The sequence below is a fragment of the Myzus persicae genome, unplaced genomic scaffold (assembly GCF_001856785.1).
Source record: "Myzus persicae strain clone G006 unplaced genomic scaffold, MPER_G0061.0, whole genome shotgun sequence".
Lineage (NCBI taxonomy): Eukaryota > Metazoa > Arthropoda > Insecta > Hemiptera > Aphididae > Myzus > Myzus persicae.
The window spans coordinates 256,259-328,347 of record NW_019102814.1 but is presented as its reverse complement, the minus strand read 5'-3'; the positions used below and the strand labels follow the sequence as shown (position 1 = coordinate 328,347).

The 72,089-nt window shown below is 27.0% G+C and overlaps 7 protein-coding genes across 7 annotated transcripts; 5 read left to right on the top strand and 2 right to left on the bottom strand.

The window, feature by feature from the left end:
* Window positions 1-2,596: 2,596 nt before the first annotated feature.
* LOC111033151 (protein Mo25) lies at window positions 2,597-9,568 on the top strand. The gene is made up of 8 exons (XM_022313755.1): window positions 2,597-3,202; window positions 4,882-4,987; window positions 5,464-5,631; window positions 5,704-5,822; window positions 7,883-8,051; window positions 8,140-8,304; window positions 8,842-8,946; window positions 9,018-9,568. The coding sequence occupies exons 1-8, from the start codon at window positions 3,192-3,194 to the stop codon at window positions 9,201-9,203; spliced, it is 1,029 nt and encodes a 342-aa protein (XP_022169447.1). The 5' UTR covers window positions 2,597-3,191; the 3' UTR covers window positions 9,204-9,568.
* Window positions 9,569-13,377: 3,809 nt separating this feature from the next.
* Window positions 13,378-20,646, top strand: LOC111033147 (protein catecholamines up-like). Its single transcript, XM_022313751.1, has 5 exons — window positions 13,378-13,519; window positions 15,624-16,343; window positions 17,663-17,871; window positions 18,932-19,007; window positions 19,588-20,646. The coding sequence occupies exons 2-5, from the start codon at window positions 15,698-15,700 to the stop codon at window positions 19,761-19,763; spliced, it is 1,107 nt and encodes a 368-aa protein (XP_022169443.1). The 5' UTR covers window positions 13,378-13,519; window positions 15,624-15,697; the 3' UTR covers window positions 19,764-20,646.
* Window positions 20,647-22,962: 2,316 nt separating this feature from the next.
* Window positions 22,963-35,400, top strand: LOC111033141 (suppressor of tumorigenicity 7 protein homolog). Its single transcript, XM_022313740.1, has 12 exons — window positions 22,963-23,100; window positions 23,252-23,486; window positions 24,918-25,000; window positions 27,092-27,206; window positions 27,841-28,011; window positions 28,100-28,333; window positions 29,650-29,747; window positions 32,586-32,776; window positions 33,628-33,730; window positions 34,344-34,587; window positions 34,658-34,797; window positions 34,900-35,400. Exons 2-12 carry the CDS (start codon window positions 23,366-23,368, stop codon window positions 34,993-34,995), a joined length of 1,596 nt encoding a protein of 531 aa, XP_022169432.1. The 5' UTR covers window positions 22,963-23,100; window positions 23,252-23,365; the 3' UTR covers window positions 34,996-35,400.
* Window positions 35,401-36,433: 1,033 nt separating this feature from the next.
* Window positions 36,434-42,131, bottom strand: LOC111033140. Its single transcript, XM_022313739.1, has 9 exons — window positions 41,912-42,131; window positions 40,652-40,690; window positions 40,119-40,173; window positions 39,642-39,853; window positions 39,010-39,149; window positions 38,428-38,658; window positions 38,090-38,252; window positions 37,878-38,033; window positions 36,434-37,238 (listed from the first exon to the last, which is right to left on the bottom strand). Exons 2-9 carry the CDS (start codon window positions 40,679-40,681, stop codon window positions 37,035-37,037), a joined length of 1,191 nt encoding a protein of 396 aa, XP_022169431.1. The 5' UTR covers window positions 40,682-40,690; window positions 41,912-42,131; the 3' UTR covers window positions 36,434-37,034.
* Window positions 42,132-47,761: 5,630 nt separating this feature from the next.
* LOC111033145 (INO80 complex subunit E-like) lies at window positions 47,762-50,719 on the top strand. Its single transcript, XM_022313747.1, is given in 5 exon segments — window positions 47,762-47,869; window positions 47,957-48,049; window positions 48,119-48,303; window positions 49,918-50,050; window positions 50,308-50,719. Coding segments are annotated over 5 exon segments (645 nt in total). The 5' UTR covers window positions 47,762-47,866; the 3' UTR covers window positions 50,539-50,719.
* A 961-nt stretch (window positions 50,720-51,680) lies between these two features.
* Window positions 51,681-59,037, bottom strand: LOC111033143 (probable ATP-dependent RNA helicase DHX35). Its single transcript, XM_022313744.1, has 11 exons — window positions 58,775-59,037; window positions 57,506-57,723; window positions 57,042-57,221; window positions 56,830-56,970; window positions 56,585-56,747; window positions 56,355-56,514; window positions 55,029-55,177; window positions 53,870-54,011; window positions 53,200-53,795; window positions 52,984-53,137; window positions 51,681-52,186 (listed from the first exon to the last, which is right to left on the bottom strand). The coding sequence occupies exons 1-11, from the start codon at window positions 58,800-58,802 to the stop codon at window positions 52,069-52,071; spliced, it is 2,049 nt and encodes a 682-aa protein (XP_022169436.1). The 5' UTR covers window positions 58,803-59,037; the 3' UTR covers window positions 51,681-52,068.
* Window positions 59,038-59,334: 297 nt separating this feature from the next.
* LOC111033144 lies at window positions 59,335-62,510 on the top strand. The gene is made up of 2 exons (XM_022313745.1): window positions 59,335-59,993; window positions 60,135-62,510. The coding sequence occupies exon 2, from the start codon at window positions 60,143-60,145 to the stop codon at window positions 62,162-62,164; it is 2,022 nt and encodes a 673-aa protein (XP_022169437.1). The 5' UTR covers window positions 59,335-59,993; window positions 60,135-60,142; the 3' UTR covers window positions 62,165-62,510.
* The last annotated feature ends 9,579 nt before the right edge of the window (window positions 62,511-72,089 follow it).

Sequence of the window (72,089 nt, the reverse complement as noted above, 5' to 3'; positions counted from 1 at the left end):
ATGTTTTTTCGTATGATTTTATTAACGGGGACTTTTTTTCCGGCATTCCTATAATCACTTATGCTGACCGCTGGGCGCTGACGATACATGTCTGCTCTTTTCTCATAAGACTTGGGATGGTGTGTATGAAAAAGCACACCAAGGTTTTAGACAGATAAATAACAGATTAAAAGATAGAAATCTAATCTTAAATGTGGGAAAAACTGTTTTCATGCCGTTCTCAATTAAAAAAAATGATATTAATTACAATATTATAACAATTCATGACTGTGATACAAACAAAATCTGTGACTCGCAAAATTGTAAATCTATTAAAAAAGTGGAAAAAATTCGATACTTGGGTATTATATTCGATAAGAACTTGAGATGGAATTTACACATCAACAACCTATTAGATAAACTACGTTTTATAACTTACAAGCTAGTAAAAATTAAATGTATGGTGCCGAAACAAACATTAAGAACAATTTACTATGCACTGTATCAGTCTAACTTCCAATATGGTATATTAGTATGGGGTGGCCTTAAAGATAACATACTAAATGCATTAACAATTATTAATCAAAATAATTTAATCAGAATTTGTCTAAATAAATGTACAGTTACGGGATCTACAAAAGTAAATTACATGGAATTTGGTGTTTTACTGGTAAGGTAACCTTAACTTTACAAAAAAATAGTAATAATGCATTTATTGAAACATGTTAGACGAGATAATCACTACAATAATTTAGATAAAAAAAGAGAATTTAGAAATTATGACTTTCCTGTTATATACACCAATAAATCTTTTGGACAGTCTTTTGTAGACTATCTGGGACCGACAATTTTTAATTCTATGCCGTATGAATTTTAAAAAAATGTGATAATGGGTGATACTATTAATATTAAATATGTGGTATACAAGTTTTTATTTTTGGAATTAGAGAAGAACGCGTTATGTATGTAAAGTATTTTCATTTTTCTTTGTTTATAAAACTTTGAAATGTTATAACTTTATTAAATTTATTTACTATGTATTATGCTTTTATAATTGTTGAGTGTTTATGTATGTATTTTTCTTTTCTTTTGTAGATCATATTATATATTCTCATTATTCTCATTATATTACTTTATTTCATAGTCTATTATATTAACATATCATATTAGTATACGTTTTGTTATATTATATTATATATTATTAAATTTTATAACTACAATAACTCCCTCTCTTCATCACAAGCCTAGCTTAAAGGAGAGAGGTTAATCGAATCTGTTATATGTATTTGTCAATTTGTTTGAAAAAAAAAAATGTATATTTTAAAATGTATAGCTTATTTAGTGGACAATTTATATAGACAATATTATTGATATACATTATAATATTAGTATTTAATTATAAAATAATATGTGAATTGGTCACATGTCTAAATTGTAAAAAGGATAATAATTTTATTATTAAAAATGAAAATAGATAATCTAATTAATATGTTTATGTGAGTATATATGAGATGTATATTATAAAATAAACAGTCTAAATTGTATAAAATGATTATAATTATGTAGTTCAAAATTAAAATGTATAAATGTAACTAGATACTTTTGATAATGTTTGGTCATATGTTAAAATTGTATAAAAATATATGTAGGTACAAATTAAAATTGTAGAACTGAAGTAAAATCGTGTGCTACAAGTATAATATTAGAAAACTTTTGGTTGTAAAAACAATTATTTAGCAAAATATCAAAAATAATGCATTTAACAAAAAAAACAATGTATTGGACATTTCTAAGTTCAATTATTAACTGTGTCCAAAATTTAAAAAAAATCAAAATAACCATTTATTGGGTATTTTTTATGAATTTTCCCACAATTTTTACTAATATTGAATTATTTACTTGGTTATTTTTTAAATTTTATCTGATTTTTTTATATTTATAACTGGAATTTTTTTTTGCTAGATTTACCATTTTAACAGCAACACAACATGCCCTAAATCTTTTTAGCTCTTCCCAATTATAAAGTATTAATAATAGTACCGCCCACCGGGAATAGACACATAAATAAAAATTCCTTATTAAAAAAACACATGATAGTTCCGCATCTTTTCATTATTGTCTGTTTGGTCCATGGTTAATATCATTTCTATGATTTGGTCAGTTTAGATAATGTGGTGGGGTCGTGGGGAGAGGGGGTATAGTAATTAATTTTTAATATTTAATAATAAGTCATTTATTAGTGACAAATGCACGTCTCGTTCCATCATAATATTGTTATTTTCTCGAAGCCTCCCCTTCATCTCTCACATACTCATGAATCATGATAATAACAATAATTAGATAATAATAATGTCGTGCGACGTGAGCGATGGAGAAACATAATATTTTAATGAACTTTAATTTGTATTTTGTCTTACTAATGATAACAACACGACAGCTGCTGCAGAGTGCTGCTAAGGCCTGCTGTGCAGTGCGCAGTGTGCACTGTGCACTAAACACGAATACGCACACGCACACGCACGCACGCATTTTACCAAACACATTTTTCACACACACGCGCAGGCGCGCGCGTGCACATCTCAACGAAAATATTTGGCATGTGTAAGCCGATAGCAGGACGTATCTCTATACACCGATATAATAATAATAATAATAATAATAATAATAATAATAATAATAATAATAATAGTAATAATAATATTGTACTGCATAACAGTGTGAGTGCACTACAGTTAATCATAATAATAAATAATAATAATATTTCATAGGCACACGTAATATAATAATAATACAATTGTACACATTTGAATGTTATCGCCGTCACTCGTCGACTGCAGGACGTGATTAGTAAACACAACAACAGATTACGGAAGGACGCTCGCTCTCTCTCCTAATAATACACCTACATAATAATAATATTGGCGATCGTATTGTTGTACAGTTCGGTTAAGTACATTAAAAGCCATCGTCTACGGTATCGCTTGCGGATGGTGCGATATTGCCCACGGACATCATCGACAAGTTGATTGCAATAATAATATTATATTGTTGTTGTTGTTGTTGTTGTTGTTGTTGAAGTTGTGTCATCTGAACCGCTGTAACGTATACGCGCGAGCTCCAACCAACGGACTCTACGACCACCGGAGACGCAAGTCGCTATTATTGCATTCAAGACATCACCAAACACATACCACCTGCATACCACACGTCTTATGTTAGCCGGGTGAGTGTAATGTACTTAGGTTGGGTAGGCCACCATTTTTGAACTGCCGGTAAGCATATACATGTAAGCAAAGGTGATGAGTCTGCAACGGTGTGTGGCCCTCTGGCGATTACACATTTCTCACTAGCTTGTTGGCATTCCAGTGATGACTTAATCAATGTGCTTTAGGGTTTACATTTTTTGCCTGTATATACTTAGATAAATAATGGTGTGTGCAAACCGGCCCACAATCTAGGATTAGTAACATCTTTGACTATTGTTATGTGGTTAGCGGTCATTTCAATAGTAATTACTACTTTTAAAAAAGCATGTCTGTTGTCTTAGATTTTCTTTTCTTAATATGTTGTATACATTCTGTGGAATTTTGTGCCATTGGGTACAAACAATATACATATTAAATGCCATTTCTGAATTGTTAATAACGAGACAGTTTTAAATGATTTGGAATGAGTACACAGGTATTTTTTAGCATAGTCATCTTTAACTGGGTCCATTATACTATGTAGTGCTAATCGATTTTTTTTAATTCATAATTTTCTTATTAGAATTCCAGAACTTTCACTAATCCAACTATAATAACTCACCTCCCTTCGCTTTAATTAAAAGCTAGTCAGGTTAACGCCACATATTATAATTAATATGTTTATTAACAGCTCAAAGCTTAGTTGTATAACAAGACAACAGATCTTTAAATAAAATATAAAATATAAATGCATACAACATTTTAGAATTAACTTCAACAATATCTAAATAACTAAATAATTCAAGTTTAAATTATATTATCATCTATAGTGCTCTATTTATATTAATTTTTCTATTATGTATCCTAATTGATCACCTTAATGTTAAAATCTAATAGTTAATTATTTTATAACATTACAGCAGTATATGAAAACATTTTATAAATGTTGTTTATAAAAAAATATTCTTTATTGTGAAACTATCTATTCTAACAATAATGAAAATAGCTTGTTTTAAGACCTTACTTGTATTTCATCAATTGTTTTATCATGCTCATTCATGGAATTTACATTTTAATTTTTAGATTCTTATTAAATTATTTATTTCTAATAATATTTATTTGTTAAGCAACTTAGCTTATAGTAATTTTTCTGTTAATAAGCGCATTTGGATTTCTTCCAAGCTGTGTAACATACCCTCTATTTACTAGATAATTGTTAAAAAGTTTTTATTTGTTATATATTTTAAATGAATAAAATGTGTACGCTTTTATATTAGAAATGATTTAAAATGATAAACATACAATACAAAACCAAAACCATTATCAACAAATCTATTATTCCTAATGATTATTTTTCATTATTAATACTTTTAAATTAGTAATATTTACAGAGAGATAACAGGTAGGTACCTAATATAATAAAATGTTCTACAATATTCAAAGATAACATCAATAATGTTTAAAACTCTTATCTTAATTATACATCATTTTGTTTTTGCTGTAACACTATATTATGATAATATACCTTTACATATATGCATTGTTTTTTTAGAGACTATGGTCTTATTTATTAACATGGTTCCTAATGCGATAAAAATATTTAGTGTGATCCATTTATTTGTTATAATTTATTATTTCTATCAACTGCGTATAAATAATAATATTGTTGTTATATTTAGTTAATTTTCATTAATATGAATCGTATTATTTATTTTAGAAACATGCCGTTATTTGGAAAATCACAGAAAAATCCAGTGGAGGTAGTAAAACAAATAAAAGAAGCTGTTGTTGCATTAGAAAAAGGAGATAAAAAGTTAGAAAAAGTAAGTATATTTTAACTTTAAAATTGTATTTAATTAATTTTATATTATTTTGTTTCTTCAGTCAAAATGTATAACAATTTATATTTTTTGTAATATTCTTATGTATTTTGATTAATATTATGCATTTAATTTGTTAGTTTTCATGTTTGCCATGTACTTGATTTAGTTATTTGTGTATTTTTATTATTTAGAATATAAATGTCTTAAAATAATTTCTCTATTTCAATTGATATGATGGATTATATTATATTTCATGTGATACCCTATGGGTTTAATTGAACATTATTAGATAACTAAATGTTAACATAGAAATCAAAGTGTATATCAATTTGTGTAAATTAAATACTAATAACAAATAATTTAATTTACTGTTGGGTTTTCTCAGTATAATTTTAATTCATTTTATTGAACTACTAATATATATACATTTTTATTACATGATTATATTAATTTTGTTTATAATTATGCTATTTCAGGCACAGGAAGATGTTAGCAAGAACCTTTTAGTGATAAAAAATTTACTATATGGAACTGCAGATACTGAGCCACTGTCTGATATTGTTGTTGCTCAGTTAGCGCAAGAAATGTACAACAACAACTTATTGCTGATGTTGGTACAAAATTTGACAAAAATAGACTTTGAAGTATGTAATTTAAACAGGCGTAATAAATGTATTCAAATAAATTAATTTACATTTAATTATTTAACATTACAGGGCAAAAAAGATGTTGCTCAAGTTTTTAACAATGTTCTTCGTCGGCAATTGGGTAGCCGATCACCTACTGTTGAACATATCTGTGCAAAATCTGAAATTCTGTTTACTCTTATTGCCGGGTAAGTTATTATGTATATGTTAGTATTAGGTGTATTTATTTTAAAACATAATTCAAATACAGATCTTGAGGTCTACCAAATCAATGTTCATAAATATTTCATATACAGTCGAGTCTAGGTAACTCGTATCCCAATTAATTAATTGAACTTTTGAGATAGGTATAATTTTAAAAAAAAATTGGCTAAATTTTATTTTATTTTTATTGTACTCATTTTTTCCTTCTAAACACCATAATACAATTAAATTTGTTATGGTCAATGTAATAAACTAATTACTTTTTATAAATTAGTATTTTATTTATACACATTATAAAATTAAATAATTTTTTATAAAAACATGTATTTTCAGAACACAAAATTCTAAATTTCTAATTTATTTATTTTAACAATTTAATTTACAGAAATTACAAATACGAATTATTCGATAAATAAAATACTAATAAATAAAAAGTAATTAATTTATCATCAGCATTAAAAATTATGTTAAGGTCAATGAGTGATAACATGTTCCCTGTTTTTGCGGGCACTAGGTAAATTAAGAGAACGGCATACCCGCATATGTTGCCTCTTTCTTACAAATGTATAACATAGAAAATGTATGCTCTGTTAGCTTAAAATTCAAAATAAATCGACCTATTATGAAACTTGATGGTAAGACCATTATCTGTGTTCCAATGTTGATTATTAACGATAGCTCAGTTGTGTGTGTATAAAATAGCTATTAATTTAAAATGTTCATAATTCACTTAAAAATTGAACTGTCATAAAATACCAACAAGTTTCATAATAGGTTGATTCACTCAAATTTTTAAACTAACAGAGCTAACTATCTGCTGAGCTTACATTTTCTAAGTTGTGCACTTGTAAGACAGAGACAACAAATGCGGATATGGTATCTTCTTAATGAAATTAATATAATGGTGTGTTAAAAATGTTCAAATATTTTTTAACTTGAGGTGCTAAATTTTTTATTGTTTTATTACTTGTTGGATATCTCAGCTAAAATGAAACGAATTATTCTATAATGAATTGCTATTATTGGAGTTTTAAAATATTTTTTTCTCCATAAAATATTAAAGTTTTAGTGAAGTCCTTATTTTAAAAGCTCATTTTTGGAGTTACATTTATTTTTAATAATCATAAGATGTTACTATAGTATTTAATTTTGTATATAAAACTGGTTAATTGCGTGTTATATTAAAGTGTAAGAAAATTTAAAATCACAATTCAGAATTGGATCCATTTTTCTAGTGTAAACAGGTTAGCCTGAGTCCTTAGATGAACTTCGTGTTGAAAATAAAAAAACTATATTGAATATATTCCTTGCTTAGCACAAAACCTAAAAAAATAGTTATTATCTCATACCAGTAGATATATTTTATTATCTACTATAAAAGAGTATTTCCATTTTTGCTATTAAAATGATTCATAGTTTTACTGTAAATATTGAACTTCATAAAATTATGACATTATCCAATACTATTTAGAAATATAAATGTTGAGTGGATGTCATTGCAATATTTGTTTTCTCTGTCAGACCATATTATACAATAGATATAATGCTTTCATCTAAAATCGTTTTTTTATGATTTTAGGGTGATATTAGAGTAAAACTACCAATATCAAAATTATAGAGGACAATATTTTTGAGGGTTTGACGTATCGGTTTTATATTTTACTATTATATGACTTTCGAAATAAAAATTGTTATTTTACCCTAAGATTACTCAAAAACATAAAAATAAAATATTCTATATAAATTCTGTCATCTGAAAGATCATCCAAAGATTATGGCTTTATTGTTTTAACTATGGAAAAAATAATTTCACAGATTATTGCACAGTTGCATGAACAATCACTCAACATTTATCTAATCAACTGTGAGCTAATAATCTGTTAACCATGATTTGGTGACCTAATATTGAAAGTAAACATTCTCCTATCTCTAAAAAATAAATTTATTTTTATTTTTATTAGGAGTAAATACCTAATTATGATTTTTATTTTAAGTCATTAGAGCCTACTAATAATTGTATGAATAACAAAACTATAATTTAAAGGTATGAACATCAAGAAATAGCTCTTAACTGTGGTACAATGTTACGTGAATGTGCTAGATATGAAGCTTTAGCAAAAATAATGCTGTACTCGAAAGAATTTTTCAATTTTTTCCGTTATGTAGAAGTTTCAACTTTTGATATTGCTTCAGATGCATTTTCCACATTTAAGGTTGTAAACTAATTAATAAAGAGCATAATATTTTATAACATCCTTATTTCTAACTTTATTTACTATTATTATTATTTTTGTTATACAGGAATTGCTGACTAGACACAAACCACTGTGTGCTGAATTCCTTGAGATCAACTATGATAAAGTGTTTACACATTATCAACAGCTACTTAACTCTGAAAATTATGTTACTCGTCGCCAGAGTCTCAAGTTACTTGGTGAACTATTGTTAGACCGTCATAATTTCACGGTAAATATTTAATATATATAAACCCGGGGTCAGCAACCCACAGGCCTTAGCTAAAATTTATAATTTGTATACAAATCAAGAACTTATACAATATTATGAACTAGAAACTGTGGATATTAAAATTTTGTTGGTTTGTAGATACCTTGTTAAATTAATAAACAAATTTGATATGACTCCATTTTTGTTTAAATTATACTCAAATTGTGGTCTGTGAATAATTTATGTTTATTTTTGGACGTTGATATAAAAAACATTGCTGACCCTAATATAAACTATTCAATTTTTTATAAATTGGTTGTATTGTTTTTGACATAAATATGTCTTTTGACATTTTCAGGGAGTCTACCTTAAATTTGTAAGGTGCTTTTTTGTTAGACTTCTTGCTATGGTGACATAACTTGTTACTCTGATGAACACGTAAATAATGTATAGTTAAAATAGTTATTATTTTCATGCAATTCAAAAGATATATTCATGATCAAATTTATTTCCAAATGAGGGAAATTGTACATAGTTGTTTTTTATCATTTGTTTTAGGTAATGACACGTTACATATCAAATCCTGACAATTTAAAATTGATGATGAATATGTTAAAAGAAAAATCTAGAAATATCCAATTTGAAGCTTTTCATGTTTTTAAGGTATAATTTTTAATATCTAAAAATTTGAAATATAATAATTTATATATAATATACACATTTTTTTTCTTTAGGTGTTTGTTGCAAATCCTAATAAACCCAAGCCTATTCTCGACATTTTGCTTCGTAACCAAGACAAGCTGGTTGAATTCTTGACAAGATTTCATACTGAACGATCTGAAGATGAACAGTTCAATGATGAAAAGGCATATCTGATCAAACAAATTAAAGAGCTCAAACCCACAACTAGTGATCAATGATTTAGGGTGTATGCAACTCGAAACTATGACTATTCGGGTTGTTGATAATTATTTTACTTGTCATCATTTTATTTTAAGTTATAGATTATATTTAGGGGTAATAACACATTTATATAATTTGGTTTTCGAAGAGGCATTTCAAATTTTTACGCTTAACAAATAAACATAATTTATTTATTTGTTGTTTTAAAAATGCCTCAATGTTAAAAAAATTTAATTATACTTGTTTGCATAATAGGAATTATAACATCTGAGAGTGGAATGTAGGTGCAATCTAATTGTATTCATTTGTTATATTTTGTAATTTCTATTAGTAAACACATACAGACTATCTACAATATACATACATGTGTGTATGAGTATAATTTTGTCAAGTGTTTATATGGATAATCAATGTAATCATTATGAAGAAAAATAAGTTTTATATTAGAGTACTGTTGTATTTAACATTTTAAAATGATTTATACATTGTATTCGTTAGATAAAAAAATCCTTATATTATAATTATAAACAATCTGTTTATAATTAGATATTTAACTAATTATATTTATATACTGTATGAAAGGACTTTTTAGAAAAATTAATGTTTGTTACCTATGCATTAAAAAAAGTACATTAAACAAGGTTCACTATTAAAATTTATTTTTAAGCTAAAATCTATTCAGGAATTTTATTTATCAAAAATTCTTTGATTGTTTATCGTTATAATATTGTTGGTTTATCAATTTATATTCCTATAAATGTATCATGAAAGCATTATTAAATGTTCTTCAAAATATTTTTGCTAATAATAATTATGTGATGTTTTTGTATTGCAATAGTCAGTTTAGGTAGTGGACACTAATTCTTAGATTATAAAAAGTCGTTTAGACATCAATAATATAAATATAGTAGAATCTTATTATTCCTAATATGTTTGATCTTGTAAATTGCAAGTGAAACTACTGCAGAGAATATTGTAATATTTTCTATTTTTAATATAAAGAAAATAGCAATAGATAAAATATTATCTTAAAAAGGTATATATCGTCCAATTGTTCATAATTTCTCACAATTCATGTCACTTAAACCTTTTTTTTAAAAACATTTTTAGAAACAGTTCTTAATTATGTGTTTAATGTAGATAGTCACTTGTTAAGCCTTTTCAATACAATTATAAAACCTTATTTCTATTATTCAATTTAAGAAATTACATCAAACCAAACTATTTGTATGAATTACCAATTAGGTTAATTAGTTTAAACAAATTAATAGTTAAACTTAAGAATTTATGATGGCCTGAAACTAATTGCCTATATTTTCATTTACTAAACAAGTTTATGTGTCCATGAAAATAGTTTTAAAAGAATCCATCTTTTAAAAAAAAAAACATATTCTTGTAATGACTAGGCTACAATCTTAATAATTGAAGGGTCCAGTACAACAATCAGGTATGTCCAATTTTCAAAACAGTTTAAAATGTATTCGGTTCTTATAATAAGTAGGGCAGAAGTCTTCTAGACATTTGCATATTTGTTTTTGTGTAATTATAATAAAATACTATCTAGAAGCACATTTATTTCATGTTATAACAAATACTAATCTGCAATTTTAAGAGGACACTACACGGACATTTGTTATACCTGTCTTACAAGTGCGTAACATAGCAAATGAACTCTCATAGGCAGAGCCATAAGTACTGTTCAAGGTATGCAGAATCTAAATCCGCCCACACCACAATAACTGGAGGGGGGGCTAATCCATAAAATCGGCAAAATGTTTATAATAGTCACTTTATCTTAAAAAAATAATTAAGATTTAAGTACCTATGTAATAAAAATATAACCGCATTACTTGTCACTGTTGATAAAAAAAAATAAAAATGTAAAAGTATATATTTATAATATAAATAATCTAATTGAACTTCACTCAAAAATATAATGACATTCATCTCTTAAATTCGACTGCTATTTTTAAATTGTCTATTCCAGCATCATCACTAACTTTGACTGCCATTTCCTGTTCTAGAACTACTGTTAATATCATCAACACATTCAATCTGTCTTGCTTCTTGGTAGATCTCAATTTGGATTTGACTATATCAATTTAGAGAAAGACCTCTCACAAGTACAACTTGTTACTAGGATCACTACAAACTTTTGAATGACTTTAAAAAATTGGTTTAAGTATTTATAGTGATCATTAGACTTCACCCAAATTAACCATTCATAGATTATTACTGAACTGCCTTTATTAAGAATCTTAGAATTATTTTTTAATAGCATTATTTCTGTGTTCAGCAGATCATTTATAGCTTTGTTAGCTTACAAATTAGAACATTATCTGTGTTTGTATATGGGTTTTTAACAATGGTTCAATTTTTTAGCCTTTTCAAAAATGCTTTATACATAATGCTTTTCTAATTTGCATGCCTGTAGTCTGGAGGTAATAGTTGGAAAATACCTACTGGCCACTGACGAATATCCATATGTATACAAGAATCTGCACTTATTAAAATGTTATTAAAATTATTATTTGAAAAAATATCTAGATACAAGATACTATAGAACTTAGTTATCTCACCTCTAGGTGAACATAAAATAATACATCTTCGAAAAAGTATTTTACATAGGAACCTACCTACCTACTAACATATTTTTAAATTATTATTCTTTATTTCTTAATGTACTGCAATTAATAAAACGTATGGCTAAACTAATATTGTATAATATATTTTGATTTAATTTATTTAACTTAGTACCTATAGTTATAACTTATTAGTTACCAAACTATATATTAATTATTTGATAAAGCCTACATTGCCATATAGGTACCTAATACGTATCTAGTAAATAGGTAGGTACCTATCTACTTACTTAGTTACTTATAATTTATTAATAATACTGCAACATAATATGTAGGTACAAGTAATGTGAATAATTCGGGCTAAGAAAAAATTACCTATCCTATAAACGGATATTACATCCAGAAACATAATACTAAAAAAATGTACCTAATATCATTTTTAAATGTTCTAACACTTATTTTTATAGTTAACTTACCATACAAAGTTTAAGAATCACCATCCAACACAATTTATCTTTAATTTTTAATTTATGATTTATAATACTCCTATATTTTTATAATTTACTTACAATATAAAATTTACAATACATTTTTAACCTCTTGTGATAGTCCTATAACTCTGTATGAAATGGGAAGGAATTTGTGTTGTCAAAAAAAAGGAGACGTTTGAGAATTTTCTTTTATGTAAAACGGGATCCGGGCTACAGCCATATTATTTATGTAAACATACCACAAAAATATGTGCTTACCATACGCTTATTGTAATTAATTTAAAACAGGAAAATAATAATATAAGAAGTGGAGGAGGGGACAGGTACTTATACTCATTTATCGGCAATAATTGAAAAAAAATTGAAATGTTTCATGTACATAAAATATTGATTGTTCGAAAAGAGTGAAATATTTTTTAAATGTTTTAATGTATGGCAAATGGTCTAACAAACATTTATTGACAATTTAAAGTATCTACGGTTATTCATTTTTGAGTTATCGAAAAAATACAAAATCAGTTTTTTCAAAATAATCTAGTTTTTTAACAACAGTAATAATACGAAGAAGAATAAATAAGAAAACCTACCTTAAGGTATCAATAAGTAGAATTCTGCGCCAGACCGATATAATAATTGCCTAATATTTTTACGTTTATATTTTCGTGTACAAAAGTACAATAGTCATGACTTCATGAGGTATCCGTATACGTAAATCGTGTCTACGTCATCGGTTGTTAACGATTAATTTGATGGCCTCAACACGATATACCGATATCAGCACCGCACATGTATGTGTTGTGTTACTACCTAGTACCTACCTATGTACCTACTTATGTAGTTATGTACATGACAAATCAAATTTAATTTGTCATGCTTATACTGCCATTATAATAATGGTCTACCCATATATCCCATTAAAATTGAAACACGTATACCCATGGTTGTTAGGCTGTAACTTAAAATATCAAATATCAATACGTGTACATTTACCATATTTATACCTACATAACTATATAAGTAGGTACATAGGTAGGTACTAGGTAGTAACACAACACATACATGTGCGGTGCTGATATCGGTATATCGTGTTGAGGCCATCAAATTAATCGTTAACAACCGATGACGTAGACACGATTTACGTATACGGATACCTCATGAAGTCATGACTATTGTACTTTTGTACACGAAAATATAAACGTAAAAATATTAGGCAATTATTATATCGGTCTGGCGCAGAATTCTACTTATTGATACCTTAAGGTAGGTTTTCTTATTTATTCTTCTTCGTATTATTACTGTTGTTAAAAAACTAGATTATTTTGAAAAAACTGATTTTGTATTTTTTCGATAACTCAAAAATGAATAACCGTTGATACTTTAAATTGTCAATAAATGTTTGTTAGACCATTTGCCATACATTAAAACATTTAAAAAATATTTCACTCTTTTCGAACAATCAATATTTTATGTACATGAAACATTTCAATTTTTTTTCAATTATTGCCGATAAATAAATTATTGTTATCGTTTGTTCAAAAAAATTGAAAATATAATACAAGGTTTCTCATAAGTTGGTATTAATGTAATTAAAAAAAGAGTTGACAATACTATTATTTATGAGCTTATGAGGATAGAATTCTGATAAAAATAGTCAAAATCCCGAACACTAGCAAATTATTATTTAAGATTTGAAATATATAATACAAGATTCTTAATGAGTTTTTCTAAAAGTTTTGTAGAAAGTCATATTAATTTTTTATGAGCTTTTGAAATTTAAAATTTTACAACTGATCCTTTCACCATTAAATTAAGAATTTCTCATGGAACGATTGGAACGATTTTCTAATTTTTTTGTTATTTAAAAACAAATAACTTTAGATACCTACTTAAAATGTTCACTTACCTAATATATTTAATAATTATCAATATTTTCTTAGACTCTTTTTGAGCTACTAACAAGCCTACTTACATTTGTAATTTTAGTATTTTGCTAAAAATATCGATAAAAATATTTTCGCTGGATCAAAAAACTTGAAAATTTAATACATACATGGTAATTAACAAACCTTCTTTTGCATGTCTGTCATTAACTTTTAGGCAGTAAAAACGATAAGGTTTTCTTTTTTAACATCTTTTGTGATAGGAAAGTGAATCTAATTTGGCAAAGTTATCTACTTTATTGTGGGGAAAAAAGTAAAAAACTTTAGTTTTAAATGCATATAGAACAACAAACATAAAAAAAAACAGGAACAGTTTTTAACAAAAAATATTATGTTTATTTAAATAGGTAATATTAAAATAAAATTTATTTTATATTTATTTTAATATGTAATAATATGTACAATACGAATATACGATACACCTTTACCTATAATCTGTATTAGGTAGATACGTATTATTTATTTAAGTAAATCATGACCATTTATTCATTTATAGACTTCAAAATTAAATTTATTAAATAATGTATTTAACAACAATAAGACTACGATTTTTATATGAACTCATTTATTTTATATTAATCATTATTGAATTAATAAATAATAAGCAGGTGTGTTTAAGTTTTAAAATTAATTTTTAATTTATTATACTTAGGTAAGTAAGTTCTTAAACATTTTTGATGGACAGGTGTAGGTACATAATTTATCTGTAGTTGATTGTTTCGTACCTATAATTTAATTATAACCATTAAACTAATTTAACTCAAATGTTTACGAAAAACAAAAATATAAAATGGTACAGATATATCTAGGTACCACTATTTAAATTTTACATTGGTGTGTGTCTGATGAATTTCTAGTAAATTACAATAAAACATTATTATAATACCTATTTATAATTTTATTAGGTAGTACTTTGTTATATTGAATACCTAATATAACAAATTATAATCACCCTGCGTTCGATTTTTAACGCCAGTCATTTCCATGGGGACATTTTTGGGAATAGTCCAATTAATAGGTGGGTATAGTAACTGGTAGTCAGTAGGTACCTACAAATTGCAATCATTACGAACGGAATTTCAATAAGTAATAATCGAAATCGTGTTTTTCATTGTTTTTTCCTTGCATAGCTTATCAAATATCACTCAACAGTAAAGTTAACACGACGCTTTCCGGCTCCGTTATCAACTGGCATTTTTCTCCCCACCACTTTCTCAATCATGCCTTCTCGCTCACTATTCTCTACTATCTGTCTATCGCCCGCTTCGTTCATCGTCCGTCCGTGTCTCGCACTCTTTCCTAATGTCTACGGTCGTCGTTATCTTCCCCTCGAAACTAACGACGTGCCATTTCGTCCGTCGGCCGCTTACACGCATGAAATGACAACTCGACGTCACTGTTTTCGTTGTTGTTATTAATTTTAGTAGGGTTCCTGTTTGTCGCCGGTCCTTATCCAACGAATCAAAATCACTCGGCGAGTCATTAATCACAAATAGCCATGCTGTCAAAGAAGTGCATTAAGTACGTTTGCTGGACGCTGCTGTTCGCGTTTGTGTTCCTAGGACTGCCGAAACTTTGTTCGAGCCACGGACACCACCACCACCATGATCACGACCATGACCACCATACAGCGAAGTCCGTGTCCAAGCCGACCGTCGACTCAATGCTGTGGGTCAAAGCGTTGTCATCCACCGTCGCCATTAGCGTACTGCCGTTTTTCGTGTTATTCTTCATTCCAATCGATAACAAGGACGAACACAAGTCATTTCTGAAGGTGCTCTTGAGTTTTGCATCTGGTGGATTATTGGGCGATGCATTCCTGCACTTAATCCCGCATTCATTGTCCACACACAGCCACCACGGTCATGGGGATCATCACCACAGTAATGATGACCACCACCATGATCACGGTCAGCATTGCAGTGCTGATTCACATAGTTCGGAAGGTGGCCATGACCACGGCAACGAGATTGGGGTGGGATTGTGGATTCTAGCCGGCATATTGGTGTTCTTGTTTGTTGAGAAAATGGTTAGAGTGATAAAAGGTGGTCATAGCCATTCGCATTCATCTGTACGCCCTAAGGAAAAGTTAAGTGATGATGAAGACGAAGATGAAAATAATGACAAAAATGTGAAACTTGCAAGTAAGTAACATTTCTTTTTTGGCCTAATAGGTAAATTTATACTTCATTTTATTTGCTAGGTTCATAATTAAACTTAAAGTTTTAAATCATTATTACTTATATTAACTCTGTAAAGATGTTATTTTACTGACAAAAAACCAGACACTAGGTTTTGAATATAATATAGTTTAAGTAGACTTAGTATAGCCTGGTAGAGAATTATTTCAACAGTTTTAGGTATACCTACAAATATTACAACAAAATCTATTTTATTTTATGTATTTTTTATATATTTTCACCAATTTCCTCAGTGGTAAGTTGGGCCATTATACTTAATATTTTTGTTATTACTGTAAAATGTAACTACATATGGCCAATAAATTATCATTATTATTATTATTATACTGGGAATTATTTTTACTATGGGCCAATTACATTTTTATGGGTCCATGAGGTATTATTGTGACATTATATGTTTTAATTGATCATTTGAACCTGAATTGTACTATTGGCCATGGCCTACGAAACTATATATAAACAAACAAATCAACATTTCAACTATAATACTTTTTTTTTATTAACATCATATTTTATTCATCTTAATATCCTATGTATATGATATTTAATAAACTAAACATTTAAAATTGTAAATATAAACAAAAATAAAATTAAATAACATGATGAACAGCAATATCTCAGTATCAACATCACCCGATCTCAGTTATTTACCAAGAATTACACCTAATACATTTTAAACCAAATTAAATTGATTGAATGACTATCAAAGCAATCATAAAAACATTCCATTCAAATATAACAATATTGATAGCTTATCAAAGATATATAATTAAATATTCTATATATTTTAAAGTACCTATAGTAAAGTAAGAATTACTTATTACTACTAAGAACTAAGAAGTATGTAAATGTCATCATGTGGTTCCTATTCTTGGATTTTTTTTCATGTTATTATACACACATATTAGAGTAATACATATTTTATCTAATCTAATTTCTGTTTAAATAAACTTGAAAACTAGGTTGTATGTATATAATGATAATATAATAATTAAAATGCGTTTAATAGGCATTTATACAGATATTTAGAAGCAACTTCAGTTGTTGAAGTTTTTGTATGTGTAAATAAAATATTGAATTTCTTTTAAATTTTACATGGAATATCAACTTAATTTAAAAATCTTACCTTAACAATATACTACTAATTTTGTTAGATAATTAGGCTTTAAAAATTTATTTTTTTAAATTAATAGAGTAAAATTGTATTAAATATTGTATGTACATGTGTTTGGTTTAAATCAAATATTTATATTTTTTTATAGTGCCAAAACAAAGTTTATCAGTAGCTGGATGGTTAAATGTTGTTGCTGATTTTACACACAACTTTACTGACGGACTTGCTATTGGTGCTGCATATTTAGCCGGTCAAAATATTGGTATAGTTACAACAATAACAGTATTACTTCATGAAGTCCCACACGAGATTGGAGATTATGCAATTTTAATTCAAGAAGGTAGTTCGAAGGCAAATGTGAGTAAATTTATTTTTAAATTGGTTAACAGTTTGTGAGCAAAAATTAATTATACTTGTAAACATACAGCTTTAAGTATATTATGTATTCAATTGTTTTGTACACTAAAATGTGTTCTCAATTAATAAAATATTATTGTGATTATTTTTCGTAATTTACCCTACCAAATTATTATTAGGTCTTAAATATTTAAAAAAAAAGTGGTAGTCATCTGATCAAAAATGTTAAATTATTATTAACATTTCAAGTCTAAATTTACCTAACTTAATTAGTAGAATGAGTTATTTACACTATATCTGTTCAGTGGAAACCACTTAGTGTTGTTAGCTTTAATATTTTAGTGAATTGACCTATTGTCAAACTTAAAGGTAAGTAGGTCAAGTAGAATATTATTTAGGGCACCACGTATACTTTTATTAATTAATTTCAAAGTGTGTTATAGCTTTGTAAAATATTATAATATTTTAGTGTGGTAAAACTAAAATACTGCAATTTTAAAATGCTTATAACTTGCATCAAAATTTAAATATCTATAAATATCTAGATAATATTCTTATATTTAAGTTTAATAATAGATCAATTTACTTTAAAACTAAAGCTAACAACATATAATATATTCTTCTCAATGCAGATATGCTGTGTTGTGTGTTTGAAAGACGGAAACAACACATGCCAGTTTTGACGTCCTTTTTAAACATTAAATGAATAGTTGGTAATAATTAGTGTTGGGTAATGACGTAACGCAAATTACAAATACTGTAGCAAAATTACTTTTTAAAAATAATTTTAGTGCTTTACTTTCCACCCTATTAAAATAATTTATGAATGTAGTATGTATGACAAGGCTTAGTGGCTAGGATATTCATGAAAAATAAAAAATCAATTAAATTTACTTTGGATTCTGAAAATTTTAGATAATCATCAACAATATTATTATTAATACCATTCATAGTTCAATTTAGAATTATTAATTTTTATCTAATTGTTTAATTTGTTTATTTACTTAAATTTTATTTTAACATTTATAAATTAACCAAACAATTTTGTTCTTTTTTACAGGCTATGAAATGTCAGTTATTAACTGCAATAGGAGCAATTTGTGGAACATTGGTGTCATTGACTTTTGGAAAAGATAGTAAGTTTATACGACTTCTTATTACCTGAATTTTTTTTAATTACAAGAATGTTTAAAATAAATAAAATAGTATTTTTATGTTAACTTGTGAACATTATATTATGATTTATGATACATTTTTTTTTTTATAAATAAATTTACTGTATAATATGCAAATTATTAAATAACTTTGGGACTCTAGTTGATAATTACAAATAAAAATAACAAGTATGTTATTTGTACATTAATAAAGCTCATTTATTGTTTTTAGAACTTTAAAGACAATTATTAATATTGTATAAACTATTTTTAGTCAATTAATAGTGATTTTAAATTATTCCATGATAAATACACTAAAAATACTATGGTTTTGTAGATTTTATGAAAACCATTGGTAATAAATAATTACAGAACATTTAAAAATATAAGAATATGTATGGATATCAGTAAATACCACTTTACGTTATGCCATATGATTAGGCAGAGTTTTTATTTACTTTTATACAGTTTGATTAACTAAAACTTGCCTAAAAATTAAAAAAAAAACAACAGGAGCACAGTTTTAGTAAACGTTAGTGTATTAATGTTTATTTTTTCTCAGGTGAAGTTGCAAATTCGTGGGTACTGCCATTTACAGCTGGTGGTTTCATTTATATTGCAACTGTAAACGTAATACCAAGTCTTTTAGAAGACTCAAGTTTCAAACAGTCCATTAAAGAAATTTTAGCTTTATTAGTGGGAGTTTACTTAATGGTTCTTGTTGCTAAATATGAATAAATATAATAGTTTTATATAGTTTATTTGACTGAAGTCACATCCATATGTCATGTTGGCACATATTTATTTAATTTAACAAGAATACAATTTTTATTGTTGTAAATTCAATTTTTACAATTTGTTTAAAACTACATTTAATAAAAAAACCAATGCCTATGAAATTTCATAGGGTATATTGGTATCTTAATCAGATGGTTACTGTTTAGAATGTTTAGATTGTATAATACTCATGAACTGATATGTGATAATGTTTTTTTTTATATATTCCATCATATTATTGTAATTTCAAAATAATGATTAATTTAATTAACAATAAAAAAAAACTGTTTTTAGGATAAAAATTAGTTTCAGATTATTTATCGATAGTTAAAAAAAAAAAAATAGAACTCAAATCAAATTGATTTTTCTTAATTTTATATTTTTAAAAATCCCCTAGATATTGGTTGCAATTTAAATAATATCACATCTATTAAAAAAAACTATTTATCTACTTACTCTATAAGAAGAAATTGCACAATAATAACGACCAGCAAATATTTTATTTATAATTTACTTAATTTAAACAAATAAATAAGTTAAAGCTGACTAATATTCATTTTCAAAGATTTTAAGGATGTTTGTAAATGAGCCATTTTTATAATAATGTATCTATTGTGCCTTTTTATCGACTATTATTTTCATATGTCATGTATAAAATATAAAAACTATCAATGTTTTCCAAATTATTAATGCAGGTATTGTTACAAATGAGAGTTCTAATATGTTTTAAAATAAAATATCAAAATTGTATGACCATTTATTGTATTACGTTATTGAAACCCTAATGTATTATTTGAATAACTATTGTAATATTGTTAAGAAATTAAAACACATATTTTATGAATTTTGTTTTAAATTATAATGTTATGTCTAACTATATTATTTAGCCCACAAGAGACCATAACCTTTTCGCTTGTTTAGACTGATGGCATTTCCCCACTTTGTGCCATTCAGTGTTTGTCAAAATACTTGGAGATGCGCGGGATCAAACATATTGCAGTTGGGACACGGTAATGATATCTTGTGGGCCGGAGTATAGCAGTGGCGTCCTTCACGTCCTAATTTTTGTCCTATTTTTATTCACATATTTAGTACAGCACACAAACACAGAGGACTCTATGCTTTTACCAAAAATAAAAGTAATATTACTTAACATGTTTTTAGGTATCTATATTATGTAGGCTTGTTTTAATTTTTAAATAATTTAAATGTTATAATTACATGTACATATTTGAAAAAAAATATTTAAAACTATGGTCTGTAGCTATTTTTGGAACGACTAAGTCCATAGCCAATCAATTTAACATAATAATTTAGGTAACAAATAGTATTTTGAATCTAATGATGTGATGCTTGTTATGCTGAAACAACTAGTTATATTGTATATTAGTGTTTAGTCTTTTGAAGCAATAAAATTGCTGGGTTCGTATGATCTTACAAAAATTGTTGAATTTTTAAGTCATCAACTTCATATGTGAGTACTGCATTCATGAAAAAATTGTACAATGGCCTTTTCGAATGATCATGATTCCAAATCTAGAAAGATGTTTCTTGTCACTGTATTATAGTTGTAAGGAATTTTAGCAATTTTTTTTTCTAAGGTACAAAGTAAAAATATTATGGCTATTATATTTTGTATTAGAAAAACAGACAATTTACTAATTCAGTAGTAAATGTTGCATTCCCAGAGTTCAGTTTTAAAAAATTAGAAGGACTTTTTACAAAAAACTAGTTTTTGACAAAATCAGTTTGTTAAACCATTGGCCTAAGATTCTTTAAATTTCCATCAGATATTTATAGTATGTATGGATTTTTTTTCTTATTGTTGATAAAAAATTTCATCTCTAATATAATCCATTTTTCTTTTGTTTTTACAGAACTATAATTCCTTGATAGTTAACTCAATTATATTTATAACAATAAGAAATAAACTATTCAACCAGAATTAAATCAGCACTCACAAACACTAGTAGTTTTTTAATACCTACACTATCACTATGACCACAACTAAAAAGTCATATTTTCCTTTTACCTTATTCGGTTTAGTGTTTCTATGAATATTGAAGGTCGCACAGTTATCGCAAAGATGATGTATCTATATTAACTAATATTATTTCAAATAATATTTCAAAAACGTTATTTAAAAAATAACAACATCTTATACTTTTACATCTACAGTAAGTTTAGATTACATAACTTACAAATCAACACGAAGTACCTACTTAATTTCTAAAAAAGGAAACTTTTATGGCAGTTTTGATTTTAATAATATTTATTGTAAATATAGAGTAATCGTAAAATACCTTAGTAAATATCTATTAATCTAATACTATTATAAATAATAGTATAACCTTACTACAGTACATTATTAAACAATTATATTTATTTTATCCATCCAATAACTCTTCGTTGAAAACATTTTTCTAGTTTATATTCTGTGAAGTTGTCTTACTTGTGTTGGTGATTCCATTCTATACGAACGTAGTATAGTATACAAAAGCCAATAAACGAAAAAGATTAAGACTGAAAGTAAAAATTTGACAATCTCGAATTTCGAGCATGTTATACAGATGGGCGTTTGCAGACAAGTTTAGTGTTAGTAAAACACAATCGCGGATATCATAGGCTCATAGCTAAGAAAGACGCTACGACGCTGTTTACAAAACTTGGGGTCTTCAACCAGCTTAGTTTAATTGATTTTTCAATAAATGTAAATGTTTATCTTAAAATTGTCAATTTTACATTTTCATTAATTTTTACATATGTACACAATAGTAGGTATCATACATTTTAAATAATTATATGTACAATTATTAATAGGTATTTGCATTAAAATAATACAAATAAACAAATATCATTAAAAATATTATATAAATAATAAATGCTCTACATAAGTAGTTATTAATTTCTCCGAGTATTATTCGAGAATTGCCCCCCCTCCCCTTGGATGGCGGACACCTCTAAATAACGGAGAAAATTACGGCGACCGAGAGTGTCGGGTATTTAGAGGACCACTGTATATTATTAAACATTTTATAACTTATTGTAAGTAATGTAATTTGTCTATTGCAGTAAAAATTGCTTTGTGGTCGTCAGTCAATTATTCACAGTCGCTTATGGTCAACTGTTGCATTACTCTATGATCTGTAGTCAGTTGTCACCACTATTTGGTGCAGTGCCACTTGGCGGTGAAACGTTTCACGTATCACTGAGCGTCGAATACTGTCCCAACGGCCCACTGATAAGCCCTGTATCGATCGGCCGAGCGGCATAAACAGCGTTTGCTCCGCTCTCTTTTGTACGTACGGGTTCGGCGTTTTTACTTTTTAATTTTTACCATCTGTTCTTTGATCACCGTTCCTTCGTCGTCACCCGACCCCACCGTCGTACTCATGTCAATGTCGATGTCGTTGGAAGCCGTTTAAACAATACATTTCTCGTTGTTGCAGTGGTCGGTTTGTCGAGCTCGCCGGTGGGTTATCTTTCGCCGACCGGTAATGTCCGTCCAACCGCCGTCGCAGTCGTAAGTTACCTGAGCCACATCTCTGCGGGCCTGTACGAAAATGGTCAAGACGTTCATCGGTTGGATTTGGAGGAAATTGTGGTGGGCGTGGTATCTGGCCATTATTTTGGTTGTGTGCTACACCAGGGAATGTTTGCGGAAAAAAGCCATCTGGGACGTAGGTGGGTGATAACTCACGATCTTACATTAAGGGTGTACTGACTGTTAGGGAAGCCGCCTGTTAGGCTCCCTTCGGTTCAGTGTGGTAAGTATAGGTGATGATACCGCTGGCAGATATCAGATATCAGCATTTTAATCATAGGCAATGCTAAGGTGGTATTCAATGATATCCACTTTTTATTTTTTTATGGTTAAATAACAACCATCTAGATTTAGAAGCGAGTTCAATTGTTCCAAATGATTTGTTTGGTTAATTGTTAAATAGGGAGTTAGACCCGGTTCTGTTTGCTATAAATAATTTACTATATCATTACTTTTAAAGGGCCATAGTTACATCATAATAATTTTTTTTTACTGTCGTAAATAAAAAGTAGATACAATATCTTAAAAAAAGAAACAATTTGATTGTCGACTGCCTATAAACTTTATGTCTCTTTTACGCATGTCATCATAAAGACATTTGATGGGAGGAATCTATCTAAAATATGCTTGTGGTATTTTCATTAGACAATGTACAATATCCATTTGTTTGATCAATTTAAATAATGAATTTTTTTATGACTAGGCTCTACAGGTACTTAATTCTCCACATTCTTTAAATACTTTTGTATAATCATAAAAAAATGTCAGGTCCTATTTTAAAAAAAGGGCTAAAAATTAAAATATTCAGAATTCATAGGTTGTAAATTATTATATTGAATAATTTTGTTAGTAAATAAATAAAAATTATAAATTGTTAATTCTTGATTAACTTAGTATTTAAAACTTGCTGTAGTTTTACTTGCTTGAAATGCTGAAACATTTTATTTTTTTTCCTTTTTTAAGTAGCTATATACTAAAAACAACAAAAACATTGTTTGGGCACATTATTCGTCTTAATTATCGCCTTAGTTTTCAAATAAAAAATGATTGCTTCAAACTAATTAAAAGATAAATTGGATATCAATTATAGATTGTTACTATATTATATCTATCTACCTAGTTTATTTTCTTTAAATTTTCAATTGTAATGTGATGGTATCATAATTCTAATTACCTTATCAAATTGTAAAAACACATTTATATTGCTATTGTAATGTAAAATATAATTGTTCAAGTAGGGTAATACACCGAAATTATTGAAATATATGAAATGCATTAGAAAGAACAAAGTATAACCTAAAACGCTGAAAAAATTTTTTTTTTTAATATGCTAAAACACTCTTTAAAATGTAAAAATGATTTATTATGTAATGCAAACTTTCTGTTAAGCTATCTATGTATTGTAATAAACTAAAACAAATTAATTTTGATACAAATTCACAACCTTCATTATGCGTATTCTTTAGTTGCTTATTTTTATTTATTATAACATTTATAACTTTTACATTAATATTAAGATATGTATAATTTTGCTTTATGTTTTCTTTAAAACCTTATTTATGTATTTACAGTGGCAGTTTTTATGGATTCATTGACACCAAAATTTTACATTGCTCTTACAGCAACTTCATCATTCATCTCAGCTTTAATAATGGTATGATTTTACTTTTTAGTATATATATTATTTTACATATGTTAAATTTAAAATATTAAATTATTCTACTAAAATACACTTATAAAGTGAAATTAGAAATTAACTATGGTAGTTAAAATTTGTGTTTATATGTTGTCTATTTAATATTGTAAGAGTTCTAATATTGTTTATTAATGATGTTACATGTGTCTACGTGAATAATAATTTTTAAAAAATAAAGATAAAATACTTTCAATTAAGTAAGATTTTAATGTTGATAAGTGTTTATTAAATTAAAAAGTTCATGACTATTAAAAGTAAAATTAGTATTATTTTTTTTTTTTTAGTGGTTCTTATGCACCTACTTAATAGAACTTATTGAGTTATAACTTTGTTGGATTGAGAAATATTAGAGATTATAGTAAATAAATGGGAAAATGTATAGTTAATAAATAATTATTATTACCGGTTGAGTTTGACATATACATTATACACATATATACGTATAAGTATTTTCAATTTTGTTGATAGCCTGTATCCAATTATAGTATGGTACCCATTACCTACCAGCACATAATAATAATTAATAGTTTTAAATTTGTCATACAGTATATACTAATATACTATATACTATGAATTTGTATGATATTGCCATATTTTCATATTGAATATATGTATATCAGTGGTATATTATATATTGAAAAAGAACATTGAACATATTATTATATAATATTAATATACATTTATATTTATGTTTAGATAAGTACTAATTGTCGCTACGTTTGTATACTTAATTAGTTTTCTTGTAAACCATTATGGAATTATCATTCCTCATTAGTTATTAGTGACATTTTAACATATACACCACACATCCTGAGAAATACGTTATAACTTGAAATTATTAAAATAACTCACGGGGAAAAAAATATTTCTGAACATCTTTGTTAACGTTTTAATTAAAAATATTTATACTACATGATTTATAATTTGGTATTGTTATTTACGGTATTTTTATTTTACTATACTCATTGTTTCATTCAGTGCTGTACCGCGGTTCTATTAAAATTTTGTCGATTTTGAGTTATTTATTTGTTGTAATTTCACTGTGTTGTTTTTTGTTATTATTTACATTTCATATTAATTAATATTTAAAAGAAAATCGACCAATGAGTCGAAAGACCTAGAGTCAAAATGACCACGTTTAAATAAATATTTTGAACAGAAAAGATTTGAAAATAGTTTTTAATTAAGTTGATTTTGACCTAGTTAATTTATTTTTCCATAATTTTAAACTTAACTTACTTTTTCTTATAATAACTTAACTTAACGCATTTAAAAAAATTGTTAACTTCCCCAGCCTTAGCATTTTATATATAATATAAAGGAATTAACATTTCAATTGAAAAACAAGTCTTTAAATATTTAAATTGCTACAAATTGGAACTTAAAATGTCTTAAAAAATTGTATTTATATATTTTTTCAGTTATAATATGAATTACTTATAAAAAATCTTTTCTTTAAATTTAAATCCTAAGCTATAAAAATTGAACATTTGATAAATTCTTAAGTATAAAAGGTTTGCCAAATTATTCTAATTTTGAAGAATCGTCAAAATGTGAACTTTAAAATTTTAAATGCTTATAAAACCTGGGCTTATATTTTATCTTAATTATTTTTTAATTGCTATACTCAAAACTTATGAGGCTTTTGTATTATACTTTCAAGTGTTTTGACTAACATTTAAGCCAAACCCAACATTTTTTATTAACAATTTTAGAATAAAAATAAAAATTTGAAATTTCCATAAATAGCCAAACAAAAAAAGAGACAAATATTTAAATAATGATATCATGTATGTTAAAAAATAAAATTAACATTTTGTAAAAATTTCAAGTTTCTGCGGTTGTTTGTTTTTGAATTACAACAAAATAAGAAAATAGTCCAATGAGAATATCCGATATTGTAAACATTTAATTTTCAAAATTAATTTATGTATACTCAATTGTTTTTTATTGTAGACATTTCTTAGCAATGAGTAATGACAGCGGTATGCTTTTATATAATATAAAATGTTTGGTTTGGAGAATTGCTATAAAAATTATTGTTTTCAGATTTTGGAATGGATATATTTCCAAAAGTATGGAGTATCATTTATTGAACAGTTTTCACTCAATTATATTAGTCCATGGATTGGTGGAGGTAACGATAATAATCAACAAGTACCAGGTATATATTATATAATATCAACTAAATAGCTTAATAAGAACATGATTGGTGCAAGAATTAATGGAATGAGTGTTATAGAGGGCTTGGATTTTATATCAGAGTTTGCTTCTTTTTTTTATATGCGATAGTAATCTAATTTTTATAATTCAATTTTGTTTTGTGTCATTCTATTAATTCTATTTCTACTTAAAACTAGTTATGACTGCTAGTTAATATCGCTGAATTTAAAGAGCTCATGAGTATGTGTTCTGTTTGTTCGTTACCACGTTCACATTTTGTAGATCCTGTACTGTACCCCTACTTTGCTGTTCATTATAAATATAAAACACTATATGGATTATCTCCTAGTTTGTCCATTTATAAGTTATAGGTACTAGTTACTACTATACTCTATCCAGAGAGAATACACTACTGCAAATCCCTACACTGCAATTGTTTAACGTCTGGTCAAACATCTTGTTGGACAGAATCTAGGTAGTTTAGGAGGTCAATTATTACAATTTTGTAATATATCTATGTTGACTTTTATAAAATTGTTCAGAACCACATTCCTTAGTGCATAATGTTTGTAACCCTATTTTGTTTTATTTATAAGTATACAATTTTATTTAAATTCAAATTATTAATTTTTTAGAATGTAAAGTATGGAGGAATCCATTAGGACTTTTTCGCGGTGCAGAATATTCAAGATACCACAATGTTACCAAACGAGAACCTTTGACATTTTACGATATGAATTTATCAGCTCAAGATCATCAGGCATTTTTCATTTGTGATGCAGATAATGGAAAACCAGATTACGAAAGTAAAACAATATATCTATAAATATGCCATTATAATATGTGTTATTGAATGTATTGCCAAAACTCACTTATACTTTATTTTTAATTAAGTAATGCAAGCCGCATGGAGAGAAAGGGTACCTGCTGCCAGAGTGAAAGCTGCACATTTGGCTTTAGAAAAAAATGCTGACTGTGTCACAGCTCTTATCATGTTAGCTGAAGAAGAAGCGCCAACTATGTTAAAAGTAGAAAAAATTTTACGTAAAGCTTTAAAACTAGCTGAAGCTAACTACAAAAAAACACAAAAATCTCATCATCTGGATTCTAATATTGAAATGCAACACAGTAAGTTTTTTATAATTATAATTTATAACAACCATTTATATATCATAATCTTAATAATTTTGTGTAATTTTCTTTAGATTAAATAAGCGAAACTAACATTGAATTGATAGGTTTTCAAATAAAATTATTCGATCATTATAATTTATATTATGTTTTGTAATGCTTACAAAAAACTATGTTTTATTACAAATTGTATACTTATACGATTAGTACAAAATAAAATAGTATGGTATATTGATAATATGCTCAGTAGATAAACAAATGGGAATTAGAAAAATAAATTGATGATTTCAAGTCTCTAACTCTAATAGTATCTTAATTTTTAAATCAACGTTGCAGAGGATACTGTCACAACTAAGTACCATAGAGAGTTCTTAATTATATATTAAATATAAAATATATTTGTCTACTTGTAGAAGTACCTGTATATTGTAAGATTTTATAAGAGAAAAAATTTGTATTATTTTACAATTTGATAAATATGTATATGTTATAACATTGAATTTCTAGATACCACAGATAGCTTGGTGTTAATTAGTGGTGTGACTTGCATATAAACAATGTAAGCGTTGTACATTTCAGGCTGTAAAATGTTATGGGTAAATTCTTAAATGAACAAATCAAAATTTGATGATCAAATTCTAATAATGATAAAATTAATAAAATGTTGTTATATTATTATTTATAACCAAGGCTCGTAAGTTCATGTATCTGCATGTTTTTTTTTTGCTACACAGGAAAATATGCTTACTGAGATACAAATCCGTTTCATAGCAATATTAATAATAATATAAAGTTTAATAATGCATGTTGTTGCATGTTATGGGTGTAAAGGCATATTTGGCATATAAATGTTTTTTTTAGAGTTTATAGCGCATATTATTTCATAAAAAAATTTTTAAGACAAATATTTGAAAAGTTTCTTGTTATTTTTAACTTATTTTGAGTGCATATTTTAAAAATGTAAGGGCATATAAATGCATATTTTGCCAATTTTTTTGTGCATGAACTTACGAGACGTGTTTATAACATTTGGTTGATGGTTAAGGGTAGGTGTTATTAAAATCCTGAAGCAGGATCTAATTATTTTTATAAAATAAAAACCATAATAAATTACTACCAGCTTTCTAGAGGTAGTAAAAAATAATGAAGGTATAGGTGGGTAAAATGTTTGGCGATTGCTTACACCACTGATGTTAATATCATAATTATTGCATTTATTCATTTTTGTAATATTTTTACAAAATAATATGCAAAATTATTATGCTTTCATAATTAATTGATATTACCTAGAATATTTTTTTTATTTATTTCAGGACGAGATCTAAATGTTTTGATATATATCAAAAGACGTATAGCTATGTGTTGTAGGAAACTAAGAAAGTTAAAAGAAGCTGTGAAAATGTTTAGAGACGTAAGTTAATAATATCATACACAAATATTCTTTTAACAATTAACTTTTTAATTTATTATAAGAATGCTTAACAATAATAATTCTTCAAATAATATTTGATTAAAAACAACCTAATTTGGTTGGTGATGTGCTGTCATAAATATTATTTTAAGTGATTGATTTTGGGTATTATTAAACGTACAAGATCTTTAAATAATATTTTTTATGTCAATCATGTTTAAACTTCTAATATATTTAAAATTATGACAAGTGAAGGTTCCTGTTTCAATTTAAGTATCTAATGTTTAAATTATTGTCTTTGTTTCAGTCATTTTTTTATATATTTTTTTAAGAAAATAATATCAAGTTAGATTTAGTAAGAAATGTTGATTAATGTGTATTACTTAATTATATTTCTGTCAAATTAATCAATATAAATTTTAATATTAATCATATTTATGAAAAATATGGAATTACATATTTTAAATTGTTTATCAGAAATTATGTTGGTTAATACTTTTTAAATCTTTCAAACTTTATACATCTACACATGGTTGAATAACAATTTAACTAATACTATTGGACTAAGTTTTCATAAAGAGCATTACTACATTCCTCATTCCATGCGCACTGTTAATTATTGAAATAGTAAAATGATAATCTGGTGCATGAAAAATGCTAATTTGGATAACTCTTGTGAATTTTTAACTTATTTTGTAATTATATAATTTGGATAATGTATCTAAAATATATCGCATTTTAATATTTTGGGTTCATGTTCATTGTCCACTTTAATTTACGTTAAATAATAATATTCAATACACATTATGCATTATGGATTTTAAAATCTGTTAAGTGGTTTTTGTTAGTTTGTAACTTAAATAAATTTAATTATATTATTCATACTTAAGATATCTATTCAAAACTCATGTTATGGTCCAAGTCATTGTCGGTATATAACTAATAAAAACATCTTTACATTTCTGTACAATCAGTACATTTCATTAATTAGTTTGAAATACTTAAGCTTCTTAAACTGAATATAAGGTGAATGACAAAAAGAGCATCCACTATTGTTTAACTATGCTTTATTTTATAATAAATAAGGTTATACAATCATGCATATATTTATGTTATGTAATATGGTTTTTAGTATTAAATTGTTTAATCTTGTGCAATGTCAAAATTACCTGATGGTGAGGATATTGTTGACTATACATTATTATTAATAACTATTATTTTAATTTTACCAACTATTATGTTATATCCAACAACACAGATGTATTTGAATTAACAGAAAAAAATATTACAAAATCAATGATAATTCTATGTTATTATTAATGTGTTCAAACAATATAAATTAAATGCATAACAAAATTAATATATTACTCACATACACCATCACTATAACTGTACATTATCTTTGACTTAAAGATATGTTGTAGTTACGCATACATTTGATAAAACCATAAAATAAACTACTCAAATTTAACTATTTGGGTGTAGGTAAAGTTTTCACATATTTTTTAAGTAAATATTTTTTTGCATCAAACATATTACTCTATTTGGCACGTCATTTTAGTATCATAACATAATTATAACATTGTAGTTAATACTAGACTGGTTAGTATTTACATAATCATAAAATAGAGCTGAAATTATTTAGATAAAACTGAATAACTACATTTATACGTGTTGTCCAGCCAACGTAGTCTTAACTCTAGTTGTAGACAATAGACAATTCCTTTACCATAAATAAAGTTGATAAGAAAAATAAAATTGGTTTGATCTAGTAAATGAAATCTCGCTTTGAAGTAAATATAAAAAGTGAATATACTATAAGGATTGAATGTTAAATAATCAATAAACTTACAAAAATGAAAAAAAAAACTTAAGGGACCCAGTGAAAAATTTTAAAATTTCTCGCAATTTGAAAATCATATATTATATTTTAGTTGCTACCTTAATTATTACACTTTTTTCATTAATCTTCTGTCATATACTATTTTAGTGAAGAAGGTTGATACAGTGTATTAGATGATCAAACATGACTTTGCAGGAAAAATTCTCAGGTATTGTAGGATTGTTGTATTTTGATCACTATTTTTATATGAAAGAAGAAGGCTCAACAGCTAGCACTGAATCCGTATTTTTTATTTTATTTTAAAATATAATGGTATTAAATAATTTGTAAAAAAAACTTAAAATTAACGTTTTTAAAGACATATAAAGTTTGAGATTCAAATGTTTAAAAACCGAGTTCAATGTGGTCTGTAGAATATTACCCTCTATTAGTTAAAAAAAAATTATTAAATTTGGTTGATCTTCGGTTGAGGACATGATTACTATTCCCTTAGAGTGTATTTTTGTAAACAAAATTAAATTGGTACTGGGCATCTTAAACAATTAAATTTTATAACAATTACTCCTTTATTTATCCTTCAGTTTAATTTTATGTTTTTTTTTTTTTTTAATGAGAGTGGTTTGGTTTTTGTTTAGATATTTATATTGTGGTACATGAAATTTGTTAAAAACAATTTGTTATCTAATTTAATATTCAATTGAAACATTTCATGGGTTTAATAAAGTTACTAAGAATAAATTTAATAATGTTTCGTGTTGTACCTATTAGATAAATTGTTTTATTAATTTTTGTGCACTGTATTAATGGCTGAAGGAAAGTTATGATTTATTTATAGCTTACAATGTATTTATTATTGATTTTTTAATTAATATGGAACTTTCTCTTCATCATAATGTCCTAATGAATTCATATAAATAATGAATCTTGTATGTATGTAGTATGTGTGTGGGGTGTTAGTGTGTACCTATATTTATGAAAGGATTTATTATTAACAGTTAAGCAAGGAAATGCCTCCGATTATGAACATACTTAATGTTCACGAAAACTTAATAGAAGTACTATTAGAAACGCAGTCATATGCCGATGTACAATCGGTACTAGCCAAATACGATGATATAAATCTACCTAAATCGGCGGTCATCTGTTATACTTCTGCATTGTTAAAAATCCGTGTTATCGCTGACAAGTAAATTTATTATTGATATGATTATATTAATATGTTCTTTGCATAGACAATTTCAGGTTTATTCAAGTCCTTGCATGTATATTTGCCTTTTGTTTGATATTGATAATTAGTTAAATAAGCTTGTACTGCTGTAAATATACTTGAGATATTCATAAACTACAATTTGAATATCTAATGTTGTTGCATTTTCTTAGTAGTGCTGAGTAGAAATGTTTTAGTTGATAATATTTTTAAAAAAGATAAGAAAGAATATGTTTCTAGTATTTAACATGAATTTATAAATCATATTTATTAGTTGTTAATTGATACCAATGAGGTATGAATTATATATTTTTTTTTTTGTATAAATGATAATTTAGAATCATAATTCATATTATTTAAAAACCATAATGTTCATTTTACAATAATCAGAATGATTAATGAAAACTAATAACATTTATTACATTGTTAGCAACAAACTTCTTAGTGTTATGTTAATCAAATATAATATAAGGATTCACATGAGGGATGTTGATATTTTTTTGAAGTAACTTCTTTGTTGAATTCCTAGTATTCTATTTAATTATAAACCAAATAAATATTTACAAATGAACCTCACACACATCATCAGATTTTCAATTAAAATTGTACAAATCACTAAAAATTAAAGATGTTAAAAAAAATATTGGGTGTTAAATAGTTGCTAAAACATTTAATCTAAATAATTAATCATTTTCATAATCATAAACATAAAATGTTAACTACGCATGAACTTTATTTTTTGTATTTAGTATTGTATTGCATTTAATTTGCCTATATGTTATAATTTATTTTAAAATTTACTTCTAAGACAATAGAAATTTGATTTGCAGATATAATGTAGGAAATACATTGAAAAAAGGACTTACCCAAGCAGAAGAAGTGGCACTTGAAGCTATTCATCGAGCTGTGGAATTTAATCCACATGTTCCAAAAGTATATTAAAAGAAACTAAATAATTATTTCAATGTTATTGATTATAAATGTTAAAATGTATAAAATATTACTGTTGTCATCTTATTTCCCATGTACACAACTCTGACTTATTAGTTACCATAAATTATTATATTTAAATTTTAAAGATCTATGCATTATTTTAGTAATTTTGTATCTTTATATTTCAAATATTACTATTATTCAGAAGTGTGCCCAGGGCCAAAATGAAGAACCAGCCCAGTTATAATTATTTAAATTTAGGTACATTTAATGATGCAAAAAATTGTAATAGCAACTATTTAAAAACAGTGTAGGTCCGTGCCTACCCGCTGGGCATGCCACTACTATTATTTATTTAAAAAAAAATCTTCACATCTATTTAAATACTTAACAAATTTGTTTGTTCCAAAATAACATCATTCAAATTAGTATAATAATTACCTAATACAGACATTCACAGTTTAGACTAATCAATTTTTCAGTGATAAAAACTTTTTCAATAAGTTGATAGTTTTAAATGTTTTAACATTTTGAACCCATGATTAGTTTCTTATAAGCCAATGTAACGTAATTGTATTTCTTCTATGATTGTATAGTATTTTTTTTTTTTTAGTATTTACTGGAAATGAAATCATACATTTTCCCTCCTGAACACATACTAAAAAGAGGAGATTCGGAAGCTGTGGCGTACGCATTTTTTCACTTAGCACACTGGAAACGGGTAAAAGGAGCATTGGCCGTGCTTAGTGTAACATGGGAAAGTGCATTTAACCAAATTCCCTACCCTTTAGAAAAAGGATATTTGTTCCATCCCTATCCCACATGTACTGAATTGGCCGACAGAGAGCTACTGCCAAGTAATTCATTCAATATAATGTTTGTTTATTTTATGTTTCTAGTATTATTTATGTATTTTTGTTTATTTAGCTTATCATAAAGTAAGCGTTTTTCCAAAAAAGGATTTGCCATTCTTTATTCATTTTACGGCTGGACTAAGTTCCTTTTCAGCATTACTCGCTCTGCTGATATATCTCCATCCACAGTTCACAGGAAATCTTGTTTATATTGTAAGTTAATATTTGCAATATTCAATACAAATTTAAGTTTAAAATTCTAATCACTTAAGGAATCTATAAAAATTGTATAACAAATGTCATTAATTTTTGTAGATATGCATGTGGATTATAGTACCAGTAAACTATTGTCTTGATCGTTTGGAGACAATGCTTCCAAATAATGTAATGGATATTCTCTCGAACATTTGATCTGGTTTATACTTAGAGTAAATTATTCTTTATTTCTTTGTAAATATAATATGTATAATGTGTGTGTGTATATATATATACATAACAAAGGAGAGCACAACGATCTGACATTGTAATTTATGATCATAATATTATTTTATTTATATAATACCAGTTTTAAATTAACATTGAATTGGAACTAGTCAAATTAAAGCCAAGTTTAAAATAAATATTGGTCAACCTGGGTCCAATCCATGGGACAAGTACAAGTGATGAATAATAATACTGGACAAACAGCTGTGAAGTATTAATATATGAAATGTAAACTTAAATTTAGCTTTTATGTTTTTTTTATTAGAGGTAAAATTGCTTTTAAGTATTTGTAAAAAAAAACTTCTCTAATACATGATCGTGTTTTGAAAGTTATTTTTGTTTTATTTTATTCAAACAGGGTTTTAATACCCAAACCAATAAAAAAAAAAAAGTAAAATATCTTAAATAACAGGATATTTATTTCTAAAATGCATCATTATCAAATCCGGGTCTTGCTGCATCAAATGGTGTAGAGAAGAATGATATAGGTTGTATGTATGATAAAGGGAGTGAAATTTCTCGGTTGACGAGAAGTATAAATAGTTGATACTCGCTAGCAGAGTAAGTGAATTAACATGATAAGTTATATAAGTTTGTTTAGGATTTGTTAGCGATCTTATCAGAAGTGTGCTTACGGTGACGACGAGGCTGTCATATATCCTCCCCCTCCCATTTGGCTAATTTTTGTCATACAAAATATATGATAAAGCAATGTATATGTACATAACACAGCCTGAGAATAGTGAAAATAAAGCTTGTAAAATAATTCGCAAGACAAGTCCAAGTGAATAAAAACGTAAATATAAATCCCCATTATAAAGATTATCAAAGAAAGCGTCATTTTGATACATTGTAAGGTTACCAATAGCATCAATATTAAAACTATGGAAAACAAAAAGTTTAGGTTTTTTCCATTTCTTGAAAACATACAATTGTGTACAAAGTTACTGAGAAAATATTGTTAAGCAGCTAATTTAAACATAGATGTCTTCATTATAAAACATCAACTACCACAAAAACAACTTCATTTTTACAACATTAAATTGATGGTATAAGGTAAATAATAAATATACAAATTTTATGTTTTCTTTTTATGTTGGTACTGCTTCCAAATTTGGTAATAAAACTTTTCTCAACACTCGTTGTCTTTTTCATAGTATCTAGTCAATTATCAAAATAATACAGCAATATTAAATACATCAAGATATAATTTAATTTAATAAAAATAATAATACTTTTACACTTCATTGATTATAATATAACATCATTAATATAATATAATTCTTAAATATTTTAATTGTATACCTAATATAAAGTAATATAAATATTAATAAAATATTTAAATCAGGGACATATATTAATTCCATAGATGACTCTAAACCATTTATATAATAGATGTTATATAAATATAAAATACGATTTATACATTTTTACTATTTCATGACATAAAAACTAAATTTAGAACTGACAAAATATAAAGAAGGAACTCGAGACAAATTATATTTATCTAAAAATATATATATAAATAGTAACTATCATAAAAGTATACAATCTTTTGCAAGCAACATGGCTGGATCATCTAATAAAACAGTTAAAAAACATTAATAACAATATATTCATACTATTGTTTACTTTCTTAAATGTTATTCATTAATAAGTCTGATAATTAGACCACATGAGCAGTTTATAGCTAAATAACACACTGCCTATTACTGAAAACACATTTTTCAGAAGAGTGAAGGACTTCTTAATATATGTCCGCGATTCAAATTAAATTTCATTTAATAAAAAATACTTAATTACTAAAAATAAGTGTATACTATAATAGCAGTATAAAATTACTTCAATAAATCTCATAACCTTTGATATTTCTTACATATTATAAATATAAAGTTTTGGATATAAAATAAAAATAAATTTTGTTACATGTTAATAAAAGAGCACCATAGAATCTTAATTGTTGATATTTAACTAGTATGACTAAATGCTGTATTTGTGTAAGGCCCGCTGTACACAGAACTTCCACTTGAAGAAACTGACTTTTTATGTCTTCTCATCAACAATATCAAAGCTGTTATTACTGTTAAAAGCATAAGGATAAGTCCGGCTATAGCAATACTTATAGCAAAATTACGCTGAGAAATGCAAATATTGTAAGGATCATCCAAAATCTGTAACAAATTATAATAATAATTATTGTTATAAAATACCTTTACAATAGACTATTTTTCTTATCAACCTTACATACAGGATATCAAAAACACACCAAGGCCTCAGGGGTATAACTTGTTATACATGTAGACATTTGTTTATTTAACACATTAATATAATATAAAGAACTTCGCAAATTATTTTGATGAACTATCTTTTAATGAAATAATCATGAGCAACTGCCCTGTATCCATTTATAACACATATTTTTTTCACTTAAATTTTTTTCCATATAAGATTACTTATCTATTGTAACTTTTAAAAAATGTTATACCTATACAAAGATTAAATTATTTCTAAAATGCATTAATAACTATTTAATCTGGTTTGGATCAAAATGAGTTATGATTTTTAGAAGTGTGGAACAAGACGTTTACTACAAAAAATTATCCATAGGCATTATAGCATCTCAAAATGTAACATGAAATTAATTAATATAATATGTATCCTTTGAATACTTATTACAAGAGGTAATTCAAAAATTTTGTTTAAAATCACATATTATATCTAAAATGTATTGTAATATTAAATAGTAAATTGTTTTGGTAAACATTTTTTTACAAAATTTTAAATTAGACAATTAATACAATATAACATACTTTTTCTCGTGCTACTTGGTCCATCTGTTCAGGATTACCTGAATCTACTCCTTCGTTTACATAAAGGCCGCTATATACTTCTATTGTAGCTGGACTTTCATCCTCAATTGTTTGGTCTTCACGCCGAAAGCGTTTTCTATTGCTACAATTTGGCGGCTGAAATATAAATAAATTAAAAACATGTAATTGCAATATTATTTTTAAAAAGTTACCGTATTTGCACAGCCTCCATTTGCTTTCAAACATAAATGAACATGACATTGATAATATACAGAGGTAGTATAAGGAAACTTATGGGCTTGAAAGTTAACCACTGCAGTTGTTTTGTTAGCACTATATTGGAATTGTCCCATTATATCATCTTCAATTGAACATCTAACATAAATTATTACAATTTATTAATTTAAATAGATAAAAAAATGTTTGGTATCTCATATCAAGTTTCACATATTGTACACTTAATGAGAATAGGTAATTTCAATTTTATCATTTTTAAGTTTTCAGTTGTATATTAATATATTTTTTTTAATTTCATATGAATTGTGCATACCCGGATTTATCAATAAGACGCTGATCGCCCCAACCCAAACCATCACGAACTAAACAGTCGGTAATAAACAATCCAAAAGTGTCCTCGCTATTTATTGATATGACCATCGTCAAAGGATCTCCAATTTTCACATTTTCTGCTACGTCCTGCTTTACAGTTTTTCCAGAGAAAATTTTCATTGTACATGTTGGCATCTTGGCTGTTTCAATCATTGCTGCTTCATCACTTGTGCTATAAATTATATAAATCATTATTGTAATATTAATTAATGTATATAGGTAAATTATAATTAAATTTATTTATTACAAATTAAAATACTATGGTATTAGCTATTTTAGCATTTTTAAAAATCAACAACTAATCAATAAAAGACTTCAATCAGACATATTATTTATGTAAAATTACTTGATATTATGATTGGATTATAATATTATATTACTATACAAATATAATATTATAATATTATACAATATATACTTAATAGTAATGTATAATATTAATTGTATAAACTGCATACTATAAATAAAATTAAAAGTATTTTCTAAAATAATACAAAGCAGTACAAATTATAAGAAAACTTACCTCATATTTAACACATTAGTTAAAAGCTGATCATTTGTTTGATATTTACAACGAATATGAAAGCCTTTACCCTGATTTGTCACCAATTTTCTATGAGGTTGTAAAACTATTGTATTGAAGTATTCTACTAAACCATCATTCTAAAAAATATTTTTGTTATTAGTAATACATGTTAAAATCTATGTATACACTTAATATTGTATAGCAGGGATCACCAGTTGTTGGCCCGCGGGCCACATCCAGCCCGTGGATGAATTTTAACCAGCCTGCAGACAAGGAGAAAGAATTTCTTATCTTTGTACATTAGTTTTGGCCAATCGGCATATTATAATAAATATTATGTACTCTACATTATTATGGCCCACGAAAATTTTTCGAATTCTTAATGTGGCCCACGGAAAATTTATATTGGTAACCCCTGTTGTGTAGTTTGATACTATACTTGTGACACTGAGAAAGCGCAATTCGCTAGCGCATCCAAATGACCAAGCTCCGCGTTTTTTCACCCAAATTTCTCCAACTCTACCACCTACCCAGCAGGTTTAGGGATGGGAATGCGCAAGGTTAGATGAGTTTTAGTTGCTGCCCAGAAGTGCTTTCTCAGCGGCACGAGTATATTCACATATACTTACTAGGTATGTACTCATTGTGTTACATGATCTTAATGGAAGTTTATAAACCACAGGACTCTTTTCATAATTAAATTCGGCCATACAACTTGAATTTTTAGATAAGCCCTTCGGGTAAATTATTCCAGTGAATGATTTAGACTTTGTATCAATGGTTACACTTATTTCTTTATTATTACATTCTATGGTAATATCTTTAGACATATCGTTCAGATCTGTGTTAATGACAAAACAAAACAAATTAATAGTTTTCCAAATTAGAAATATCTATATGAACAGTGTTTTTAAAAATAATTATAGTTTTAAACTTCAGTACATGCTTAGCTATAAAAAATAGATACTAAAAAAAAATATTTTTTTAAGACTAATAGAAGTGTTATAAAAAGTATTGTTATACATTTACATAAACAGTAACTAATATATGATAAACATAAATAATAATAAACGAGTTTTCTAAAATTTATTTTAAATAATATATACCTGATAAAGCATCGTTAGACATCAGATGGTCAGCTTGAACACAGCATAATGCCAACTAAAGTAATTAAAACAATTTATAAAATATTACATTTATTCAATTACAATATTAAGCAAATACCCAAAAATCTTTGTAAATTAAATTTGTTTTCAATGAAAATACATTCAAATTATGTGATTGTATAGAACATGAAAGTGATTATTCGATGATGAAGTTTTAAGTTTATTTACCTACAAAATTGTATTGCTAATCATATAGGTTTAGTAAATTTTGACTAAGCAACCATGGAATAGAAATGAATAAGAATGCAATGTAAAGGTGTAAGGAATCTAACTTTTTAAATTTAATCATTACCTACATATTATTAAATAACTGGTTAATCTCTATAACATTGATAAAAAAAATATTTTTATTTTAAATTAAATTAAATGGTTGTTATAATAGGTCAGCATTAGATTATCTTTACGACTATAGAGCTATACTCTTTGATACTGGCCTTGAACATAAGTGTTTATTTTTAGTTATAAATACTTACTGCACACAAAAGAAAGCATTTATTAGCCATGGTAATTCCCTGAAAAAAATAAAATAGACTGAATTAATTTTAGGTAAAGATCAAAAAAAGTTATAGTCTAGGAACACCTGTCTAATATTTGGTTTCTTTGGTGGTATACTTAAGAGGTATACTGCTGGCTGTTATCTATACCAAAAATACCTAGCTTATTATTTGTTAATCACTATGACGACTATGATAAATGTATCAATCATGCCATGTACCTGTTTAGACCTAAAAAGGAAGGCTAATCGTGTTTGACTTATTACTTTGAACTAAAATGACTTTTTATTGTTATAATAATGTAATTGATGGTTAGCACACAAATTTTCAGCAAGTAACTATTTAAGTTTCATTTCAAGAACATGACTGGTACCTTGACCTAACCAAGGCTCAACTTTTCAGTTTTGAACTGGAGAAGACCAGAAGAATTTGACTGTCCTAAATTGTTAAACTGTCCCTATTCCACAAGAATTTTTTATTTTTATACTTATTTCTTGTTAATTAGGTAGGTACATTTTTTTGTTATGTTAACAAAACATGACATAGCATGACATATGCATAGCTGTGTTTACAGACACTAAGCATAAATTCTTCAATGTTATTAAATCATGAAAATGTAATAATACGTAGATCTGGTTAAGGGTCACGAAAGCTATAGCCAACACATTCCTTGAGTAGTGCAACATACCTGTACTAACAACCTCCGAGGAAGTTATATGCGTATACCTTAATATTTAAATACATATGAATTGAAAGGATGTCTCATCCACCGGTGTTGTCTCTGTCTAAGAAGCATACATTATAGCCAATTTCGAGCTGTTAACTATTCAAGAGGATTGACTAATACTTGAGTATCATATATAAAGTTAAGAACACTATCTGTGTCTGCACGATACGAGTGTTAATAATATTTGAATTTTTTATTGAATTATGAGCATTGAGCATTTTTAAAGTGTAATATTTTACACGCCCTTTACATCCGACACCAGGTCAATAAACACTGATATAAAAGCTAACAAGTGACCATACACAATGGTTTCGCTGAACTGGAATTTGCTGCCTATCTACCGAATATGGTGTACGTTCGTAAGACGGAGACATCACAGGCGGATGTGATGTCCTCTCAACCACCTGTGGCCGTTGCCGCGGATATCCGGTTTTTTGCCGACACTGGGATGACGGCAAAAATGAGAAGAGCGGACACAAAAGTGTAATCTAAGTAAGGTAAGTAGTACTCACGGGGTTGGCAGTGGCCGTCAACGGTGTCCGCCGAATGGGAAAATGGCGGAATCCGACGAGCGACGCTGTTATACGGCTCAACGACAACAACAGCGACGATGACGAACGGCGACAACTGCAGCGGACAAAGCGCGTCCGCGACGTGAGACGGAATTTGTTGCTTTTCGTGCGGCGGCGGAACGTCGAGTCGTCGTCGTCGTCGTCGCCAGTGAAAGGTTCCGGCGTTGCGCAATTCGCTCCGACTGGTTCTGACCCGTACGAACGCGGCACACGGCTGCTGGGTGGGCGGGTGGGTGGATGGGAGTCACACACGAATGACGACACGTATACGTAGGCAGTATAAAATAAATAATAATATACAATATATTATTATAGTCACGACTTGCACCGTTGTTCCCACTCTTCCGTCTTCGCCGCCGGAGACAACCGGATAGGTCGACAGGTGTTTGCTGTGGCGGTGCGTGGCGGTAGCGCCGCCGCCGACGGTTTTCGCCCCCGCAACACGTCCATGTCATTATTATTGTTTATGATTATTACGTACCTACAGTACAGTTTATAATATTGTACTATTATAACGATTACGACCGTCGACCCGTTACCGCGTAGGTAGGTATAAGTACCTGGGTATTACCTGTGCCGTCTCAGTGCTGCAAACAGTATACCAACCGACTTAGGTACTTTGGAAAATATGCGCGTATAGGTACGTAAGACACACACCGAAATGCCCAACTCTAATCTCTAATATGTGGTCAGTGTTTAAACACTTCAAATCTTTCGACGGATGCAGAAAAACAAAAATTTGATTTGAAAGAACATATTATAATATTATGGGTAGGCGCCCAATCAATTACAGGACGTATGGTGCTATTGTATTTGGCACAAATGCCTTATTATTATTGGATTATTCTAGCCCCCTACAAATTCAAACAAATGCCAGCCTATGTTTAAGCATATTCATTGAAAGAAAAATAATTGTCGTTTAATGCCTCAAATTATTTTTTATGTAAAGAATAATTTTCCAAATCAAATAAGAAAATTGATTATTATAAACTTGTTCATGAGAAAATTATTTTGAAAATATGTTTATTTTAATCTACATGAATGTATTTTATTTAAACTTTCAAGTTAATGTCTATGATCAAAAATGTATTTATCCTTTTGAATTGTTGATCAATTTATGTATTCAGTTTTAGAAATGTTTTTGTATACTTATATCTAAAAAATTAAACATTTTGAGTTTTTTTCGTGTTTAAATGCATTTTTATTTGTGATTTTTGTAGTTCATACAAATCCGCACTTTAAGAACAACTAAAAACTTAGGTACCTAAAAAAACGGTATACCTACTTATCTTTGTGGCTTTATTACCGTAAAAAATAGACACCTGCAGCATCTGTATAATATAATATAATGGTATAGGCTATTGGTATATATATATATATATATAAATATAAGTACAATACATAATATTATAATATCACATAATAATATAGCATTATAGCTGTTACAATATAGGTAGGTAGTACACACACAAGTACACTACACAGTATAGACTTATATATAGTTATATAGTTCCTACACACAATATTATTTATACAGGCGTACAACATGCGCACATACGTGACATCAGTCGATTCGCCTACTTACTCCTTATTTGGAAGTGGTTAAACCGCGACAGCCGCCAGTCACACACGCACACAACGGCATTGCATAATAATATTATTCTTAAGTCTATTATATTACGGAGGACGACAGTGAAAATATTACGAAAATCGGCTCTACCCGCGATTGACGACCTCGGGTATTATGCGTTGGTAGGTGTAGCCATATTATATATTTAGGTATATCATATTGTATGTACATACCTACTCCTCGTTTCAATACAATAACGCTGCAGCAGACAGTGGTGTCCAAAATATTTAATACTGACGTATTCCACACAAGGAGTAAGCAATAGATATAGCCATATAAGTAGTCAAATATGTATCTTACTGCAAGCATGCACCTATTTTTCTCTCGTTACTCATTGTTATATAGTGCGTGTGTGTGACTACCTAAGTCCTAAGTTATAACTAGATGGGTTATAAAAAGTCACATCAAGTTAATATTAATGAGTATACATGGTATTCATACCTACCTAGATTATTAATTAATAAAAAACATTGGAAACAATGATATGCTGTCTGAGGCCTTCAATATTGTTAGTCTTATAAGTATATATATTTTTGGTTTTTTTTATATAGGTAAGTAGTTACTGTAACTGTATAGGTACGCTTTTGGTTGTATACTTTTACTATATAGGTATGCGCTTATTGAAAAACAAAAAATAAATTATAACTTTTTTCTTATTATTTATGAGTTGTTAATTATCAAAATAAAATAGTGTGATGCAAATACTAAATTCGAATTATTTTGAAGACTCGGACAATAGATTGTGAAGTAAGCATATTCTATAATATAAGTAGTTCAGAAATGTCAAACTACTATTTACATATTAATACATATTTATTAAAAATGGATTTTTGTTTTTTATGCTTACTGTATAGTCCAGAAAGTATTTTTTAAGAGTTACTATGATAACAATGTATCTAAGCGATTTTTGCTTGTGCATTAGATACCTACCGACCTAGACCTAATAACAGAAACTCTAGAGCTGTAAAACATGAAAAAGGAGATTTTAACGCTGGTGTACAAATAATAATAAAATAAAACATTTCGATGTTATAATATAGGCGTAGGTACAACAAAATAGTATTGAAATAATAAACATTATAATATTGTATTATTATTATACTATACTATAAAATATACCTATGTTGAATGTAATCGGGTTCCAGTCTTATAACGTATCAAGCATACCCATAAAATATATTATCAAAAATACAATTTACTGTTGGAAGTGCACTTATTGCTTGGGTGGTTAAGTTAAATAATATGAAAGATGTCACCTTGGACAGAAGAATAATCTAATGTCCAATACAAGTGTTAATATAACATGATGTTTATATACAGACAACTGAATAATAAAAACAAATACATTTTTTGTTTTAGAATAAAACAAAAATCAACACAATACTCACGTCCTTCAGTATCTAATTACAAAAATTATATATATATATAGGTTGTAACTATATCTATAGTCTCATCATCTATCCTATATATTTAGTTCGTTACCTTTGGAACGTATGCATATTGGTTTAAATATTTTGGAATACCTATAATATAGGTACTATTATTGCGGTTATATACCTATTTGTCCTATATCTATAGTTACCTATCAAAAAATGTAGATATCGTACATCAAGTTTTTATGAGTCAAATTAGCCATTAATAATTCTTAATACTTTTTTCCATCACCTACTAAAATCGGCAATTTTTTCAAAAATAAAAAAATTATTTTGCCAGTGAATTAATGAAATAAAAACTGAAGAAGTCTGTCCATAGTATATTGAATAGTAGGTTGTTGGTGTTGAGCGTACCTATACCTAGTCATTGGGTTGGGGTAGGGGGGATAGCCTGAAATGCCCAGCGGTCACTATAATATATGGACATATAGTGTATAGATTCCTAATAGACGCATTGAGAATGTCATGGCAAAAAGTTTCAAGTCCCTACAAATATTATTAATAACAAAACTATACTTTAAAATGACTGAAAAATAGTTTTATTTCTCGTCTTAAAAGTCTTGAAATAAATTATATATTTTGAAATAAATGTTTTCTTTGAGTGTGCGGCAGCGCGTCAGCCGAGTTCAAGAATTATCAGTGTATGTCTCATCCATACCGTGTTGGCGTGTTATTGTACGTTTCATGAAATGGAACTACCGTTTCTCCACTTCACGTAACTACACAATATGGACCTCGTAGATTTGAAGCCAGTTCCTGATATAAAATTCAAATGGATACTGAACTTCTTATCTTTAAGTCCTCTTGAAAGCAATCTGAAGTAGCTAATAAATAATAATTATTAGTGCTAGCAATTTTTGATTACAGTTTAAGTATCCATTTCGCAAAATATAATCCATATTGTGAGAAACCGTGATTCAACTTCGTGAAACGTACAATAACGTGATATGGACGTCGCACAGTATTCAGTATTTACATGAACGACCTAGACTCTTTTTTTCACAGTTATAGGTTTTTGTAGAATTATTATAGGTATACAAAATATTACGACTGCATGCATTTTGTTTGTCTATACATGCCCCTTAAAATGGAATGTTCAGTGCAGATTCGCATGCAGTCGAAATATTAGTGGTCCACTTTTTAACTATGGTATATTCAAGCCATTGAGTCCGAATATTTATACAAATCTCTCACTATTATAATATTGGAGGATTTTATATTTCGCAAGTCAAAATCAAAGTTCAAATGAACAAGAGTAAAAAAAACGATTTGAAATCATAAAAGAACCAACACTGTGTTGTTACTTTTAATATTAGTTAATATTAGTGAATTCGGTATGCGCCTTTTATCAAACTTTAAGTTAAGAACATTACCTGTGTTTCTACGTTAGCTTTTTTAAGATATTTTAATTTTTACATCATTTATAAACATTTTTAAATTGTAATAATTTACACTCTCATAACTTAAAAAATATTTAATTATAATTAAAGAACCAACATAGCCACGTAGAGATATAAGTAATGTTCTGAAGATGACGTTACACCGACATTTATTGTCTTCGTCTCACTAGTGCGTAACATACCATATTTTACTCCCAGAAGATTACCTTTAGGTTCGTTAAATTAAAAATAAGAGTAAATTGACATTTTGTAAAATTTAAAGGTAAAATTATTACATGTCATCTTTTAGGAATTGTATTATATTTTAATTTTAAAGCGAGTTATGAGTATTTTAATATATTTCGTACAAACAATATACACTTGAAACTTTATACAAAGTAGATCTTTATAGCTTAAAACAAATACAACCTAAATATTTTACAACTCAACACTCCTATAAAACTGTTAAGTTTCAAGTATCAATACGAAAGTTGTATCAATACTTCCTATCCATCAGTCGTCACAGAAATATCACAATTTATTCGCAAAATATTTTAGCAATCGTGAAGTTTGGAGTTGTTACACAAAGATCGGCAAATTATAGAATCGGTAAAAGGTGTTTATACAAACTATTAATATTAATAATCACCCGATATTTATTACTAAGCTTACTTTTGAGTTTTTGACACTAAACTCGATAAAGATGCTAGCTGTTGAGAGGCAGGGTGCTTGTTGCTACTTAGTACTTTCTATAGAATAAGAAAAAAATTAAAAATAGAAGGTAAATAATAAAGTTAATAACTAATAAGTAAACACTAAACAGTTATGGAATATGGACATCTTGTTGATATTAATGACGTAAAATGTCTAAAGCCTATTCGATCATAGTCTATAGTTAGATACATTAAAAAACTTAGAAATCTTCGATTTTTGAGCTTAAAATACTAAGAATTTACTTTTTTTGGGATTTTCTTATCAAGATTTATTTTTGTTTTTAAGATCAAAGTGTTGGTGAAATCAGAATTTACTTATCTTCCTCACTTTTTTTTATTGATAATAATCGAAGAATGACTTAATAGAAGGTTTTTGTAGTTTTTTTTTAAAAAAAAGTAAGTAAAATAGGTAATAAAATAAAATAAATTCATTAAAACATTGGCATACAATTACTATCATTTCAAAAAAAAAATTCTCGAAAAGTAAACCATATTGCCTATTGGGGCCTAAAGTTTAAATGAGTATACCGCTGTACAGTATTTTTTTGAAAAATCGACATTCTTAGCGCTCCTGGCGGACATGCTCGTCCTAAATGCCGTCAAATAACGACATACTTTTCGACGCCGAGAGACTACACCCACACTACACCGTCACATTGTTACCTGTTGATAACGCACAGATAACGATTTGTTTATTATTTTTTAATAATTATTAATTTTTATTTATTATTGTTTTAGAAATGGTAAAGTTGTATACATTTTAATATTTTTTATGTTGAATACTGTGTGTTAATCGTCGTATTAATGTTATTTTTATTGTTGCTGCATAGGGTTCGGAGATCCCTATAATGGCTGCCAATGGGGAAGCCAATTTCAAGAAAAAATACAAAGAAATGAAAAGAAAATTGAAACTTTTGGTCTATGTGAGTGTCTTAGACTATCATGTCCTTTCTGTTAACTAATTTATTCATTTGTTTAATTTTGTGTTTAAGGAAAACGAAATGTTTCAAGAGACCCTGAATAGTGCCCAGCGGAAACTCCTGAAGGCGTCACGAGATAAAAGTGTTCTACTGGATAGACTGATAATGTATGAAACCGTAGATCTCAGTAGTAGCGATGATGAACTGACTGAGTCATCGGACTAAGACGATTCTATCAAACTAGAACCTAAAAAGAAGTAACTAATCCACTTTTCTTCCACTACCTATACTGTTTGATTGTATAGAATGATGTACAATAATACACTATGTTTAGAAAAGTACAGATGATTGTTTGATACCTAACAAAGTATGATATGTTTGTACAAGGTGTATATTTTAATTTCTGATCATGAGTCAATAGTCATTCTTATAGTTATCGCCAGACTATAAATAAACATAATTAAAATACATTTAAGATTCCAAATGAAATAGGTTATAGGAAAATCTATTATAATACTTTATAATAAAAGAATAATCTTACTTATCAGTCATCAGTATTTCTATCAAACATTTTAAAAATATTAGCTATTTTATTTTTATCAACCTTAAAGTAATAAAACTAGACCAGCGGTTCCCAACCTTTTTAGCTGTGTAGACCACCAATTTTGTAAACAAGAACTTTGAGGCCCACAAATAGCTCACCTATATATACAAATGCATAAATATATATATATAATATATATGTATATAAAAACGTCAGTTGTTAGAACCAAAAATAATTAAAAAATCGACTGTTTATCATGAAAAACATTTTATTAAACTTCACCACAATCTAAACAATTTAATGTGATTTTTGATATTGCTTGTCCTTCATGAGAGAGTCAATATCGGGATGAAAATTGAATGGTTTTACAATTAAATCACTTTCAACATTCAGTTGATTCCTATATTTAGCATTAATTAATAATTTGACACCAATCTGACACTGCAGAGTGTAGATAATATTGATAAATATATTATAACCAGAAATTTTATAATATGTAATATTAAAAATTATATATTTATATGGTTCACGGCCCAGTACCAAGCTGCTCGAGGCCCACAAGTGGGCCGCGGCCCATGGGTTGGGAACCGCTGAACTAGACCATTAAACCAACACTATTGTTTGGTGGTGTACATTAAGAGTTAATATGAAATTTATAAATGAGTACTGCATGCTAATATCTATGTTGTAGCATTAGTTTTTAATTTTAGAGCACAGTGGATATTTGAATAATTTTTTATTATGAATGTGTTCAGCTTTTAAATATTAAAATATAGAAAAAAACACTCAACAATATAACAAAGATAATTTACTCATCTATACATTTGATACCTTATTCGTATTTTTTGGTATGGAAATAATCAATCTATGTATAACATTTTTGTATAATAATCTTTATGATGTGTAGTAATTTAAATTTGGTCTTTAGAAGAGTAGCTGCCCAATATGTGGCTCAAGAGTTAGGTAATACTTAAGCACTATTTTCTTTGTTGGAATTTTGGGAGGATTGCAGATATGATTAAATCAACTCTAATATTGACCCAAAGTTCATTTTAGTTTTAAGAAATGTAATTTTGGTATAGTGAGAGATAACAAATCAATATTTAGTGACCCATTTAGTTATAACAATTATAACTTGGAAATAAAATCTTCACATTTTTACTTAACTTTTAAAAATTAAAATTAAGTTGCTTTATGTATTTTTCTAGTCAAAAAATAAAATAAGTATTTTTAGGTATAAATGTATAATACATTTTCAATAAATCAATATTTTATAAATTAAAAACAATGTCAGGGAACGTTTCTAATTTATTTATATGTATTGTAGGCGAAAAGACTTACCAGCTAACAATTTTTCTAGTGGAACTAGTAAACAGTCTATCAGTCCCCAAAGAAATACTCCAAATCCTACTAAAAAACGAAAATCTTCTACTCAAATAGCTTCTAAGTTGGCACCAATGGTAAGTCATTCTATTTATTGGCAATTTAAAGCTTGTGCTATTGTCAGGAAAGATGGACAGTACATTTTATAAGATTTTGATTAACCTTTTAGCTTAAAACTACCTCGATTTTCATATTTTTCTTCACATATGTAACGGCATGTAATCTTTAGGATTTAACTACTTTTTTTATATTTCACAATTGTTTACTTGAAACCTTTATATTTTGTGATAAGTTATTGCGAAAACTATGAGTAAAATAAAAATTTATTTTTCAGCCACTTCAATCAAATGAACCTCATTCGAACAGTGTATTATCAACAGCTGAAAGCAGTAAAACAATGGCTGAACCAAATTCAGGGAACAATTTTAGTCAAAACAGTTCAGCAACAGACATGTTTAATGACACTTTTTCAGTAAAAAGTGATTCAAACAGTATGTGTGACGTAGACACATCGCCTAACAATATTACTAAGGACATAATAAGCGTCGACAGTATGGAAAAATAATTTGCCCAACAAATTCATTTTTTCGTGAACTATATTGCAATGTTTAATATTGTACATTACATTTGTAACAACATGTGTATGTAGGTTGTATAAAATAAATGTGATTTTCAAATGTATAGCATTTGAAAAATGTTGTTTTATTTTCAGTCTGTCTACCATTGTAAAATCACAACAATTTTTACTCTGTGTAAATTATTCTGAGATCACTTAAACTTACCATAAAATGTAATTTAATACATAAGAATTGTTATGTATAATATGTAAATCTGCACAACAGATTCAAAATAGTGTTCAGGCTTTATAGACATTATACTTTATGATAATAGATAGAATAAGTATAATAGAGGAAAAGTTTTTGTTGAATACATGTAAGAATTCCCTTTTTTCCTTAATATATTTTTTTTTGTTTTTCGCAACGATTAAGAAAATTATTTAACATTTTTTACTTTTGACCTCAACAAGGTACAAGATCAAATTTTTACTGCCCCAAAAGTTGATAAGATACAAATAATAAAAGAATAAATTAAAAATAACAAACATCTTAGTAAAATTAATACATGCATTGTTTCCCTTTAGATCCATTGATCTAAATTATGTCAATTATTTTAAATGGTCAACATTAATTTATTATTAGTTCAAAGTTTTACACTACATAAAAACCATATAATATTACCTACCTAACTAATTACAACTTAATAGTATATACCCACCAATATCAAGCAATACATTTAGTTCTTAAATTACTATTAGTCAACCAATTTCAATGAGTTATAAATAGACAATTTCAACAAATTATTATGAATAATTCATATTAAATAATTTAAAATTTAAAATTTAAGTAATTGATAATTACAAAATCCATTATGAACAACTTTATGTGAAAAATATTGCAGAATTACAGAGTAACCAAATTGTTATCATAATTAAACAAAAACTATAGTCATATGAGTACTTTGTGTACAATTTGCCAATATTCAGTGCATGACCTAATCCAGTTTATAATTTTAAAGTATAGAATACATCATTTGATTTGTAAGAACCAGATAATCCATCAATCGTTAAAACTAAACATATTATGATATCATGATATTTTCAGTTAATTGTTAGTTTTATCTTAAGTTAATGGTATAAATTTAAACAAATAAATGATTAGTTTTTTATTTTTCGGGCATTTTATTTAAAAGATCAGTTAACAAATATGTGTGTCAACTAAAATTCATGTAGTCTTTATATTCAGTCTGTTAAAATCTCAATATTAATACTCTAATGTCTAATAAAATCTTAAAGTAGTAATAATACTTAAAAGTTAAAAGAAAATAATGTAAATTAATTAGAAAAAATACATTTTATCATAAAAATCATACTAATAAACCATATAAAATGTATAATTTTAAATCATTTGTTATTATAATTAATAAACATGATATATATTCACAAAATTGATATAGTTAAAGAAAATATTTAATTTAAATTACTTAAATTTACCTATTAACTAATAAAAATGTCACTATTATCAAATAATATTCTATTTTATAATGTTGGCGTAGAAAAATAATGAGGAGCTACTTCTAATAATAACGATGGTGTTATTTCAACTAAATTTTTTATGTAAGTTTTTGTAGTTTCCAGAAGTTCATCATACAGGACCCTAAAAAAAAAAAAACACATAATTAATAATTATTTTATTTGCATAACTGAAAAAATACTTCAGAAATGATATTATGATTATAAGCTAAATAGATTAGAATACTAATAATACTTAAATATGGTTTAAAATATAAACTCTAAGTATATTATATTTTAGGTTTCATAAAAATCTTAATTTTTATTTGATTTAATATTGTATAAGCACATCATAAGTTAAATATCTGCTTGCTTCAAAACACTCATTTGATGATTAAAACAAAAATTAATAATAGTCAATATATATCTATTGATACTATTTGTAAGGACGTCACTATTAAATATTTCAACTATACAATTTAATGTTATGATTAAAAGAAAATAGTAAGTACTTATGAATAAGTAATATTGTAACGCTTGGTTTTTAATTTAACTAAATAATTGTACTTAAGAGTATATGAGTTATTACTTATTAGTTATTACCCATTATAATAAACAGAACTCATTTCAGTAATACTGAAGTTAAAATGCTTTTTTAGAACATTGATGTGAGAATAAACATTTAACATTAACAAAAAGTTAACTAGTTTAAATAGACAATCTAATAATAGAATAAAGAAATTATAGAATACTGAATAATGATATCACAAAGACATTTTCACAATATTCCATATATTGAACAGCGAAATTATTTTTATCTGTACAAACCATGTAACAATTTGACATGCCTACTACAAGTTTCAACCTATTTTTTGTAATGTGTATTCTCTTTAAATGTAAATTTAAACAATTTTCTAAAATAAAACATGACATATAGTTTACCATTGTGGTTGATTTACATAATTCAGAACAGACTTAGGATGAAAATAAAGATCTTCATCAAGACCAACTGATCTATATACTCCAGTATAATGTAAATAAGCAGCATTTTTAAAAAGTCCGGATGCAATGCTCTTTATAATAATTCGTGTATTTCCTATAACATAAAAAAAAAATTATTTATTATTATAAAAATTTGTTTAAAAAAAATACATTCACCTTTACAAGATTTAAGTGGAATTTTTGATGTCCTCATTAAATCTATTAAATGTGAACGGATTTTACGTGCTTTGCATAATCCATTATAATTTATAAAAAATCGATGACACCATGGTTGACTATATTGATTTTTTTCAAATCCATTGTAAATATTTAATAAAGTAAGTAAATCTCCCTCGGCAACTTCAAAATTCCTATGTTGTATTTTAGCTTTTTGTATTGTAGCTCCATACTTTGGACGTACAAATGCATCTTGAAGTTGAAGCATAGCTAATATAGATATAATTTCTGAAGAACAACCCATTTCAGCAGACTTCAATAATATTCTTGAATGTTTTGCTGGTAATGGTAATTCAGCCATAATAGTTCCAAATGAATCTGTTAGATTCCCAATGTTGTCAATTGCTTCTAAAGCTTTTAACATTTCCATAGCATATAGAAGATTTTTAGCTGGGGGTGGACTTAGGAAAGGAAATCTTAAAACATTATTAATATAAATGCCTTTAAGCTGCAAAGTTACATCAGTTAAATCAGATCTCATCATTTCCGGAGGAGTGGCGTTTATCAAATTTTGATAGGCTTCTTTAGTGTATAATCTAAAAAGTAATGTATATAAGAAAATTAATATGAGATAGCATTTACTGTTTAAATATTATAAATTGTCATGTACCTATATACTTTACCAGGTCGTTCTCTTCCTGCACGGCCAGCTCTTTGAACTGCTGAAGCTTTTGATATAGGAACAGTTATTAATGAATCAGCACCAAACTTAGAATTAAACCACTTTAGTTTAACAAATCCACAATCAATAACTATAAATACAAGACATTAGTGAAGTTAGTGATAATAATAATTACATAAATATTTAAATTTGATTTATCATTGCTGTAATATAACAAAACATAACAATAGTGTTACAATGGCAGTAGGTACTTCCTCAATAAATATAAAAATATGATGATATGCAACTTATAAATTGTACAGAGTGTCAGAGTATCATGCATAATTTATGTATATTACAAACTCAACAATAAATTAAACTATAGGAATGTTTAGACTTTCAATAAATATTTTTAGGTAATAACCTAAAACTTTCAATTTATTTAAATTTACATATAAATTATTACCATCCATCAATTCAAAGATAAAATTACATAATTTTGGTCTAATAATAATGAATTCGAAGAAAATAAATATCATTTTCAATAATATTTAATATGGGGAAGTTATGACCTAATTAAGAGAGTTAATGGCATTCATGTCTCATGTGTATACAAGGTATTATTTACCAAGCATAGCAGTGCCTACCCCTTTTTTATTTTTTAATAATGCAGTTATTCGAAAACTGATGTTTAACATTTTTAAATACAATTAGACCATTTTAATTTTAAATTCCTATAATATTTTTGTACTACTTAAAGAGTATCCCGTGGAGACACAAAATTATGTTTTTCTAATGAGGGCAAAATTTGAAAATATGGTCTTGAGTATATTTAAAATTCAATAAAATGAATTTAAATTCTTCAGGATTATATAAAAATTATTATGGACTAATGTATTATATTAATCTACCTTAAATACATACATCTAACTTATTCTATAGTTTTCCAAGAAATCTTTTTTTAAATTGTAAATATTTATTTAAATTTATATATCAATAACTTCTTATTACTTAATTTATATTTGTTAAATTTAATTATCTTCTAAGAAGATTTTTCAGAACTGGTTTGATTGGATAAGTTTATACTATTATATTATATATTTATACACTTATACCTATACACTATAATTGCACAATATTTTTGATATATTTAAAATGTTGAATTTACCATAAACAATTCCAGAAATTGTAACCGATGTCTCTGCAACATTAGTTGAAAAAACTACTTTTCTGTATCCTCTAGGTGCTGGACGAAAGGCTTTGAGTTGTTCGTCATTAGTTAAGGTACCGTGCATAGGAATAGGAAGAAGTTTAATTCTGTGAAAAATAAAAAAATATTAAAGATTAAAATACAAAAAAACATAATTTGAATATAGGACTATTTCAAACTCAGTTATTAGTTATAACTTATAAATATAATATGTGAGTATAGTTTAAAGAAATAGAAGTATAACTAAATGAACAAATGCAAATTAATAACATTTGATAAGAGCCTATATTTAATAAATAATAATTTACTTATTAATGGTTTGGTAAACATAAAATGTTGTTAAAAATTTGGAGCTTCAGTATTAGGCATTATTTCTCAACTGACCTAACATCTAAAGTATAGAAAAATTAACTCGATCACTTTGACTAAGAAGATCACGTTTTTTTATATATATAATTAACCGAGTATTAACTAACCAATCAATAATTCATGTATTTTGGTTTGTAGGAGTAATATTTCTCATTAGAATTAGAATAACATTAACAACACTTATGTACCTTTTTAATTTAACCTAATCAAACAGAAATGAAATAACAAAAACAAAATGATATGTGGACTTAGAAATCGTTATTAATAGTTATATTATACTTAAAATAAAAAATATATTATGTTTCAAATAATTTATACCCAACAATAATTTTAAAAATAAGTAAAAATTTATTTCAAATGTAAAAACTTTTCTAATAAGAATAGTAAATTTAAAATTCTTAAATATTAAAATTAAAATACTAATAAAGTTATAAATAACTAAGGTAAATATAATAAGAGGTCGCTACACATGCATTTGTTGTCTGTGTCTTACACATGAACAACTTATCAAATTTTCTTTCATTAGTTTCAATAGTGTATTGTTAGTTTTGATATTGGAGCATTATATTCACTTATTATCAAACTTTTAGGTAAGAACATTATCTTTACTGAAGTGTCTGCGATTTTATCGATATTTTAATTTCCACGCAAGATATAGGTATGTGAAATAACACCAACTAAAAATGCTTATATACCTCTAGAAAATTAAAAAAGGGAATACAATTTCTGAATCTTAAACACAGATAATGTTCTTACCTAAAAGTTAGATCATAGGTCAATTCACTTTAATATCAAAACTAAGAACACACTATTGAAACTAGTAAAAGAAAATTTGCTATGTTATACATTTTTAAGATAGAGACAACAAACGCATGGGTAGCGTTTTCTTAATAATAAGTTAAAATATATAAGTACTTTTCATTAGCATTCTTAATATTGTAATCATCCAATGTGTTAACTGCTTGCATGATTTCTTCTTTCCCTGTTAAAAACACCAAAATATCACCTGGTGAGCCACCTTGTTGAATTTTCAATACTGTATTAATTGATTCATCTATATAATTTGGTGTTGGGTCTAAAAAAAAACCAATTTATTACAATTTATCAGGTACCAAAATAGAATGTTATATGTTCAAAAATATCACCTTTTATATAATAGATTTTTGTAGGGTAGGATCTTCCTTCAATACCCAAAACAGTTGCAGTATCATTAGCAGGGTCATTGCTTTGATTTAAATTAAAATACGATTTAAGTTGTGAAGAATCCAAAGTGGCTGATAGTATTATGAGTCTTAAAGTTGGTCGTTTCTGAAATTAATATTTAAACAAATGTGTATAGCAAAATAATAAATAATTACAATTAAAAAATTAGATTTAAATGTATACAAACTTTCAAAACTTTTTTAATTAGTCCCATTAAAATATCAGTCATCAAACTTCTTTCATGTATTTCATCTAATATTATAACAGAATAATTAACTAATAAAGGATTGCTCATCATCTCATTCAAAAGAATACCTTCAGTGATATACTATTCATAAAATAATTTGTGTTAATATGTAAGCAAAATATAATTAATATCATAAGACATGAAAAACTTACTTTAATTTTTGTACTTGGTTGACTACAGTTATCAAATCTAACTGAATAGCCTACTAGTTGACCCAGATTAGTTTTTTGTTCTTGTGCTACTCGAGTAGCTAATGTTATGGCACTTATTTTCCGGGGCTCAGTAATTACAATTGATTTGTCACATTGACATAATCCACTATCTAAAAGCATCTGTAAATAATTTTATATTGATAAAATACGGAAAAAAACTAACATTAATTACATAATTCATGAAATGAATTCTTTTAAAAAAAGGTATTTGAAAAAAGAATACAGTAACTAAGAAAGAGTTTTTAGTAAAAGAAATTATATTATAAAATGATTATTATTATTTTTAATTTTATTAAATAAATCAACAATTAGTACAAATTTATGATTGTTTTAAAAATATGATATCCAAACATTAGAGTAAAAATTATATATTTGTTTATTTGAGTAAATAAAATTAAACATACTTGAGACACCTGAGTACTTTTTCCACTTCCTGTAGATCCGACTAATATTAATGTTTGAAACTTTTCACAAAGATACAAAACTTCATTTCGATATTTGGTTATAGGTAATTTATTTCTTTGGCTTTGTAAATCCAATGACATGTATGGATTATAAACAAATGAGGAAGATATAGCAGATTCGAAGTTGGAATCTTCTTCTCCATATCCTGGTTTTTCATCTGTAATAAAAAATGTTAATATAAAAATGAACACAAATTAATAATAAGAGAAACAATTAAAAAGTAAGCAGCATTGGATTGTGCTATGTACTGACGTCCCACCATATACGTAAATACTTAAGATCGGCAGGGGAACACATGAGATTGTTCACACTAGAATGTGATTGAATCCGGGAAAGCGCCTTGACATAATTAGGATAATAACTAAAGTCATTGTGTGAGTAATTCTGAGAACTCGACAAACGAAATTGCGTTGCGAAAGACATATGGAGATAAAAAAACTAGAAACATTGCCGCGTATCAAATTATAATGAATGTAATATAATATTGTTCTATTATAATAAATATCCATTAAATAATATAATACAAGATATCGACATCGACAACCGCGTAGGAAGGGACCGTTTCCTGGAACTTGTACGCACACGTGCAATAGTAAACGGGGTCAGAGCTATCTTATCCATAGAAGAGGAGTGTAGATTAGGCCTATAAAATAGGGACCCAGCCACCCGATATTCAAACGTGATTTACTAGAGCCAGAACAAGCACCTTTGCGCCAGTCGACTCTCTGATAAATTTCAGTGTTATAAAATATTCTATCAGTTATACATGTCAAATAAAGTCTATATTCATAATATTCAAAATGAACTTAGGAATTATTTACACCTTGTCATCTTTCATCTTGTACGCCACAATCTGTAGGCTGCACCACTACAATTACAAAGAAATTTCCTACTCAAATTGTTCCACAATACTGTTTAAGCTTTTCTTTCAAGTTACTAGTCACAAATTCTACTTGAACAGTGATTTCATTAGTAATTAATTAATAATTATGGCTGCTGCTATTTTCAAGTTGTCTACATTTGATATTCATGCAGTGATTAGTTTTTTATTGTTGAAAATTAATCAGCTAAATCTTAAAATTGAGATAACGATAATGGAAAACAGGGAATTATGGTTTTTCACAAAAACGCAACTCTACATTTAGCTAACCAAAATAGTAAACCTCATGTTGAAATCAGAGCAACTAAATAATAAATAGAAAACTTACCAGGATTTTTAAATCGAAAACTACTCATTTTTGATTTATCCCTAGGCGGGTAGCAACAACATAGGATCGATGTTCAAATAAACTGTTGTATGATTTGAACTTGCAATTAATGTGTTCGAAGCAATCGAACAGTCTTTCGAATGTACAAAAGCAAAATCAATAAATATGCCTGATCAATTGAAAATAATATAGCAGTAACTACTTAGGTAATTATTACGTATCGTTTTCAAAACTCTCCGTATTTCAGATTTATAGTTATCAGTTTATCACATATATCATGCGTTAACAGGCTGGAGCTGATGCGTGTAAACAATAATTTATAATTTAGGCATTTGGTTAAGTACTTCCTCGGTCGTTAAGTCCCTCATGGACAGTGTTCCACCAGTCCTACCTATAGTCTGTATAGACTACGAGTACAAAATTACCATACCTACACAATATGAAGGAATGTTGGTGGGCGCCTACCGTTTATTATACTTTTATTACATAATAATTCTAATGCTAATTAATGCAGTCCCTCAATACCGCTACACATAGTACACACTTAAGCGATTAATTTTGTATTCTATTTTCTATGATTATTGATTTTTCACTTTATCCGTTTTCAGTTTTCACTATAGTTTTATTTGATTTAATTCAATTAGGATTAGGTAATATGTTTTCACTACATAATAAAATGTAATAATACATTAATTAGATATTCACAGTATAGGTACCTACCTAACGCCTAATTTAGAGACTGTTAAATATTTTTCAATTTCTATCGAAAGATTCGTATTCATGTTTGCTGTTAAGATCGGGTTCAAAAGTGTAATACTTTTTGGTAGAATATTAGAGAAGTTATTGGGTATTATAAATACATACCTACTTTATTTTTAATACAAAGGATATTCTAAGTAGAACATTTGAGGAAGTGTAGAGTATGCTCATGCATACCTAAATTTATCATTTTGGTCTGACTATAATTTTTCTGTGTTGAAATAACAAATCAAGGATAATTTTTCCCGGGCTTCTATTCCCCGCTTTTTTTCTTGTTTTCTTTGTTGTGTCTTGTTCTTGTTATCAGTTACGTTTGTAAAATATCTTACGAAATAAACAAGGAACAATTGATATTGACGGATGAATATTTTTTTTATAATTTTTTTTAACCGTCAATGTTTGTTTACATTTTTTTACCATATTGCTTGAGACTATTATTCATCAACAAAAAAGTTTTCAGGTGAGTTTATCATTTTATCATTTAAAAAAATGTATGGATCAATATTGTTATAGAATATACTTATTACATTGCTTAATATTACTATAATTTGTTGCAATTATTTTAATTTACATATTTTACTTATTTTTTCTCTTACTATAGTTGACAAGATGCCTCGTAATCGCGAAAAAACCACAAATAGAGGTACTACATCGGAGAGCACAATGCAAAAAGCAGCACAACTATGTTTGGACAATCTTAATATGTCAGAAAGAGCTGTAGCTGCAAAATTCAATATTAACCATGTGACTTTAAACAGGTACCTAAAAAAATTTAAACTTCATAGGGAAACAGGTAGTTGTCTTCCAGCATTCGGTTACCAACCATATAATAAAATATTTGACGACTTTCAAGAAAAACAACTTGCAGACTACGTGAAAATTTCCGCAGATATGTATTTTGGTTTAAATAATAGAAATATTCGACAACTAGCTTATGAATTCGCAGTCAAACTTGATTTAACAGTACCAAAAAGTTGGAAACACAATAAAGAAGCAGGTCCTGATTGGATTACAGACTATTTAAAAAGAAACCCATCAGTGTCCAGCTATCTCGCAAAAGTGACTAAGATATCAAGAGCTAATCATTTCAACCCAGCAAACTTCAAACATTTTATGGATAAATATGAGTCAATTTTATTAAAATACAAATTTCAAGCACATGATGTTTACAACATGGATGAAATAAAGATTACATATTTTCAAAAGACAAGAAAAATAGTGGCATCTCGAGGAAATAAACTTAATATTAAAGCAATCAAAAGTGGCAAAAGTAGCTCAATTACCATGTGCTTAGCTATAAATGCAGCAGGCAACGTTATTCCTCCCATGTATACAATTTCTAAGACTGCTAATAATTTAAATTGTGTGCAAGGAGTTGAGTTCTTGAAGCTTTTGAAGACATTTGCCAAATATGTCAGACCTTCAGTTGATAATAAAGTTCTTATTCTACTTGACAATCATGTATCTCACTTGTATTTACCAGTGATTGATTTTTGCAGGGAAGCAGGCATTTTATTATTATCATTCCCACCTAACTGTTTCCACAAACTTCAACCATTGAACACATCTGTGTTTACACCATTTAGTCAATTTTTGAAAGAAAATATGGCAGTCTGGTTACAAAATAATCCAGAGATGGCATTAAGAACACATGATGTGCCTTTAGTATCATCTAGTGCAAGTGCATTAGTTAGTGCTGCTACGCCTCAAAACATTATTAACGGATTTTCTTTATCAGGAATTTGGCCTTTAAAACGAGATGAATTTATGCCAGCAGTTTTTGCAGATACTGACGATAGGTTAATTGATAATGATGATGAAGAATCAATAGATTATGTAATAAGAGAGCCAAATAATAGCATGACTGAAGAACCAGTGAATAATATTGACATTACTCCTCATGTGACAACAGAAGGAAGCTTAACTCGTCACATTATTGATTTACAACAATCAGCTTCAGAGATATCACAAGAGGACATTAAACCGTTTATAAAACAAGAATTACAAGATAAAAATGTGAGAAAAACAGAAGGAAATTTAACTTATCCCATTATTGATCTACAACAATCAGCTTCAGAGATATCACAAGAAGACATTAAACCGTTTATAAAACAAGAATTACAAGATAAAAATGTGAGAAAAACAGAAGGAAATTTAACTTATCCCATTATTGATCTACAACAATCAGCTTCAGAGATATCACAAGAAGACATTAAACCGTTTATAAAACAAGAATTACAAGATAAAAATGTGAAAAAAACAGAAGGAAGTTTAACTCATCTCATTATTGATCTACAACAATCAGGTTCAGAGATATCACAAGAAGACATTAAAGCGTTTATAAAACAAGAATTACAAGATAAAAATGTGAGAAAAACAGAAGAAAATTTAACTCATCCCATTATTGATCTACAACAATCAGGTTCAGAGATATTACAAGAAGACATTAAGCCGTTTATAAAACTAGAGTTACAAGATAAAAATGTGAAAAATGAAGAAATTATAAGAAAAGGAAAGATTACAAAACTTATATATATGCCCAAAAAGTTAGAAATTGAAGACAAAACAAAAAATCATGCTAAAAGGAAGCTAGGTTTTAAAAATGAAATGAGCAAAAAATCTAAGAGCTAAGATACCAGATAAACTCAAAAACAAGAATAACGGTATAGCGATTATTATAATTAATCGTTGTATAAATAGTACTTGAAACAAATGTTTAAAAACCAAAAAAAATCTCAAAAAAATTACAATTTTAAGACTGAATGTTACTATTGTGTCAGTATTACATTTGATCTTTCTTTTATAAGCCATCAGGTATAATGTGCTTTAATTTGTATTAGTATGTAATAATATAGCTGCTTGAAGAAGTAGTCTCGTCTCAATAAGTCTATTAAATATTGAAAGTATTGGAAATATTAGTACTTACCTACTATTTAAATAATTTTTATTAAAAAGAATATTCATAAATAAAACTTAGTGTTTAAATGTAAACTCAATAATTTATATAATTTATATTAAAATAATAAATTTTCAATTCTTACTATTTATTATTTATTAATTAGACATCTAAATATTATTAATAACTTTGGACATATATATGATAAGTATATGATGTCAAAATCAACTATTGAACTTGTAACTTTATTTTTACAAAGAATTTTATTATGATTAATTTTCATTTATCAACTTTAAAATAAACTATTTACCTATAACAAAATCAAAAATATTTTTATAATAAGTATAACAAACACAAACTGTTAGTACAATATGAAATTAATTTTCCCTGATTCTATATCCTATGAAGAAAACATACTTCAAGACCGTCCAAAATAACTTGATTGGAACTAATGACTACTTTAATGTAATAATTGAACAGTGATTCAAATATCAACACAGGGAAGGCAAAGGCAAGTGTTTTCAAAATTCAAACAGATTAACATTTTTGAATTCCAAGTGCATTCATCTACAGTTTAAATTGTGTATACAATTACAGTAGAGTCTCGCTAATCCGGACTAGATTGGACTGGGCTCGATCCGAATTATCAAAAATCCAGGTTAAACAGAATGATGTTTTTTTTAACTTACTAATAAAATACATAAAACACTTTATGTATTTATACAAATTCAATTTTTATTGATTTACAATTTTACATTGCACATTATTATTGTTATTTTTAATGATGCATGTATTACATATTATGTACACGCATCAATACAAATTTAAAGAAAATAGACTGAACTCACTTGAAAAAATAATACATATGTAATCAAAACGATAATATCTTAATCATGGGTATTCCCAAACATAAACATCATTCATGAATACTAAAGTAAGAAATATAGATTGTCTGGATTAGCGGGACTCTACTGTAAATACAATTTAAATATATCTATGTCAGAGGTGGCCAACCTGACGGGCATTTAATATTATTGTATATCACATTCACATCTAATAGAATAACATATAATTTGATATGCATACCTACTCATTTAAATTGTTTTCAATAAATAGGATTTACCTTACCTAACCTATAGTAGTTTACAAAGTATAAAACATTCTCATTTATAAGAAAAAAACAATTTTTTATATTGTTATAAAAATATAATTTAAGTGCATTTTATGACTATAGAGTTTTTTTCAATTATTTAAAAAAACTGTTATCAATTTAAACTTAATTATTTTAATGTATTTAATACTATTTAAATTTAAATTAAATATAAGAAAATGTATTAAGAATTTGAATTTAAGAAATTTAAGGAATTTATATAATAAACATTTTTTTAATTTTTTATAGCACATCTCTATTTGTTATTTTATGAATTTGTCACAGTATGAAAAAAGTTAGCCTCCCTCGACCTACACCTGTCTATGCATGTATGATACACTCGTGAAAATAGACAAATAATGCATATCCATCCATAATTAATATAATGATGTGTAATTTAAATTTAAATTATGCTTTTAAAGTATTTTTACTCAAATTTTTATTTGGTTGCAAGATTTGGTAAGGAAAGTGTGAAAAAACTATAACTAGTTAAATTAAAACATTAAAAAAAAACTCTTATACTGCTAGAACACAATAGCACATTCTGCAAGGATTAAGCAGAGGAATATTTCAACAGGATACAAATTTCTTTCTGGAACTCAAAGCTTCATTGAACAATGTAATGGTGTACTTAAAATGCATCTTAAGTAATAACAATTTTCTATGCTATTCAAAAATATTTTATACATTTATTTTGAACACACATCACCGTTTTAGGTGTCATTAAAAAAAGAATGTTACTTTACAAACCTGTAAAAGCGTCTGCAATAATAAATAGTCGTATAGTTTTACAATATGTTTATTGTCTATAATGTTTCGTATATTAACAATGAGCTAACGATAACATACATTGACATGAACATGTTATTTCAAAATCAAATTGGAAAGGATGAACGTGGTGATTTTAATAATACAACAAAATAATAGAACTATGAAGTTACTACAAAATCAAAATGTAGTATAATCTTACAACTGTTTTTAATACATAATTTGGTTTCTATAGTGTTGTTATTATTACTAATTAAAAAAATTATCAAACTACATTATTTATACACATCATGAATTAATTTTTGTATGCAATTTTAGCTCATTTATATGATCAACATTTTAGATTCTGGTTTCAAGTATTTTGCATAGTTGAATTGGCACTGAAATAGAATGATTTGAAATGTGTGTTACGTATGCGAGAAACATTGGCTACATTATTTTTAAATTTATAAAAGAATAATCAAGCATTCTTAATATTTTATTTTTTATTTAAATTAATATCAAAAAATTGCTGTGCCTCACTGAGAAAAACTCGTGTGGAGGCCCAGAGTTATCTTAGTTTACTAAATAATTCTTATTGATATAGGAGCATTTTTATGTGAAGATAAATAAGTAGTTTTTCATAAATAACTCATACAAATAATTTCAGTAACAGCATTATTTAGTATGTTACATACAAATATTAAGTTATAGACACATCATATTCATATTGGAACCAGCGGGAAATTTTTTTTTTGAAAATGGGTACAGACTTACTGGCCATATCACTGGGCATTAAGTTAAGTATTGTGGTCCACAGAAAACTTTTCAGCAGCTAGTTTTTGTGAGCCTGTCTAGAGAAAAAATTACTAGCTGCATATCTGGTGTTGACCCCATGGCTTATAGAATCCAACTGATTATGGTTCTTCAGATGTATAGTGATAGTTTTTAGGTATAGGAGCTCTATATTGAGGACATTCAAGTCTTCAAATAGTTTTTTAGGTTGGATATTACCAATTTTTTTTATTTGCAACCCTGAATGTAGAGTTTTGGTGTTAAAATTTAATGTATATATTTATATTTATGCATACTATACCTAACTAATAGTTGACAAGTTGACTAGAAATTATGTTTAAAGTTAAATATTCGACGCATATCAAAACATAAAAAAACTGAGGGAATACATCAAGATAAATAAATAATACTTTATTGTTGCACGACAGTTCCATTTAAATTTACAATTTAATTTGTGGCCTAAATATTTAATATAATTTGTATTTTCTAAAATTATACAATTACTATAATAATTATGTTGACATTTAAATTAATACGCTCGTATTTTTAATTCTGAACTGTTAATAATTGATTAACTCAAGTAAATATATTTGGATTAGATTAGTTCTAATAGGTTGTTTACAAACCAATGTCAATATATATAATACAATTATTATCATTTGTAAACAATGAAACTACAATTTTATCATAGTATCATCATCTTAACAAATTATTTCAGTATTAATACCAAGATTCAGTTGTACGCCTTTACCTATATAATAAACAAAAGAGGTCCAAGAACAGTACCTCGAGGAACCATGTATAATTTTTAGTGCTGCACTTACAGAATTATTTATTCTACCTTTGCATTCTATTAGTTAAGTAGGATTTTAATACATTTTGCATCTTTAACCAATATAATAATGCATCTTAATAGTAGGTACCTACCTATATTATGGTTTACACTGTAAAATGTTTTTTTTTATATCTAAAAATAATCCTAGAACTTTGAAGTTACACTCTAATTTATCATAAATTACAATAATAAAAAATTATACATCATTAGATGAACATTTAAAAATCCACATTGATTTTTTGAAAATAAATTGTTGTTACCTATGGTATATAAAAATTAATATTTTCTATTTTTTTTTTTACATTTATCAAGTATTTTAGATATTATGGTCAAAAATGGTAAATCAATTCTACATTATTATGTATAACTAGGTACACATTTTTTTTAGTTAAAAGAGAACATACCTGCCTATAGAAATTATTTATATAAGAAATTGGCTAATGTATAAGATATACGTACCTAGCATGTTCAGTTCAGTTTGGTTGTTCATTGTGCTAAGTCTTGTTTTGTTAATTATTTGTCCAAGTATGACATCGTGTTCGTAATGCTATGTGGTGGTTTCCCTAAATGAGGTCAGTATTCAATGTATTACATATAAAATGCTCTAACACAAATGCTGAATTCTTAGACTTTTTGAAAGGAATATGGTTGGCATTCAATTGTGAAGACTGCACAAAAAATCTTTAACAAGGCAGAGGTACACCTATCAAAAATATATCACAAACAAAAGGTGAAGCAAATATTTATACGAACAGTGATTTAGATACCAGAGCTATAACCACTATATTAGACAAACTTATTAAAAACCAAGTAACTACTTATGATACTTTCTTAATCTTAAGTAACCAGATATTAGAACTCGAAAAAACTTTAAAAGAAAAAGACGGCACTATACAAAATCTAGAAATAAATATCAACATATTAGAACAAAATGAAAGAGCGTATCTAGTAGAAATAAGCTGTGTAAAAAAGGAACATAAAAAAATGTTGAAACAATAGTTAATGACATTGCAGGAATTATAAACGTAAATATTAATCTTGTTGGTATTGAAAATGCATACCAAAAATTATCAAATCTTAACTTTTAAACACCTCAAAAAATCATAGAATTTACTTTTAAAAAAATAGAAGAATTTATTAGGAAATGAGGGAAAATTGAATTCAAAGGATCAAGAATAAAATATGTTAATGAAATCTTAACAGCTAATAGCTCATAACAGGAAACTGCTTTGGGAGACTAGATCAAAAGCAAAAGAACTTGGATACCGATATATCTGTATAAGAAATGGCAGAATCTTCTGCAAAAAAGACGAAATGACCAAAAAGACACGAGTCAAAAGTATCGATGATCTACGTTTTTTATTGAGTATATATACTTGTATAATACATGATCATTATATCAAATCTTTGTTTTAATTATTAATACTTCCATGAGCTAGTAATATTAATTGTATTAATTTCGGGTTTAATTGGGCAATTGCTATAATAATATTTATAGTTTACTAACAAATCTTACTTAGAAAATAAAATAACATAACATTGAGTAGGTTATATACACATAAACACAGTCAACAGAACATGTTAATTCTGCACTTCTCTCACTCTCTTTAACTATACGATACGAAAAAAAATCAATTGCAATTTATAATACCTACAGAATAATCATTGAATTCCTGATCTTATAATATCGTATTCAACAAAATGCATTACTTTTAAAATTTTCAGTACACAAGTATAACATTACTATTATTTTGATGAGGATAAAAATTATAGTACAAAACAGAGCCTATTTAAGATGAATAATAAGTATTTTTTGAATTGATAATGACAGACAATATACTAAGTAATAACTTTTCCAACAACTAAAATCAAAGAATTATTTATAATGGTACACGGCAAGATATGAATGCGATATTAAATAAGGATCAGTCATTAAATATTATACATCTTAGTATAAGAAATTAAGAAGTTCTAATAAACATTTTGATGAAGTTTACATGATGTTAGATAATCAAACTATTACTTTTGGTACAATTATTTTAACAGTAGCTTGGCTAGGTTTACCTAATCTAAATAACGGTCAATTTCAAATTCCTAACTATACTATGTTCAAGACTACAAACTACATAAATCAAAATGATGGATTAAGTGATTTTATAAAAAATTCAATCATAAATACACAAGTAACTGATTGAAACACTAATTTTATGCCTAGTCTAGAAATAAATTGTAAAAACAGAAATTCAAACTTCACAGTCTATGGAATTTATAGACCTCCCCAAATTTTTATTGATTACTTTTTAGATGAACTCACACACTCTATTCTACATTGAACCAGAACCATAAAAAGTAACTACAAGATAGTAAAAGGTGACTTATAAATATAGAGATAATCAAAAACGGTAAAGACAGTAATAACTATTTAAATTTAATAAATTAATATGGCTTTATTAGTCTTGTTAACTGTATAACTAGCTAGAACTAAAGAATTAGGAGGATCCTGTGTAGATTATGTAGGTACTTTTAAAAACTAATACATAAACAAATGTTGAAAAGTGTGTTGACCGTACTTCTTTTACTGATAATTATTCAATAGTTAAACATATAAGCAACCTAGTCTCCAACAGAAACAACCCACCAAATTCAAAAAAGCGAGTAAGTTAGGGTTGGCAGATTTTAAAATCACCAAACCGGGACAACATATTGAATAACTTTTTTTTTATATTGAAATAATAATATCCATTATTTTATTTTATATTTATTATTTTATAATTAGAAATACAACAAAAAGTAATAATATAGTATATTTATTATTCTCTTTTGTATATATGTACATTTTAAAATTATTTATAATACTTAAATTAAAAAGTTATTTTAAATTTATATTAATATTCACTGAAATCTTACTTTTTTACTAATATGTTTTTTGTTAATGTATGCATCATCAATCATCGATTTCATCAAACTCTTCATTTTCTCAATTTTTTGATATTTGAGATCCAGAAGCTTCTGTAACTGATTTTTGATTTGTGGATGAATATTTTGCAGTTTTATGAACTTGAATGAGCAGATCTTAATTTTTCGTAACTTCTTCATAGAATTGTTGCATGGTTTATTTTCCAAATTTGTCTTAATAACTAAAGAAGCTTCTACACTTTTGATACATAAATTACCTCGTGACTTTATCCAACAACTATTCATTAATGAAAATATTCTCTCCACTGTGGTGTTAGATCCAGGCAATGCAAATGCAAATTCTACAAATTTAATAACATAGTATAATCAACATTATTCTTTGTAAATGATTTAAAAATCAACAGCCATTTTTTTTTAGATGTTTTGCATTCATCGGTTTGTTTTCTTAAGTTGTTCAAACATTTTAAATTGTTCATAGAGTTCTTCTTCGTTTAAAGTTATTTTAAAATTTAATTTAAAAAAAGAAATAGACGGTGTTATATTGGACCAATTTATTTCATCTTTTTTGACAAACAAACCCACGTTAATGAATTTAATTCTGGTATGTGTTGGTTTGAAGCAGTCCAATCTTTTATATAATTTATGCATAAGTCATAAAATTTAGTAACTCTGATTTAATTATGTCACTACTTTCTTCTAGATGAACAAGTAATGGCTCGTGTCACTTGGTAAAAAAGATCATCTCTTTTGTTTTTTTAATTTTTCAGTTAATTTTTCCATGATTAAAAAAGTTTCACCGCGCAAAGCTTTTGATTTTCAATTATTTTAATGTAAATGTTAATAGTTTTCAATTAACTTTGTTAGGAGTTAAGCCACAAAATAGAAGTTTCGTCTTCAAAAAATGTTTTTAAAATATTTGGACAGTTATTTTGAGATAAAAAAAAGATTTAAGTGCACTAAACATTACTATTTTTCTTTCAATTGCCGGATATAACGATAACCATCTTGTTTTGGAGTGTGATAATATTTCTTTACACTGAACATCAACAAACGAACAGAATTATTTTAATGTTTCAACACGTTCTGTATAAATATGGAAGTACCTATCCAAATATTTTACAAACTACCTATTATTTCAATATCAATAGGAAGGCTATCCGCAGCATACTAAAATACTGTTATGTATAACGTGTGCACAGCAACCTAATCCCAAAATATGCTTTAATGTATTTTTTAATTTTAAAAATACATTATTTTTGTCCTTTCTTGCAATTCCGCCAAAATGTGTGTTAGTGTTATCACCTGAGAAATTTATTATTTTTTCTTCGAGTTCAAATTTTTTCAAAACACTTACAATTTTATTGTGAATTAATTCGGCTGTTTCTCCAGGTAGGTTTGAAAAATCCAAATTATCATTTTTAATTCCATTTTCTGGATTAAAGTATCTTACAATTACAAGTACTAATTTCACAGACTTATGATTTGAGGCACCAACAAGCACAGAAATATAATTAGTTTTTTTAACCCTTCAATAGTATTCTTCATAGCGAAGGTAGCTAAAATACTATTAAATCACGTGTTTTTGTTTTAGCACCAGTAAATTTTTTTTCATTATATATTTGACGAATAAGACTTGCTGTACAAGTCATAGAAGTAAAGCTGTGGTTGTGCATAACAGTATGAAAATTAAAGTTTACTTCTTTGGCCGCTAATTTCAATTATTCGTCGTTAGCTTTTAATGGTGAACAAAAAATTATTTACTTTGCTAGATGTCAATGCAGCCTTTAATGCCATTTTATGTTTATTAGATTTCATATGATAAGTTATATCACTTTTCCCACCATGGCTAGCTGAAAATGTACTCAAGCTTACAGTACATTGCAGTCATTGCACATCAAAATTATTGTTGGTTTTTTTTTTACCTTTTTATTGAATGGAAGAAATTTGTTTCGGAGTTTGTTAGTGAAGCGGCATAATCGTTGTGGAGCCATAATATATATAATATATTACCTATATATATATAAAAATTCGTAATTATTACAACACAATAGGCACAATAAATTATTAAATTTAAATGCGGGAACAACACAAGTTCACTATACGTAGAAGGTAGAACGTTTGACGTGATACCGAAGACTGATAATTATCAATTCTATAAATTGTATACGCTATGAAACATTAAATTATCGGTATTCGGCTATCGCTATATCCGAAATTTCCGACAATTATTTATTTTTAGTTATTCATGCATGACAACAATAAATTCGAGACTAATTTTAAGAAACATATCCATGTCCCGGATGGTAGTTGAAAAAATCGGGACTGTGTAATGCAAACCGGTAGTGTCCCGGCGAAATCGGGACGAATGGCAACCCTAGCGGTAAGTGGATGTCGCTCTGCTGTACATTAGGTGTTTAGGAGGTCGCTGTCATGGATGGTATTAAATTTAAATTCAATCATATCATATCATTGCAAACGAAAAACGATTCTGAGCGGAGACGGTATGTCAGTCTAGGATATTTTGTATTATTATTACTTATTATTAACATGGTAGACGGTAAGTTGAATTAATATTATTCTTAAATTATCAGTGATGCTGGAAAAATATTATGTATAATTATGAAAAATTGGGCTGTTTTGGAACCGAATACAACAAAATGATACTATCCAAATTTGAACTGTATCTGTAAAAAATAACTGTATTCATATTTTTTTAAATTTTTTTAGTTATTAAAATTAACTCAAGTGGAACCTTGCTTTACATTTTCAATCCTTATCTATATAAAAATTGAAAAATGTATACATTTTTAACTAAAAAATCATTTTCAATTTGATAAATATTGTCAACATTTGAACTTTAAATGCTTATGAAAAAAAATCGTACCTACGTATTTTTCATACTTTTCAACTGCTATTGTACTAAGTTATCGAGTCTTGTATTAAAATTTCATGGTTTTTAACCCAAGCAATAACATTTTATTGACTTTTATCGAAAAAAAAATGAAAATTGAAAATGTCAGTCTACAGCTTAAAACGAGTCAAAATATTTTGATTTTGAAATGTTATTAAGTATATGAATTGATGAAATAAACATTTGGTGTAAATTTCAAGTGTCTACAGTAATTAGTTTTTGAATTACAACAAAATAAGAAAATCGTTACAAGAGAAATCGAGTAAATATTCAATATTGTAAAAATTGAATTTGATATCCGAAGGA

What these genes read in the sequence shown, in the direction of transcription:
- LOC111033151 (XM_022313755.1), top strand. An exon ending in CTGTTTACTCTTATTGCCGG is followed by an intron (nt 5,823 to 7,882) that starts GTAAGTTATTAT and finishes TATAATTTAAAG; the next exon opens with GTATGAACATCAAGAAATAG. An exon ending in TAGACCGTCATAATTTCACG is followed by an intron (nt 8,305 to 8,841) that starts GTAAATATTTAA and finishes CATTTGTTTTAG; the next exon opens with GTAATGACACGTTACATATC.
- LOC111033147 (XM_022313751.1), top strand. Translation starts at nt 15,698, where the DNA reads ATGCTGTCAAAGAAGTGCATTAAGTACGTTTGCTGGACGCTGCTGTTC. An exon ending in CAAAAATGTGAAACTTGCAA is followed by an intron (nt 16,344 to 17,662) that starts GTAAGTAACATT and finishes ATTTTTTTATAG; the next exon opens with TGCCAAAACAAAGTTTATCA. An exon ending in ATTGACTTTTGGAAAAGATA is followed by an intron (nt 19,008 to 19,587) that starts GTAAGTTTATAC and finishes ATTTTTTCTCAG; the next exon opens with GTGAAGTTGCAAATTCGTGG.
- LOC111033141 (XM_022313740.1), top strand. Translation starts at nt 23,366, where the DNA reads ATGGTCAAGACGTTCATCGGTTGGATTTGGAGGAAATTGTGGTGGGCG. An exon ending in AAAAGCCATCTGGGACGTAG is followed by an intron (nt 23,487 to 24,917) that starts GTGGGTGATAAC and finishes ATGTATTTACAG; the next exon opens with TGGCAGTTTTTATGGATTCA. An exon ending in CTGTGAAAATGTTTAGAGAC is followed by an intron (nt 29,748 to 32,585) that starts GTAAGTTAATAA and finishes TATTATTAACAG; the next exon opens with TTAAGCAAGGAAATGCCTCC.
- LOC111033140 (XM_022313739.1), bottom strand. Translation starts at nt 40,681, where the DNA reads ATGGCTAATAAATGCTTTCTTTTGTGTGCA. An exon ending in ACTAATGTGTTAAATATGAG is followed by an intron (nt 38,659 to 39,009) that starts GTAAGTTTTCTT and finishes TATAATTTATAG; the next exon opens with CACAAGTGATGAAGCAGCAA. An exon ending in ATGGAGGCTGTGCAAATACG is followed by an intron (nt 38,034 to 38,089) that starts GTAACTTTTTAA and finishes TTTATATTTCAG; the next exon opens with CCGCCAAATTGTAGCAATAG.
- LOC111033143 (XM_022313744.1), bottom strand. Translation starts at nt 58,802, where the DNA reads ATGAGTAGTTTTCGATTTAAAAATCCTG. An exon ending in AAAGTACTCAGGTGTCTCAA is followed by an intron (nt 57,222 to 57,505) that starts GTATGTTTAATT and finishes AATTATTTACAG; the next exon opens with ATGCTTTTAGATAGTGGATT. An exon ending in TCCACTTAAATCTTGTAAAG is followed by an intron (nt 53,138 to 53,199) that starts GTGAATGTATTT and finishes TTTATGTTATAG; the next exon opens with GAAATACACGAATTATTATA.
- LOC111033144 (XM_022313745.1), top strand. Translation starts at nt 60,143, where the DNA reads ATGCCTCGTAATCGCGAAAAAACCACAAATAGAGGTACTACATCGGAG.